This window comes from Salvia hispanica, chromosome 4, assembly GCF_023119035.1.
Source record: "Salvia hispanica cultivar TCC Black 2014 chromosome 4, UniMelb_Shisp_WGS_1.0, whole genome shotgun sequence".
In the NCBI taxonomy this organism is placed as follows: Eukaryota; Viridiplantae; Streptophyta; class Magnoliopsida; order Lamiales; family Lamiaceae; genus Salvia; species Salvia hispanica.
Window position 1 is genome coordinate 11,708,905 of NC_062968.1, and position 72,089 is coordinate 11,780,993.

Below are 72,089 nucleotides of genomic sequence, written 5' to 3' on the forward strand. Positions count from 1 at the left end.
AACATCCGCGTGTGGAAGAATCAGAAGGAGTTCTCAAGTTTTAGGTCGAATTCGGGGCTCGTGAAGGCGATCATAATTGCGGACCAGCGGATCTTCTCCGGCCACCAGGACGGGAAGATCCGCGTCTGGAAGAAGTCGGGGAAGGATCCGAGCCTGTACAAGCGGATCGGAACCCTGCCGACGCTTAAGGCAAAGGTGAAGAAGTCGCTGAAGCCTAGCAATTACGTGGAGGTGAAGAAGAGCCACAACACGATATGGATCAAGCACATCGACGCCATCTCGTCTCTCAGCTTGAGCGAGGACAAGTCGATCCTCTACTCCGCGTCGTGGGATAAGACGATCAAGGTGTGGCGCGTGGTTGATTCGAAATGCCTGGAGTCGATCAGCGCGCATGATGACGCGGTGAACTCGGTGGTGGCCGGATTCGACGGTTTGGTGTTCAGCGGGTCTGCGGACGGGACCGTCAAGGTGAGACTTGTATATACTGGTTTCAATTCTCTCTTTATAATCAATTATGATCAAAATTGAACCATGTCCGCATAACGTAGAACTGGATTTTTAAATAACACAAATGTCATATTTAGTTACTAGTTTTAAAACACAATTTTTATACTGTTTTAGATCTATCTTTTCTAAAATACCTTTATCTAAAAATGACATTTGTGTTTTGATTGTTTATTGTATGTATATCACTGCTTGTATTTATTATTTATTTCATTTACATCGATGGATTATGATCAAAATTGAATCATTATCTTATTCTATAAGTAAAACTGGATTTTTAGATAACACAAATGTCTTACTTCTTCCATCCACCATTTAAAGAGTCATTTTGACTCGACTTAAGAAATTACTTAACTTTGTAAATAAAAGTAAATGGAAAAAATAAGTGGAATGTGGAATCTATTTTTAGTACTCTCTTTGTCCCACTATAAATGAGACGGCTCTTTTCGGCCGTTATTTGCGAAGATGATAATAAATAGAAGAGAGTTGTATCTATATTATTCTCTTACTTACTTTACTCTCTCTCTCCACTTTAACTATTTATTATCATTTTCGCAAAACAACGGTTGAAAAAGAAACGTCTCACTTATATGGGACGGAAGGAGTTTTATTGTGAATTGTGAGGGTAAAAAGTTAGTGGAATGTGAGATTTGTATAACAAAAAATAAAGTAAATAATTCTTTAAATTATGGACAGCCAAAAATGGTACTACCTCTGTTCAAGATAAGCGAGTCATTTTCCTTTTTGCGATGTCTCACTATAAGTGAATCATTTCCTTTTTTAGTAAAAAATCATCTCTCTTACTTTATTATCCACTTACTTTACTCTCACTTTACTTCTCTACTTTTTTCTCTCTCATACTTTATTATCTCTACTTTTACTCTTTAAATATCAATTTCATAAATCTTGTGCCCAAAAGAAGTGCTTCGCATATCTTGGGATGAAGAGAGAGAAAAATGATTATTTAAATGATGGACAAAGGAGATATTTTGTTAAATTTTAATTCATTTTAGAAAATACGGATTTTAAAACTATATTTTTAGATAATTTTACATCATCCTTCCCCAAAAGAAGTGAAAACTATAGGACTCCATCCTTGTTATCTAAAAATAACTTATACTACTTCCGTTCGCGAATAAGAGTCCTGTTTTTTCATTTTAGTCCGTCCACAAATAAGAGTCCCGGTTCACTTTTACCATAAATGTTAATAGAGTCTCATCTTCCACTAACTCATTCCACTCATATTTCATTTAAAACTAATACGAGTATATACTAGTGAGACCTCTATTCCACTAACTTTTTTCCACCCACTTTTCTTAACATTTCTTAAAACCCGTGTCGCACATTAATGGGACTCCTAATGGCGGACGAAGGGAATATATTTAAGACATGTTTGGTACATTTTTGTTCATAAAATTCCATCCCTAGATGAATTATCACCTCTACCAAACATGCTTTTAATTCTATAGTATGGAGTAAGATTGACTTCTATGTGTATATCACAACCCTACATGGGATATTGTATTTATTTTTTGTTTCATTTGGCAACAGGTGTGGCGGCGGGAGATGCAAGGGAAGGGGACGAAGCACTACTTCTCGCAGACGTTACTGAAGCAGGAGTGCGCCGTGACGTCGTTGGCCGTGAACACGTCCTCCACCGTGCTCTACAGCGGGTCGTCGGACGGGCAGGTGAACTTCTGGGAGCGAGACAAGTGCCTCTCGCACGGAGGATACTTCCTCGGTCACAAGCTTGCAGTGCTGTGCCTCGCGACGTCGGGGAATCTGGTGTTCAGCGGATCCGCAGATACAAACATTTGCGTGTGGAGGAGGGAGGACCGGAATCATCTCTGCCTCTCCATATTGAGCGGCCACAGCGGGCCGGTGAAGTGCTTGGCCGTCGAGACCAAGGATTCCCCGCTAACCCACTATGTGGTGTACAGTGGAAGCCTCGACAAGTCGGTCAAGATGTGGAGGGTTTCGGGGCAGGACCCGAACGGCACTGTGCCATCGCAAACTAGTCGAGCCGCGCCTCAAAGGGGAAATTTGTGAAGGTTGTCTCTGATTTATTAAGGCTCTGAATTGATATTGATTTAAGTTTTTAGTGAAGATTATTAGATTTAGATGCTTAAAATGTAAATTCTGGAGATCGTCACTGCCACCGGTCATGTGATTGGTAACAATAGACTTAATCGATATTAAATTATGAGCCTATTAAAGCGCCGCTTTAAAAAGATCGATCATTTTTAAGAATATATAGATGAGACATGATCACTATCAAGCTAATGTAGGACAAAATTGGACGTTTTTTACTGTTGAGAATGGGACATGTTTGGAGAGTGAATTATCGATCAATTCGCTTGACATATTGCTGGTCTTTCTTAGTGAAAGGAGATTTAGTAGGCTGACTTTCTGTATAAATATGAGAAAAATGAGGTCTTTCCCATAGACTTCGTGTTTGGTAACCATATTAATAATTCTTTTTCAAATGTTGATTTTCTCCATTGCCTCGTTTCAATCAGAATTCATGTTTGGTAACCATATACAGTTACAAAATATAAATTAACAATATTGGTCGTAGAGTGTTTATTTATAAAAAAACCTAAGCTACTAAATATCTTATTTATTTTTTGTGTCATATCCTAACTCCCCCGATATATATACTTCTAATAAAAATATACTCCAACCGTCTCACTTTAGGTGTCCCGATTGAGTTCGGCACAGGTTTTAAAAAATATAAAGGAAAGTTAGTGAAAAAAGATAGTGGAATGTGGGTACTACTTTTTTATATTAGTTTTATAATAAAATGTGAGTGGAAAAATGTTAGTGGAATGTGGGGCTTAATACCATTTATGGAATATTTCAACCGGAACTCCTAAAGTGGGACACCCAAAAATGGTAAACCGGGACTCCTAAAGTGGGACGGAGGGAGTATTAGGTAAAAACATATTCTCTCCGTCCACCATAAATTGAGTCATTTGACTCGCTCAAATTCTAAAAAATATACTCCCTCCGTCTCTGAAAATGTGTTACGTATTTCCTTTTTCGTCCGTCCCTAAAAATTTGTCACCTTTCACTTTTACCATTTTTTATAATAGACCCCATATTCCACCAACTCATTCCCCCTCACATTTTATTTTAAAACTAATATATAAAAGTAGGACTCACATGCCACTAACTTTTTCAACCCACATTCTATTATATTTCTTAAAACCCGTGCCGGGACAAATGGTGATGAATTTTGGGGGACAGAGGGAGTAGTTGAGTCTGTATAACTAACGTCAACTAAAACATCACCGATATCTAACTTCTAAATAATAACTATTAATGGTTTATATGAGCCACAACTCAGTTTATATAAATTATCCCTATAATTTCACAAATCACAGATATTAAACCTATTCTCCGATACACATAACAATAAACAAGAAATATCACAAACAATTCTATATACATATGAATATGTCACTCTGTTCAGTTTATTATTCTATAACAAATCAAGTCTGGTATCTGTCCGTTATTTTATTATATATGACCCGAAGTTTCATTGTCATTGTATAATATGACCCATAGGCCTTATTGCAATTATATGTATATGACCATAAGGCTCATTGCCATTATATAATTGACTCTTAGGTCCATTGTTATGGTATATGACCCGTAGGTCCATTCCCATTATATATGACCCGTAGGTTTGTTGTCATTGATATCACATGCAGGACAAGACTGTTACAAATCTTCTTTAATTTAATGATTTAAATAATTCCAAAACCATGTGTGTAAAACATATCAATACATATTTCTATCATATTTCATCGAATAATTCCAATATATTGGACCAATCACATGTCCATATCGTATTCCACCATCTATATTTTATGTATTAAGCTACACCCTCCGTATTAAAAAAATAGAAACATTTGAAACGGCATGGGTTTTAATGCACATTTGGTAAAGTAAGTGAGAAAAATTAGTAAAGTAAGAGAGAGGAAAAGAAAAACGAGTAAAGTAAGAGAGAGAGAGGGAGAAAAAGTAGTGAAAGTAGAGTTAGTGGATTGTGGGATCCATGTCCTAAAACAGAAAGATTCTAAAGTTTCTAATTTTAAGAAACGACCCAAAATAAAAATAGTTGCTATGTTTAAAAAACGGAGGGGTAATATAATCTTAATAAAATTTAAAATTATGAGTTATATTCATAACGGATTGAATATTTTTAATTAGATGTTTTAGTCCTAAAATGATATAAAATAATTAAATTAAAAATAATTAATTGATTCAATTAGTTTAAACAATAGATTTAATTAGGTTTTTTTTTCTTAATCTATATTATGAATGTCTATTAGGTGTATGCATAAATACTAAAAAGAAAGAAGAAAATGAAGAAAAAAGAAGAAAGGGAAAATAGAAACTAAGAAGAAATGGAAAGAATAAAGGAAATAAAAAGAAAGAAAGAAATCACATTTTTGGTATTATTTAATTAAAATTTCTAAATAGACCCCCATGATTTAAAAAATCACATATTTGGTACCTAAGGTTATTTTTGTCACGTGGGTACCAAAAACGATATAAAACAAAGATCATGTATCATTTTTGTGCGAAAGTAAAAGAACAGATACTCCTTCCTTCCCACTAAAAATGATTCACTTTTCTTTTTGGTTTATCCCAACTAAGATGATCCATTACCAAATGTAGAAATCACTCTCTCTTACTTTACTTTCTCCACTTAATACACAAAATAGTTAAAAAAATTCCCGTGTTATCCAAAGAAGGGATCATGGACGGAGAAAGAGTATTTGGTAGTCCACTCTTATTCTTAACCAAGTCTTTGGATAATTAAAAGAATTTTATAGTTTTCTTTTTCTTTTGCAATGTCCTATGACTCCAAATATATATACAAACATTTGATCTATAAAATAGAAATTTAAACAAATGATCCTACGCTGTTTCCTTACTAGGAGATTAGTGGCACTACTAAAGGGGAACATATATTTAATTTATTACACTCTTATGTAGTAAAGTTGGTTGCCTAATGGCTAATACGCCTACTAAATAGCAGTGTAGTTGGTTTCAGAAGAACTTCGATTTTCATTATTATCGTGTAGTTACAATATCTCTCAGGTATAAGTGTGAGGCTTTGAACTTGTTAGTAGATCTAGTGTTAGTGGATAGTGAGGTCCATATTATTAGTGGTGTGTAATTAGTTAAAATATTCCATATTTAGACTTATTAAATTTTGGGAATGACCAAAATGGTCAAACTAGTCTATCTTTTGGGGACAAGGGGAATATTAGTTACTCCCTCCATTCCTTGTTAATAGAGATATTTCTCTTCAACATAGAGTTTAAAAATAGTGTCCTAAATAGATAGTGAAAAAAGTAAAAGAGAATAAAGTAAAAGTGAGATTTTCTTTTTACCAAAACTAGAAATGACTCTATTAACATGGAACGGAATGGGTACTAAACTCTATTTTATCTCAAAATAGATAATTAACTTGTACTCCCCATTATTCCATTACAAGTGAACAATTTCCATTTTTAGGAAAAAAAAATATACTTTCTCTTAGATTGTTCTCCCACATATATTAAGAGTAGATTGTTCTCTCACATATTTTACTCTTGATTTACTCTTCCTTTCAAATATACATTTGATTGAGCGCATTTAGACATCCTACTTTTATTATGACTATTCTATTTTTTTTATTTGATTATTGAGAAAATGCTCAAGGATGGATCTGCCTTAGCTGAGTAAAAAAGACCATGGCCTAGGGTGCCTTTCAAATACTTAAGAACTTTTTCACCGGCTAGCATATGCCCTGAACAAGGCTTGGACAAGAATTGGCTAAGTTTATTCACTGCAAAGGTGATATCAGGTCTAGTTATGCAGAGATATACTAGACGGCCAATCAGTCTTCTATAGACAGTAGGATCAGAAAGAGGCTCTCCCTCATCTTGTTGCAGTGTTTTAGATGAATCCATAGGGATAGCAGAGGGTTTGCAGCCAAGAAGGCCTGCATCAGAAACCAGATCCAATGCATACTTGTGTTGGGAAATGAAAATACCACTGTGGTTCCTAGCAATTTCAATCCCCAGAAAATATTTAGGTGTGCCTAGATCCTTGTACTTGAAGTGGTTAGTGAGAAACTCTTTGAAACTTGTTATCTGAGCATCATCACTGGATGCAACAAGTATGTCATCTACATAAATGACAACTCCAAAATATGAACCATTAGAGGAATGTCTGTAGAAATAAGAGTGGTCTGATGCTGATTGAGATAGGCCAAAACCAGACAGAACTTGTGAGAACTTCAAATACCATTGCCGAGAAGCTTGCTTGAGGCCATAAAGAGATTTTTTCAGCTTGCAAACAAGCATTCCAGATTCTGGTGGAGCTTCTGGAACAACCAAACCAGGTGGCAGTGTCATGTATATTTCTTCATCAAGTTCACCATATAAGAAAGCATTATTAATATCAAGATGAGCAAGCTTCCATCCATGTATAGCAGCTAGAGCAAGAACCATTTTTACAGTAGTAAGCTTGGCAACTGGAGAGAATGTGTCATGAAAATCTACTCCAGCTTGTTGTGTGAATCCTTTAGCAACCAAACGAGCTTTATATCTCTCTACTGTAGCATCAGCCTTAAACTTGATCTTGTATACCCATTTGCAAGATATAGGAATCTTGCCTGGAGGCAACACTGTGATCAGCCAAGTATTTTGTCCTTATCAGAGCCTGTAACTCCTCTTGCATAGCCAATACCCACTCAGGATGTTGTGCTGCTTGTTTGTAGGAATTAGGCTCAGTGAGGATGGAAAGAAGAATGATGAATTTGAGGTAAGGCTGAGACAGCTTGGCAAGAGAAAAATAAGAAGAAATGGGATATTTGGAAGTAGAGACCACTGAGTTACATATATAATCAGTGAGATGTGTTGGTGTTTTGATAACCCTCCCAGAAGCAGAATGGTGAGGAGCTGCAATTGATACATCATCAATGTTATTAGGTTGGGAAGTATTTTGTGCGGCAGAAGGGGAAGAGAAAGATCTGTATCTGTGTAAGGCAGAGTGGTTTCTGAAACAGGAAGAGGAGAATCTGGGAAGGAAGATGGTGTCTGATGTGAAAGAGGAAACTCAGTTTCATGGAAAATAACATTTCTACTGATGAAAATGTTATTGTTCTCCAAATCCATGACTTTATACCCCTTGTATCCAGAGGGATACCCAATAAATATGCACTTGATAGCTCTTGGTGAGAATTTATTTTTGCTTTTATCCAAAGTTGAAGCAAAGCAGAGACACCCAAAAACTTTCAGACTTGAGTATGTTGGGGGTTTGTTGAACAATAGCTGAAAAGGTGTCAGTTTATTAGGTAGCACATATGAGGGAAGTCTATTGATGAGGAAAGAAGCTGTAAGGATGCACTCTCCCCAGAATTCCATAGGAAGATGAGATTGAAAAAGGAGGCTCCTTGCAACATTCAACAAATGTTGATGTTTCCTTTCTACTCTGGCATTTTGTTGGGGTGTTTCTACACAGGAGTGTTGAGAAATAGTTCCATATGTAGAGAGTAGGGAAGTAAGGTTGAACTCAGGAGCATTATCACTTCTCATCATTTTTATCTTTTTTGAGAACTGAGTAAGAATGGTGGAGAAGAACTGAGACATCACAGTAGGGACTTCTGATTTTTGAGTGAGCAAAAAAGTCCAAACAAACCGCTGAGATCCTTTCCAATCAGAAGAAGCAGAATTATCTTCAACACAATTAACAGACTTATGCTTGTATGAGCTGGACTGAGCAGATCCAGTAGATTTAGGCTTATCTCGGCCATATCCTGGGGGAAAGCCATGTAGAAAAAAACATTTATCCACATTGTGGTTAGTTTTACCACAATGACTGCATAGAAACTTGTTGAAGCCTCTGCCAAAGTTTGAAGCAGCATTAGCAAAAGGTTGTTCGCTTGTAACCGGAGCTGGAGGATAGGCTGAGGACATCAGATTTCCATCAATGCGCCGCTGCCTTTCTTCCTGAACAACTAAGGAAAACACCTTAGAGAGTGAAGGCAAAGGAGTAATAGCCAGAATACTGGATCTGATCTGTGAAAACGAAGAGTTTAAACCGATCAAAAATTGAACTGTACAGTCATCCTCTTGATGCTGATGCCATCGAGCTGTACTATTGCAGGTGCAACGATTGCAGGTGCACCAGGAGAGAGGCTGAGAATTTTTGAACTCATCCCAAACTGTTCTCAAACTAGTGAAATAGCTGCTAACGTCGGAGTTTCCTTGATTAAGAATCATCAATTGTTGCCTCAATTGATACAAACGAGCAGAATCACCAAGGGAGAATCGATCCTTTAGATCTGACCAGATCTCATACGCATCATCCAAAAACATAATGCTCGAACAAATCTGAGCAGAAACTGAGTTGCGCAACCAGGCAACAACCATACTATTACACCTGAACCATGCTTGATAGAGAAGATCATCGCGATTTGGGCGAAGAATAGATCCATCGACAAAAACCAGCTTGTTCTTAGCAAGTAGAGCTGTGATGAAGGAACGGCTCCACGTTGAGTAATTAGAACCAATCAACAGCTGTGGAACGAGAATAACCCCAGGATTATCACTAGGATGAAGAAAATAAGGACTAGAAGTGTCCTCGGCAGGAGGAATCGGAGCGCGATTTCGTCCATTCATGATGAACAGATCGGCAAAGAGGAGAATTCAGAGAGAATAGCGGAAGATCGTTTTATTCACTGATACCATAACAAGTTTGTAATTTCAGCATAATCATGCTAAACAAAGAGAGAACTTGATTTGTTTATTGAGTCAATCGAATTACAAATACAAGTGTGTAAATCACCTTATATATTGGGTGAAAGCTAAAAGATCAAACTCTAATAAAACAAACTAACTAATGCCAGCTAGGATGACAACTCAGTGACAGCTCAATGCCAGCTGTATGAGCTGAGCTCAAGTCTTCACTTCAATCATCATCTCGAAGCTTCCATAGATGATCAGCTTCTCGGAGTTGAACTTGATCTTGATCACATATCTAAGAGAAATTGTTTTTTTTTTCATATATGTACTTAACATAGAGACATAAATATAATAATAACAATACTTGATGAATTTTAATGCATATTTTGTTAACAGATTATTTCGTTATACATCTATTTTTAATTACAAAAGGAAGTTTCCAGGTTTTGCATGTGGATGTGAATTTTTTTCTCACTTTTGATTGTTATGGTAGTTGTGTTGAAGATGCTCAAATAGAAGCACAATGGTTGAGTACATATATTTTTTTCTTTTCATTGACGAGGATCTACCAATGGTTTCAAATGTTTGTGAAGAGGATGAATGAGATTGTGAGCACCGATTGATAGTTTTTTATTGTTGGATAGTTGTCACTTGAAGGTTGCTTCAATTACATCAATGATATTGCAAACGATCCAATTTATTTTTGTATGGATTAAATATTGCTAAATTTTATAAATTTAAATTAAATAAATCAAATTAAATTTTTGTGTATCGTACATATAGTTGCACATAAAACACATCTTTCTTCACTAGTTACACGTAAAACCTATATTTACACTAGTTAGAACATCTCTAACCATTTACAAAAAAATCAAACTTATTTTAGTGTAAATGTCACATCAAATACTCCTTCCGTCCCCGAATAAGAGTTACTAATTTTCATTTTGGTCCGTCCCCAATTAAGAGTAGCACTTCATTTTTACCATAAACGATAAGTATGTTCTACATTCCACTAACTCATTTCACTCATATTTTATTATAAAATCAATATAAAAAATTGGGTCCCACATTCCACTAACTTTTTCATCCAACTTTTCTTTACATTTCTTAAAACTCGTGTCCGGTCAAAGTGTTACTCCTAATGGGGGACGGAGGGAGTATAATTTTACTCCAACCATTTACACTTAATTTAAACATAAAAAAATATTCTCTAATTAAGTTTTTCTACTCACAAAAAGTTAAATTTTTTTTTGGTTTCGATTTGGTATAAACTTATGAGTTAAGGCCAAAATTAGTTTTTATCATATGGTCATTTTACGATTTTGGTCCTAAATTTTATCTTTTGGATTTTTTGGTCCTGTACATTTCAAATCGGACCACAATTGGTCCTCCACTAACAATTCCGTTAAAAACTAAGATCAACAGATTTAATCCCGATTTTGACCAAATTAGACTTTTACTCCTGATTTTTTACTTCCTAATTATTTTAGTAAATATTCTTTTGAAATAAGAAAGAATATGAAAAAATAATACGGCGCCCGAAAACCAGATCTCAGTCGGCGAATCCATTTTGGTAGTGAATTCTTCCACAACCCGCCGGAACATCACTCCCGCTCTCACCTCTCCTCCTCCGAGGACCAAAACCCTAATGTGGATAATAGAAGGAGGCATGTATTGGATGATGAGCCGGAGAGTAAGAGAATCAGAGCGGTTTCTGGAGATAGCAAAACAGAGATCGAGGATGATAATGGTGTTGATAGCACTGAGGTTGTTGATTTAAGTGATTCTGAAATTAGAGGTGAGAATTGTGATTCAAGTGGCAGATTGAAGGGGAAAGCTGTTGAAGAATGTGCAGAGATACCTAAAGATGGAGGTGAAAGAATTGAGGAGGATAACGATGTTGTTGAGGTGGTTGGACTGTTTGGGATGGTGGATAAACTCACGGCCATTTTTGGATTTCCAGGTGCTGGTGAGCATGTAGACTTTCTTGAGACAGCCAAGGAGAATGGTATGGTGTTTCCCAAGCCAAGATGGCACCAGGATTCCTAAATTTCTGATTTCATTTTATTTTTTCATATTCTTTATTTCTGATTTTAAATGAATATTTACTAAAATAATTAGAAAATTAATTAGGAAGTAAAAAATTAAATTAAAAGTCTAATTTGATCAAAATCGGGGTTAAATCCGTTGACTGTTAGTTTTTAACGGAATTATTAACAGATGACCAATTGTGATCCGATTTGAAATGTATAGGATCAAAAAATCCAAAAGATAAAGTTTAGGACCAAAATCGTAAAATGGTCATATGTTCAGGACCAATTTTGGCCTTAACTCTAAACTTATATATAGGTATTTTGTACTTTCTCCGTTTCTAAAAATTTGTCACTTATTTCATTCCTCCCTAAAAATTTTCACCTCTCACTTTTACCATTTTGATTTTTTGGTAATGAACTACATATTCAACTAACTCATTCACACTCACATTTTATTACTATAAAACTATGAAAATAGGATCCACATATGATTAGCTTTTTCACTCACTTTCTATTACATTTCTTAAAACCCTACTGGATCAAATGGTGACAAATTATAAGGGACGGAGAAAATACTAAAAAACCAAAAATAAGATTGATTTTAGAATACTATTAGAACTAATTATCTATCCTATTTTAGATTGTAGTGTAACATTAGAGATGATCTTATACATAAAACGCACCTTTCTTCAAATATTAGTTCCAATCGTATATCATATATAATGAAAATGAGACTATAAATTATCAGACCAAAATTTCAGCAGTAGTCGAATGAGATAAGTTGACAATGGTCAGGTTGAAAGATTGATGACCGTTATAAATGTGACAAATTGTAATAAAATTTCGATCCGGTGTGTCGTGTGTTATCATCGAATTGATTTACCAAATTTTCATTTTTGTATCGTTGTACTCTTTTTTGTTTTTGTTATTTTTTCAGTCCCATAAAAATGTAAATATATTCTTTTTTTATTTATTCCATTAAAATAGTCTATTTTCATTTATAAAAAAATTCTATAACTCATAAGTCATAGTACATATTAATTTATTTATAACTTATATCACTATAAATCACCATTTAACCCTAATAATAATGTTGATTCTACTATTCGCTAACATTATTTTAACTACCCTTCTCTTCATCTCTCTTAATTTACCAATTATGTATTAATTCTCGTGTTGTTCTACATATTTATATTTTTATGGGACGGAGGAAGTATTTTGATTATTCATTTATGTTTAAAATTGTCTGATCACTAGCATCAGTTTGAAATTGAAAAAAAATATTTTTTTTTTATCCGAATTGAACCAAGCTAAAAAATCAAAAATCAAATCAAATTCAAAATGTCAATTCACTTCGATTTAAGTTTTCGGATATTATGCTCATCGCTAGTTTTTTTTTATAAGTCAAGAGTCCTAACCCAACTTCTACTAATACTAATGTTAAGTGAAATTATTTTCCATTTACTACGCAATATCAATCTAATACTAATATTAGAGCATCCGCAATGGTCGGCTAGCGACCGGCTAGCGCTTCGGCGTGGGCTGGCTGATGGCTGTCGTCGACATTGCCCCAGCCTTGGCGATCGGCTAGCCGCCATTGTGGCGGCTCGATCGCTTGATGCCCATTTTTGATTTTTTTTTTTTTAAAAACCTATATAAAAGCGCCGATTTTCGTTTCATTTTCATTTGCACCACTTGTTTTAACGAGTTTTCTCTCTCTCTAACTTTCATGTACAAGAGCATCATCGAGCGATGGATCACAACAACGAGTCCAGGTCCAACGACGTAGTGGATCTCGGACTCCTTACGGTACTGTGGGATCCTGGATGGGGCAGATCGGCCCGGGGTTTAACATCCCTTGGAATCGGATGATGGGGATGATGGCTGGTGCGCCGGGGGAGAGGCGATGGGGGGAACCGAGGGGGGTATGCCGTGGAGGATGCCGGACGGCGCAGTCAGCGCGCCAGATGGGGGGGTATGCCCAGCAGATGCATGCTGCAGCAGATGATGGGGATGATGTGGCAGGGCGGGATGCAGGGGGGGACGCAGCACGGTATGCATCCCGGGATGCAGGGGGAGTGCAGGGGTCACCGGGAGGGGACACGGTATATCGGCCCTCGCTCGATTTTTTGACGGCTTCGTCTCACACGCCGACCCCAGTAGAGACGCAGTTCTCCGGCGATGACCTTCTGTCATTGCATGATATGAGGATCGATCTCGGGGAAGATGATACTCCGGTTCCAGCGAGGCGGGCCGCGCCGAAGAAGAAGACGAGGGGGAGGGTGGAAGGGCAAGGCGGTCGGGCGAGTCATCGCAGCCCGCTGCCCCTGGCCGGAGGAAGTGGACGGAGGAGGATGGAGTACGCCGGGATGGCCAAGGGGTGGTTGGGAGGTGTGCGACGATCCGTCGTTGCGAACAACCGGCGGGTCGTCAACATGTGGGCGAAGATCAGAGCTGCCTACAGGAGGCACCGCCCGCACGGGAAGGACTTCGCCAACGGTGAGGTCCTGATGTGGATACACTGTGGACACAAAATGCTTATGAATTTGTACGCCAACGCCTCCGTCACTGTATAAGGCACGAGGACGACGGGAGGATAGCCGGCAGCCTGGGCTCCCCTTGGAGGGAAGTATAAGAGTTCACCTTCTGGAGTGCTTCTTGTTGTTGAAGTGGACTCCAGAAGTTCATACCAATCCTATCTATCATTACAACTGGACAATCCTATCTATCATTAAAACTGGAGTATCTATTTATTCCATAGATTCCAAAAATTTAATCTCTCAATATATGTTAATGAAAAAATATACAAAATATTAAAAATAGATTCTTATATCTATGTTTATAAAATGGTGATTTCCACCCTACCATTGCCGTCAATCACAAAGCTGATAGTCTCTATGCTCTTGTCCATCGACATCCTAAAAGAAAATGATATTCCATTAGTCTTCGAAAATTTATTACTTATTTCTAATCTGTTTCTTTTAAAATTTTTTGTCATTTATCACTTTCACCATTTATGGTAGTATATCTACATTTCATTAACTCATTATCACTCATATTTGATGTCAAACTTATATATTTCTCCTTTCCAATTTTCTTTTTGGATGTCCTACACAATGACATATTTATACAAATAGAAACATCACTCTCTCTATTTTTTCCTATAAATTACTTTATTTTTTTTCACTTAAATCACAAAACAACACTACATAACATTCTATATCAAAACACTACATAAAATTCAATGTTGAAATATAAATATTCCGCATTCTGCTAATTTTTTTAATTACTTTTTGAGAGAACAAGCAACACAATTAAATTAAAACAACACAAAAAGATGTCCAATTACGATTATACTTAATTTAAACACCACTCTAAAAATATACTTATTACCTTTTTATTTATAAAAAAGTATAATATTGTAAATTTTTTAATAAACTATTAGTTATAAATATTAACAATTATATTATTATATTTATCATTATGATGGATAAATTTAAATATGGATTATCCATCATAATATATAATAATATAATTATAATTATAGTTACATGGAGTATTATACTCATTTATTATAATAATAAATATAATAATTATAATATTTACATATATTATAATTGAATAAATTTTATAAATTAAAATTGCATTATGACTTTTTTGATTAATTATTAATTTATAAAATATAATAATTATTATTCATTATACAATTTATATTATATAATTATAGTAGTAAGTAATATGATGAATTATTATAATGATAATTTTAATTATAGTTATTTATTATAGTGAAATTAAATATAATTTATAATTTTAAATTATTTTTAAAAATAGTAAGTAATAATAATAATAATAATAATAATAATAATAATAATAATAATAATAATAATAATAAACATACCAAACATTACCTTTGTATTTTTTTCCTGCACTTTACCTCATTGTTCCTTACGAATTTAAACAGAAATTATAAAACAGTCTTTTCTTGGCTGAGATTACAACTTGCTGTCTTCCCACCTTTCCTCACAACACAACCCAATTTTTGATTATTTACTAAAAAATCTCGCGTTTATTTTGTTCAAGATTGTGTTTTTCAGTGATATTTCGCACCTATGCGAAGTGGGTTCTGAAAGGAAAAAAGAAGGGCTCGATTTCAGGGGAAAGAATCTATGGCGACTGTTGTGGAAGATGCGGTGGAATATTCCTTCGCGATGGAATATCTCGGCCCTCCGATCACCCGTGAGCTGCCGCGTGCCGTGCCTATCAATGTGGATCGGATTCCGGTGGCCTCCGTCGTCTCCCCGCTCCCCTTTTCCGGCAGCTTGTCTCTGCCGGTGGTGCACCCTATCGGCATGAAGCTAACCAAGGATTTGAAATTGAGCTCCGTTTCGCCGACTTCGGTGATTGTTTTGAATCATGAGGTGAGTGAGGGTTCTTACAATAAAGACACTGATGCTAGCGTTTCTCCTAATAATGCATCGCCACAAAGTGAAATTGAAACTGAAAATCCTAAAGTTAATGACATATCTGGTGAATTGAGTAGTGATTTCGAGTGTTGCAATCGTGATGATGTGTTGAGTGGAGTTGATGAGTTTGTTGGTGGGGTTGGGAGCTCAGAGTTAGAGTCTTCGAATGCTTGCAAGGAGAGCTTAGATTTCAACGAGTCGAACAGAACGGACTGGGAGTCGAATGAGTCGGGTTTGAGCGTTGGTTGTCTTTCCTCGAGGGTTGGGAATCAAGATTCTGGTGGTGGTGGTGGTGGTGATGGGAGGCGAGCGTCACTGGTGACGTTTTGTGATATTGAGTCGGACGATGAGAATGTTAACGAGGACTACAGGCGTTCTAAGCCTGAGGTGGTCGAAATGAAGAAAGAGCCTGCGGGAAAGGTCAGGAAAGGAGCGTGCTATCGGTGCATGAAAGGAAGCCGGTTCACGGAGAAGGAGGTGTGCATGGTTTGTGATGCTAAGTATTGTAGTAATTGTGTGCTTAGAGCAATGGGGTCGATGCCTGAGGGTAGGAAGTGTGTGACTTGCATTGGCTACCCCATTAGTGAATCGAAGCGTGCCTCTTTGGGAAAATGCTCGAGAATGCTCAAGCGATTGCTTAATGATCTGGAGGTTAAGCAGGTGATGAAAGCTGAGAAATTTTGTGAGGTGAATCAGTTGCCGCCTGAGTATATCTGTGTAAATGGTGTGCCTCTATATCATGATGAGCTTGTCATGCTCCAGAGCTGTCCTAATCCACCGAAGAAGCTCAAGCCGGGAAACTATTGGTATGACAAAGTATCAGGTCTTTGGGGAAAGGTGAGCTGTAAATTGTGATAAGCTTAATTTAGTAACTTCATTTTCAGCCATTGCTCATTAGGCTGGTATTATTTTGAATATTGCAGGAAGGGCAGAAGCCCTTACAAATTATTAGTCCCCATCTCAATGTTGGGGGTCCTATTAAAGCAGACGCTAGCAAAGGGAACACTCAAGTTTACATAAATGGTCGTGAGATCACCAAAGTGGAATTGCGCATGTTAAAGGTTGGCATTTAATTGCTCATACGTGCATATTTGGAAACCCCTCTTTCAACAGTTTTTAATAATACTTTTCTTTGTATTTTATATAGTTAGCAGGAGTTCAATGTGCTGGAAATCCACATTTTTGGGTGAATGAAGATGGTTCATACCAAGAGGAGGGACAGAACAATACAAAAGGCTTTATATGGGGCAAGGTTTGGTTCTGCTAAATCTAATTTTTATTTCATTTCGCCCTACGGGGAATTCATTTCTCATTTTTTCTTCTTCATACGTCGTCTTTCCCCCCCACCTTATTAATGCTACTATTCAGGCTGGAACGAAGCTGCTTTGTGCTGTTCTTTCTCTCCCAGTTCCCTCTAAATCATCTTATCCTTGCGGAGAACAAATATCTAGCTCAGATTATCTCGAGCAGAGAGTGATTAAGAAGCTTCTTCTGATTGGATATAGTGGATCTGGAACAAGTACCATTTTTAAACAGGTAGCTTTGAAGATTCTCCGTGTATTTATTCCACTTTATAACAGAAGTTCTGAGCATATTGTTGGGTAAACAGAATTTATATTTAGTATTAGTACTGTCACCTTTTCTTCATGTTTCCTTTGTTTTATAAACTTCACCTTTTCACAAACCTAATGGGAATGCCAGTCTTTAACATATGGATGCAAGCCCTTGTCTTAATATTTTTAGTTTATGGTACCTTTTATTTGGGTTTATTTTGGAATTATGGACTCATTATATCGGCTGTTTACCCACAGTATATGTATGTTTCTTTTCGGCTAAAACGACTCTTAGAAAAATGCGAAAACTTTGTTTTCTTTTCTGTCCCAATCTAGTCCTTAGCACAAAATGCCACCTTTTCGGAAAAATTTGTAGCTACTCCCTCCGTCCACAAAAAATAGTGTCATTTGTGGACGGCACAAGTTTTAATGAGAAATTGGTAAAGTAAGAGAGGAGGAGAAAAAGTAGGTAAGTAAAGAGAGATTGAGAGAAAAAGTGGGTACAGTATGAAGAGAAACTTTCCATACTTAGAAATGAGACTATTTTTGTGGACATCTCAAAATGGCAAAATGAGACTATTTTTCGTGGACGGAGTAAGTATTTGAATTACAATTTTGCTTGATTACGGTGTTGAAATAAAAGATCTGACAGCATTTAATTATCAGTGACTTTTTAATCTTCATTTTATGTTATGTCATGATTGATTTCCGTATCAGTGTTGCCGAAAATTTAGATGCATGAGTTTATGTTAGGATGAAAAATAATTTAACATTTAACATTTTAAATCCTTAACAAGTCTATTTTTGTTGAATTAGGCTAGAATTCTTTATAAAGACATACCCTTTTCCGAGGATGAGCGGGAACACATTAAATTAATCATCCAGAGCCATGTGTATAGCTATATTGGGATACTGCTTGAGGGCCGTGAACGATTTGAAGAAGAAAGTTTGAATGAATTGAGGCAAAATCAGTCTTGTGGCACAACTCTTGCAGGTATGTTCTATCTGATATTCAGTTTCCTCATTTGTTAAATGTAAGTAAAAATATCATTGGTTGGTTGCATTTTGGGATTCTATTGTATGTAAACTAAATAAGCACAAGTATCCTTTGTTGCTCTCTTAGAGTCTGTGTGCCAGAACTTATAAGCTCTCCAAATTTCTTGGTAGTTGAAATAGAAAAAGATATTAAAGCTGTAAAATCTAGCTATTCAAAAATGTATCGTCTCCATGCCTATTTTGTAAAAACCATTAACTCAAATTTCCCAACATAAAACAACGAGACAATATGATATGGAGTGAAAGGCAGTTGACACAAAAATAATGAAATAAGAACTGAATTAATATCAAAGAAGAACAATCCAATGAAGAGGCCCAAGACAATCCTCCGAGGAGGCCTACGGTTGATAATGTCCTAAAATACTTTATTCTAGCTTTGAAGAGCTATTAATAGGACTCAAAACTAAACAAGGAAACAAATGAAAGCAAATTGAAAACAAATGAAAGCACATCCTAATCATTATCAGTCAAGATAATGATGGACAATTGTAACATATCATGATGGATCTCCCAATTGATATGTTACAATTGATATCACAATATACTCTTCCTTTTCTTGAATCCTATAAATGAATAAATTTGCAGATATGAACCCAGGTTTCTCTTTAATAAATTATGGTAACTCTTAGATTAGCATAGCTAATTAATATTTTGAAATATAATAACTAAAATTAAATATTTTAGTAGCCATATATGCAGTTTCCACCAATTTTTGTTTCCATTAAGACAAATTTATTAGAGAATCAATGAGCAGTTACAAGAAATATGAGGATGAAAGTCCTTTTTCATCCTCAAAGATTCTCCTATTCCTCTCTAACCACAATGACCTAGGGCAAGAACTTTGATTCCCCATTATATTCGTCTACATGCGCGATTATTTTATGAAAAATAATTATCAAACCCTTTTTCGGCGGTTAATACACATTAAACATTTATCAGGAAGGGGTGCCTGATACTCCCTCCGTCCCAAGATATTAGAGCCCTTTCTTTTGGGCACAGGAATTTAGGAGATGTTGTTAAGTGGTGTAAATGGAGTTGGTAGTAAAATAAATTTTTACCATAAATAGAAATGGCTCAAATATGTTGGGACACCCCAAAAAGGAATAAGGGTCTAATATCTTGGGACGGAGGGAGTACATATTTTCGAAGAGTCAAGCATATCCGATTCAAACAGGAATGAATATCTCAATGAGCCTATGGAGTGAATCTTTCCCAACAAAAAATACTGACTTGCAACTAACAGAAAGCAAGTCAAACATAACTAAAGTAAACTAATCTAGCAGATATTCAATAAAAGGTTACTCAAGGATTAGCTGTCACTCTTCAATCTGTGATAGCCTTGAATTTTTATTTGCCCCTACACATGTAAACCTTATCTGTATCAAATTGTCTCCCAGATTCACTAACCAGGAGCACCTTCATTATCATATATAACAAAGAACTTTCTTTGTGACCTGATTCTGAAGTTTTTTCTGATTCATTTCCATGTATTCGGTCTCAACTAATGAATTATATGTAGATGTAATCTTTTCCCCCTATCTTTGGGTTTATGGCAGGACATGATGATGCCAATGGTGAAGAGACTCCTTATTCAATTTGTCCCCGACTGAAGGCATTTTCAGATTGGCTACTTAAAATCAATGCATCGGGAACTCTGGAAGAAATATTCCCTGCTGCTAGTCGGGAATATGCGCCACTAGTTCAGGAGTTGTGTAGTAGTGCTGCTTTCCAGGCAACTTACAAACGAAGACATGAATTGGAAAGCCTCCCCAGTGTTTCAAGTTACTTCCTAGAGCAGGCAAGATTATTTACCACCATATATGTTGATCTGCATTAGTAAATTGGGCACCAAATAAATATTAAAAAATAACTACAAAGTTGTATGTTGATGGCTGTGTTTATTTATGGATGTTCATGTAAAGGGTACTGAACTAATAGTCTAATCACAGTCGTAGACCTTCACATGAGAAATCCAAGTACTCTGACTTCTGAAAAGTGAATTTTAAGCTCTACAAATTTTATGATCCTTCTTGAAATATCAGTATTCCACAAGTACAAAGAACTAGCTTCAAACTACCCCGTGGAATGTGGAAGGGATGATTAGGTGGCATTTTGACTTTAATGTCTTAAAAAGAATAAAAAACAGAAGCATAAAGATTATTATGACATGGAAGGTATCTAGAAGAACATGAACCCTTAATTTTTTATACTTATTGGACCATGCCTAAACCTATGATTATTCTTCAGGGTTTCTCTACTTTTTTGTTCCAAAAAATATTAAAGTGTGTTTATAGTTGTGATGTTCAGATGGTAAATAGCATGTTGGCCGCTATAAGGGAAGAACAAATTTTCACATTCTGAAGGAGTTTGAATATTGTACTTTCAGTTGTTAGTGAATTTTGTTTTGCCTAGTCCTGACTGATAGCCACTCTTAGAAAAGAAATCTTACTCTTTAAGTTTAAATAAGATGAAATATTCGCCAATAAAGAAGTACTCCCTCCGTCCCTTAAAATTTGGCACCATTTGACCCGGCACGGGTTTAAGAAATGTAATAGAAAGTGGGTTGAAAAAGTTGGTGGCATGTGGGTCCTACTTTTATATATTAGTTTTAAAATAAAATGTGAGTGGGAATGAGTTAGTGGAATGTAGGGTCCACTACCAAAAATGGTAAAAGTGAAAGGTGACAAATTTTTAGGGACGGACGAAAAAGGAAATAGGTGACAAATTTTCAGGGACGGAGGGAGTAGGTAACAAGCTGCGTTTGTGTATTAACTATGATTTTGTGTCTAACTGTACCTCCATTTGAACTTTTTCCTCTCGATTGACTGTTTGCCTGATCCTTTACTGTTTTTCCAGGCTGTTGAAATAGTGAAACCAGATTACAAACCATCTGATTTGGATATCCTTTATGCTGAACATGTTACTTCGTCCAATGGGCTGGCTTGCATTGAGTTTTCTTTCCCTGAGCCAGTATATGATGGTGATATGGATAGTGGGGATATGCATGATTCCCTGCTCAGGTTAATTCTGCTCCCCGAACCTTAAACATTGAGAATTTCTTAGCTTTGATTGTTTATAGAATATCTTTGAATACGTCATTTTGTTTCTTTTTGAAATGGGTAAGAACACATGTAAAAAGAAAATTATGTGGGTGCATGAGGTCAAGGTCTTGGGTTCAAGTCCACCATGCTTTGGCCTTTTAAGTTTCTATTTATTGGATACAGAGAGAAGAAAATTATGTGTAATTTCTTGAGGCCTCTGCAGGATCCAGCAACTTTGTGCCTCATTCTCTATTGCTTGCTTGATTGGATTAGGTGAAATAATGTGTGTGAAGTTGTGATTTGTGCATTCATTGACTCGGTTTCTATTTATTGATCACAGATATCAGCTGATCAGGATGCAGGCGAAAGGCTTTGGAGAAAACTGCAAGTGGCTGGAGATGCTTGAAGATGTCCGGATCGTTATTTTTTGTGTCTCTCTAAGTGACTATGATCAGTTTGCTCTTGATGGTGATGGAAACAGAGTGAACAAGATGATGTTGAGCAAAAAGTTGTTTGAGAACATGGTCACTCACCCAACGTTTGATCAGATGGAATTCCTTCTCCTCTTAAACAAATTCGACTTGTTTGAGGAAAAGATCGAGCAAGTTCCTCTGACTACATGTGAGTGGTTTGATGATTTCCATCCGGTGATCAGTCGCAACCGCTCCAACAGCAACAACGCAAATCATCCAACCCTGGGGCAGTTGGGTTTTCACTATGTTGCTGTGAAGTTCAAAAGGCTGTACGCGTCCCTGACAGGAAGAAAGCTGTATGCATCGGGGGTGAAGGCTCTGGAGCCTGTGAGTGTAGACGCAGCGCTGAAATATGCAAGAGAGGTATTGAACTGGGACGAGGAGAGGCCAAATGGTTGCCTGAGTGAATATTCGATTTATAGCACGGATGCAAGCTCGTTTTCTCATTGAGAATATCTCCCGTGCCTGGTGTACAGAATTCACATTTAGATTTTGATCCTACTCTGATAGAGATTACAGATTCCTTTTTTCATTTTTTAGGTGATTTGTGTGAATTCATGATAGATTGATAGGTAGTGTTAGTATAAATGTAAAATTCCAGAACTGAAAGCTACTCGTATGTGTTTGTTCAGTTACTAAGAATGCTTATTTTAAAGATAAAGAATAACATCATATGATTAAAGTAGCTAGGTGGTGGTTGGAGAAGTTTTTTACACCAAAACTCTTTTCTGGTATATGGTTGGAGATGGTCTTGGCCATTGAAAAAGAGAGAAATTTTACCGAGTTTCAGGCAGGAATTGTGGCTGAAAATGGCACGTGGAGAGTGGAATTTTCGACGATGTGGAAGTTAAGTAGCTTCATTTCGAGGATGTTGTTGTTGTTGACGAACCTGGACCAGCCATTGATGATGTAGAAATCACTGTTGGTTTTCTTGATCTTGATGTCGTCGCCGATTTCGTTATCAGGTGCAACAATCGCAGCAAACTTAACTATTTTCTCTCTGTCTCCGGAACTAAGAACATTTCTCTCGGATTAATACCTTAGTTTTGTAGAGGGAAATGAAATAAAGAGGGGGTTTTGTGTAGTAGTAAATGTGTAAGAGATCTCGTTTAGTGTTAAGTTTTTATTTCATCTTTTTAGTGTCTTCGCATGCATTTCTTTAAACTGTTTACTCTTCTTTCAATTTTATTACCATTCCATAGCAAACTTTTGTCGCATCCTACTTTGAATTTATGCAATTAAGTGGCACAACTCATAACCTCGCAATTTACTCATGTCACATTTGTGATTCTGAATTTCTGACTATCTCAATAAATTTTTTACTATGTCGATCAAGCTATGAAAATCTCGAAATTTAATACACATATTTTATTGGTTAAAATGAATCTTAAATTTATATTAAAATTAAGGCTAAATATAAACCCTATATAAAAAATGGACGATGGAGATCTAGGGTTTTCGTCTGGCTTAGTTACATATGAATAGAGCAAGAGGTAAATAGTCTGATTGAAAATACACACATTTTATTGGCATTACACTACACTTAGGCCCTGGTTGGTATGATGGAATGGAATGAAGGTTGGAATAGAATAAAGATAAGAATGAAATGTCAATTTCCTTAGATTTCCTTTGCATTTTCATCCATTCACTCATTCATTCCATCACACCAATCAAATGAATAGAATGGAAGTAGGAATCACATTTCATTCCACCATTCCATTCCATCATACCAAGAAGCCCCTTAGAGGATTACATACGTTGTACTTTGGGCATTGCATATACTCCACTTAGAGCATTGCATACAACTGCTTGAAAGTTTGGAAACGTATGTAAACAATATTACTTTCTCCGTTTCCTAAATATATAAATTCTTTCAGTTTTGGTCCATTACATAAAAATAGAAACTTTTTATTTTAGGACATAGATCCCACAATCAACTAACACTTATTTCACTACTTTTTTTCTCATCCTTTCTCTTACTTTACATTTTTTTCAATCTCTTTTCTCTTACTTTACCAATTTTGTATTAAAATCAGTGTCATTTCCAAAGTTTCTATTTTTTGAAAACGGACGGAGTATAATTTTTTCGGCATTATGTACATTGAACTTAGTATTCACATACAATTCTTTGCAAATTTGAAAATATACTTAAACTATATTACAATTTTTTCAGCAATATGTACATTGACTTTAGGTCATCATAGCAATGCAATGTGGAGCATTAATTTGTAAGTCGTTATAAAAATATACAAATTACAATTTCTTGCAATTTTTTCGTCGAAATATATTCAATTGAGATTTCGTTAGAATCCTCGTAAAATTACCTTTGATTTGATACCCCCTTCGTTCCACCATAAGTGATTAACTTTTCATTCTAGGTTGTCCCACTATAAGTGATTGATTTCCTTTTTTTTTAGCAAAAGCAACTCTTTTCATATTTCACTTTATTCTCTCTTTCTTACTTTATTCACTCGACAATTTTGTTTACTTTTTTACCTCTCATACAAATTCTATTCAATTAATTCAATAAATATCATTTTCTTAAAACTATGATATGTGAAAAATAATTTAAATAAAAAAAGTATATAAAATTTTTTAATTTTATGGGTTTTTTTTTTAGATTATTAAGGATTGATTTTGATTTTGATTTTTACCCTTTCTACATAAAATAAATTATATAAATATGCCACATGATTTTGATTTTTTAAGCAGTTGGTCATCCTAATGTAATGAATTTAGTTTAGTCTTAGTTTTGATATAAAAATGATTTTTGATATCTCGATTCCCTATTTCATAATTTCTATTTATTTCCTTCATACGCAAATTTAGTAGATAAGATTATTAATAATTTTCTTAGAATGTCGTTTTTTTTTTTTTTTTTTTTTTTTTTTTTATCTTCATAGAATATGCTGAGTTGGGCTGATGCTACAGTACATGTGTGATCTGTTGTCATTTCTGGAGCGAGGCAGGGAGAGAGAAAATGAGAGGGATTTTATCTGCCCAGCTGCGATATATGGGCTGAGAGTTAGTATTACTTCTCTCCAGCTATTCATATAAATATTTCATTAATTAGCTATGCATTTTGGCGAGTGCATACCGAGCAAAAATTAGCTTCTCAGAATGTTTCCTCGATGGAGGGAAGTTAAATTACAAGCAAAATGGCAAAACATGGTGAGAGATTGCATGCATCATTCACGACAAATGTAGTTGTCAGTTAAACTACATCACAACAGACACCTCAAAACCAAAACCATGAATAGGTTGTTGTTATGTCAGTAACTACGCTCTGCGACGCTTTCTCAATCTACTAGCAATACCTCCCACATCTGCTGTTGTGTCTGCACGGATCGCACCTCCCAACTGCGGCTCTTTGCGCCTCATTCTCAACCTCCCACCAATACTATCTGGTGCTGGTTCATAGCGCCCTCGTTTCTTGGTCGGTTTTGGACTCGTTTCTGATCCAGCGACGCACTTGATATCACATCCTCTTTCAAGAGCTTCAGCTATTGCCTCATCATTCAATGGCTCTGTAGCATTTATGCATGCTGTACCAGCCACAGGTATAGTTTCTTTATCGTCGTCACACCCAGCAGAATCTTCTTCAACTTCGGGCTTCAATTGATGTTCAACTTGATCCTTTGCCAAAGCAGCATCAACAGGATCTGGCAAAGGTTTTGGACATTTGTCGCTAGGTTTGAAAAGATCGCCTTCTTCACCAGTTACCTCTATGTCCGAAAAGGGCAGCGATCTCTTTGCAGAAACTGGAACCTTGCTGCCAGCATTGCTCTCTTTATCAGTATCTGCACGACGTGTTTGGACAAGATAGTGTGCCACTGACTTGTAGCCAAGATTTGCAATCTGAAAAGGATAAAACTTTAACGTCCGCTTTCAATGCTGTTTGTGGAAAATGTATAATAGGAAACAAGTTGACTTGAGTTTGTGCATTTACCTTCTTGTACAACATCCCGGTAGGAGGCCACCCTTTTCCTTGCCGGCACAAACTGCAGTTACAAATTCCACGACAAACCGGGCAGATCCAGTCAGGATTTGCTTTTGCCTCGATCACATTTTCCCCATACCTGCAAGAAAACGGTCGCTCTTGATAAAATCCATACTTGTAATGAACAATTATATATGACTGGTTTCACTGCCACAACACGTAGAAAGCATTTATACGTAAAAACTTATAAAGAGTGACATATAACGACGGATTTGTTTTTTTACCGGTTAATGACATAGGAAGAAGAAGATTAACCTGTTTAAACCCCATGGAATACAATAGATAAAAAAGATATACACCATCCACTCAACACATTCTGCATTCAGCTGGGTTTGAAAAGCAATGTTTACGCATTGGTATACCTCATGTACAAGCAATCTCCACAGAACTGTCCCTGGACCATGTTGCAGCTGCTGCAATGTGTACGCTGACCAAGAGTCTTTTGCCTGCACATTTGGGGCACTTTTCAGCAATGAGAAACACCACAAAAACAATCATACACATCACCAAATTAGAAATACGCATCGCATCACATCAAGTCAATCTTGTTGCAAGACGCCATAAATTCTCAAATAAAAACTACTAATGCAAGGTATATCTTGGACCTCTAATATAAATCGAAACTGTTTTTCTTTCCAAAAGTTGTGTGAGAAGCAAAAGTGTGGATCCCTAATTTCAAGTTGAAAACAGAGAATTATACTAGTAACTAGTACAACAACAAATCTTCTCAGTAGTCAAAAAGTTATGATAAAGAAAGTAATGAATAAAGAGGCGACCTGCATTGATGGCAAGTTTTGCCATTGATGGGATCATAAATCCTCTTGCCATCTTTTCCATATCCATCAACAAAAAGAGTCCAGCTCATTTCAGTGCTTCCCAGCAATTTGTCATGTTCCTCAGTGTAAACTTCAGGTCTCGACCCCTCCTCTCTCCATTCCTTCACTGATTTCTCCTTTTTCCCCATGTCGATTTCGCAGTAAGTAACTGGCGTAGAGCTTTGCAGCCTATGGAAAAAAAATCAGATCACCAATACTTATTTATTCCAAAATTCACCATCTACATACAATTTCACTACCTGGAAGAGCGGCGGGTGGGGCCGGCAGGGGAGGGAGGCAGCGGATTGTGAAGGCGCGGAGCTTTGCGATAGGATCTGACGGGAGAGGGTTTGAGTTGCTGAGAAAGGGAGAAAATTCCGAGCTTCTGCATTCTCTCCCGATTCTCTCTGATTCGCTCCTCTCTGCAGAGTTCATAATCGGAAATCTCGGAGCCAAGCTCATCATCTTCCTCCTGCTGCATCTGTTCCTGTTGGGGAATGTCTAGGTTTTCCGGCGCCGGATTTGCCAGAGCCACCATTTCAAATTACTATTGATTTTTGAAATGGAGTTTGCAACGGTCATATTAATCGGGACGAGGGAAATTTCAGCGTCGCGTCACTCGATAAAACCCCCTTTCCCCTTTTGCCTAATATTGGGCCGAATATTAAATTTTCATATATTGGGCCGCCATTGATCCAATTTACTTACGGGCGTTTTTTCCCATTATTTAAGACGAATTTTTTGACCAAATAGTAGTATATAATCCCTCCGTCCCACTTAAGATGACACATTTTCCTTTTTAGTTTGTCTCAACTAAAATGTCCCATTTTCTTTTTTGGAAACTTTCTCTCTCCAATTAATACACCAAACTAATTTTTCTCACTCATATTAAAATATTTCATCTTTCTCTCTCTATTTTAATACTTATACTCATATTTTCTCTCTCCAATTAAACACTTTAAACAATAACTCTAAAAATCTCGTGCCGGCCAAGATATGTATCATCTTAGCAGGGACGGAGAGAGTACTTTTTTATTGGGATAATTAATTCATAACATCATTGGATACTCAAAATACTAGTGTTGATTAATACTCCATTTGTTCTTTGTTAGATGAGACACTTACTTTTGGTAAAGAGATTAGTGTAAGTGGACGGTGAATAAAATAAGAGAGAATAAAGTAGAAGAGAAAGAGTTACTTTTTACCAAAAATATAAATAATTTAATTATACTGAAATTAAAATTAACATGGAATAGAAGGAATAATTAAAATTAAATACAATTTTTTTATTGAATACAAGTGGTTTTGATCATCAGCAAAATATTGTTTCTCAAAAGAGATAATTCAGAAAAATTAAAACTTTGTTATTTAATACTAGTGTTTTATATTTTAGTCTTATGGTCGGGATGATATTGGGCTATGACAAAATTTCATAATTCCAATTACTCCATTTTCGTCAATCCCGTATAAATGGTTCATATTTATTTATAGAAACATTTTTCTCATTCTCTTTTACTTTATTATTTATGGGTCCTATCTAACACTAATCAGACATTGACCGTCAGTTTTTTATGGAATCGTAAAAAAGTTATCAATCCGACGACAATTTCATTTGTTTAGAACCCAATTTTCATAAAAGTGAATGTTTTAGACCAACTACATATTTCAACCATATATTTAGGATCACTTTTGACCTATACTCGTGATTATACACTTTTATTTTGACTTAAAGTGTCTTGCTCGTGACAAAAGAATACCTGGACATAATATCGCTGACCTAAGCTAAAAAAAACCATCAATTTCCAATGGTCAAACCAAAATACAACTCCTAAAATTTTACGTTGTAGTCAGACATCTTGTGATTATTAAATAAGAGAGAAAGAAAAAAAAAAGTAAGAGAAAATGAGAAAAATAAGAGAGAATCTTTCCATAAATGATTGTGCTCTATTTTTTATGAACGACCAAAAATAGTAATTGTGTTCTATTTTTTGTGGACGGAGGGAGTACTTTTTTTTTTTTGTTAGTTGTCAATCTTCATCGATATTATGCGTTGTGTTATTAACAGCCGGATGTACAAAACTTGTTAGCCTGGTGTCAAATTTATACATTGTTGTTATTTGCAACTTTATGGAATTTGATCCTATTCTTGTATCACCTGCACATCTCATGGCTACAAGTACATATAATCACTTAAACGTAAATCTGAATAATATGATATAAGCTAGATGCATATATACTCAGATTCATCACAACCTGAAATTGTCATTCACTTATCACAAAATTTATGTTTTATATAGTATCTAATTGACTCGACTGATGTTGGTCGTCTCGACAGTTAGATTGCTCTGAGTTTGCAATGTCGTTGCGTGACTTCAGGTCAAGAAACAATTTATATCCCACTCGCTCAGTAGTAAGGTGTAAAGGGCAAGTAGAGTCGAACCCACATAGAATCGCAGGTTGATTGTGCAAGGTGATATAGGACTCGGGTTTAGTTTCCAAATTTAGAAAGTGTATATTCTTTAGGGACAGACTAAAAAGGAAAGAGTGTCATCCTTGTATTATGTCCTCGGCTACGGTTGGCAGCATGTTCCCCAGAAGATTACCAAGCTCGGCCTCAACTTCACCGCGTTGCAACTGGGATTGCTCGCCTGAAGAGAACACACGAACACTGTTCCTAACTTCAATCCAGCTCAAACCAGGTTCTTTTTCCAGCATAGAATTCTTCATATGTTGCCTCGTCTCCGCAACATCACCCCACCTCCCTGTTGCAGCATACAGCTTAGCAAGCAGTACACTCGCTGCACTGTCTTCTGCGTTCGTTTCCAAAATCTGTTCCGCAGCACGGATTCCTCCCCTCAGATCGCTGTTCTTGATGCACGAGCTCAAAACAGTTCTCCACGACTCCAAATAATCATCTGCAAAAGGAGATTCAACAATCATCTCCTCCGCCTCCTCCCACAGCCCGGCTCGACTCAACAAACTGATGATGCACGAATAGTGCTTAGGCCCCGCTCTGACATGATGCTCCTTCATATTCCTCCAGAAGAATCTAGATTTGTCTACCAAACCACAATGGTTACAAGCAGCGAGAAGAGAAAGGAATGTGACCTGATCCGGGTTGAGCCCATGCTTCAACATCTTGAAATAGACTTGAAAGGCCTCCTTCGCCTTCCCATGGTGACCGCATCCTGTAAGCATAGAGTTCCAGCACATCAAATCACACTTACGCAGACAAGAAAACGCATATGCAGCAGAGCCGAGCTCCCCGTTTTTGGCATACATATCAACCAGACTGCTGTGCACCCAAACTTCAGCATCATTTCCCGTCTTCAACACCAGAGAATGCACCATTTCCCCTTGCCTTAAAGTCACAAGGTCAGCACAAGCGGCCAAGACACTACTTAGAACGAAACTGTCTAAACCTAAACCTTCCTTTGACATTTCAAGGAATAGACTCAGCGCCCCCTCGCTCTCACCTATCCTAACGTGCCCAGCGATCATGTCAGTCCACAGAACAGCATCTTTATGTTCAAAAGAGCTGAAAATCTTTCGAGGAGACACTGGATCACCATTGCTGAAATACATGGACAACAGTGTGCTTCCAACGTATGCACTACTCATTAGCCCTGCCTTCTCAGCTTGAGCATGAAGCAGCCTTCCATAATCACGAGCAGGGAAACCACAAGTACTAGCAATAATAGCGGCAAATGTATACTCATCGGGTTTCACATGACATGCTTGCCTAAGACGAATAAACATCTCCATAGCCTTCTCACCGTCTCCATTTTCCGCAAATCCACCAATCATCGTGTTCCAAGACACCAAATCAGGACTCCCGATTCTCAGAAAGACATCAAAGGCGGAACATGTGCTGCCACAGCTAGAATACATATCAAGAAGTGAGTTATGCAGAGGTAGATCAACGCACGTGCCAGATAAAAGAATATGAGCATGAACAAGTCTCCCACTATCATAATCTTGCAACTTGGCACAAGCATTCAATGCCAATGAGTATGTGAATGAATTTGGTTTAATCTCATCCTCTAACATAGTCCGCAAAAGGTGAAGGCTTTCCAATATCTTCCCATTCTTCACATAGCCCGATATAACCGAGTTCCAAGCGATTGCATCTTTATCCTTCATCCCAGTGAAGACTCTCTTAGCACAGTCAGCATCCCCACAGTTAAAATACATCCCAAGCAAAGATGTTTGAACACGTACATTGTCCGATAATCCAGTTTTCGCGCAATGAGCGTGCAATGAAGAGCCAGCAACCAGGTCGCCAAGTGCAGCCGAAGCCTGCAAAAGACTCGTGACGGTGGACCCATTCGGCACGTGGCTCTCGTGCGCCAATTGATCAAACAGATAAAACGCGAGATGGGCGTGATGAGGGCGACGAGAATAGGCGGCGATCAGGGCGTTGTAAGACACGATGTTTCTCTGAGGCATTTTGTCGAGCAGGAGGTGGGAGTCCAGCAGAGAGCCGCAGCGAGCGTACATTGAGAGGATGTTGTTGTGTATGAATAGAGGGGTTTCTGTTGGTGGGAGTGTGGTGGTGAGAAGGACGGCGTGGAGGCGGCGGGCTTCGCGAAGGGAGGTCGTGGCGGCGCATTTCCGGAGGAGGTGAGATGCTGTGAAAGAAGCTTTGTACGGTGGTGAAGGTGGCATAAAATGTCTGATTTTTGCCTGTCTATGAGGAATAGCAAAATGAGTGCATGATGACCTCAAAATTCTCTCGGTGTATATATTCCAGTGATTTGTACTCAGGGGCGGACGCAGAAAAAATTGGCCGTAAGGGCTGAGCTTCATTATATATTTAATACGAACTAGTGCAAAATATACTCCCTCCGTCCCATAAAAATATATGCATTTTCCATTTTCGTCCGTTCTTCCACAAAAATATGTGCATTCCATTTTTGTAAAGTTATATTAATTCAATAATGTAGGTCCCACTATCCGCTTAATACTACTTTAACTATCATTCTCCTCTTCTCTGTTACGTTACCAATTTTGTCTTCATTCCTATGCTATACCCCTTGCCTATATTTTTATGGGACGGAGGGAGTATTTAATAAAAAGAACATGTCAGAGCTTCTAAAGCGGTGACAACTGAATTCTACGTGTTCTCATTAATTGAAAACGTTGTAAGATTCGTTCGTTATCAATAGTTAAAAACAGGTCATTCTCAATATACACAATTAAAACGTCATTTATCCACTCATCTCTCATTAGTTTATATCAATAAGATACTATCAACACCCACATAATTGTATTCTATATATGACAATCACAATTCACAACTATTAGCTCGCAACTAACATTGTTATCATTTTTTTAATTTGCAACTATTCTATAAAAATCTTAAAAAGACAAAAGGTAAAATATAAAATTAACAACTTTAATAAACTCTTTACCTCAGAATTTATGTAAAATTTGAATGTTAATTTCTGTAAAGTCTCAAAAACTCAAACCCTCTGTATTCCTTTGATTTTTAAAAGTCCCAAAATCGTGTACCCACTTCTTCTTAAATTTTAATAAAAACGTGTGCCCACCTTAAAAAAGTGATAGCACTACGCGTTCTCTATTTTTTAAAGTTAAAAACGAGTACATATAAAGTGGGGTAAGTGTGGTAAGTTTGACTTTTACTTTTATAATTAATTAATTCATTTATAAAATTACACTTTCTTTATCTTCTTCCCTCTCTGCCAGACACCATTGTTACACTTTCTTTCTGCAGATTTTTACTTCCCCCTTCTTTAATTTCAGCCCCTTACAATTCTTCATCACAAGATAATTTTGTCTTCAGTAGCATTATTTGGTAAGGGCTTAACATTATTTTTCCAAATTTTGAAAAATTTGAAAATAGAAAATTAAAAAAAAAAAAAAAATTGGGTAAGGGCTTAAGCCCTACCCTCTCTCCACGTGTGTCCGCCCCTGTTTGTACTCTATCTTGTTCGATTGCCTCTCCCATTCATTCTAGTCTCTAGTCAGTGTAATACTACCTCCTTTTTAAAAATAGAAGGGTTTGAAGCGGAAGACGCTTTTAATGCATAATTTGATAAATTAAGAGAGATGGAGAAAAAAATTGGTAAAGTAAGAAAGGGGGAAAGAAAAAAGTAATGAAATTAATGTAAGTGGATGATGGAGTCCATTTTATTACGGGTGTAAAAATTTTCTAAAGTGGAAAGTTTGAAAATTGCTATTTTTGAAGAATAGACTAAAAAAAAAGAGTTACTATTTTAAAACAAATGGAGGTAATATTAGAAAGGATTTTTAAATTTATCTTTCACAAACTTGTTATATTTACTTTTATAGATAATTTGTTAGTTATTTTTGTATCTTTCTATTTATTTTATTCTACGGCACGCTTCTGATTAAATGTCTCATATTTGATTATGATAGATTTAAAAAAAGTTATACTCCCTCCTTCCCTCTATAGCTGAGTCGTATTTTTTTTTGGATTGTCATACTGTAGCTGAGTCATTTCCTTTTATGGCAAAAAGTACTTTACTCTATCTTACTCTACTCTCTCTTTATCTCTCTATCTTTTCCTTTCTACTTTATTTTGACTTTTTACTTAACTCATTTAAAACAATTTTTCTTAAATCTCGTGCCGAAAAAAATGCCGTGACGGAGGGAGTATAACTTTATGAAGGAAAGTGAATGAAGAAAGTTAGTTTAGTGTGAATCCTATTTTTATTCTCCGTCTTCCATTATGTATCCCAGTTTTCTGTTTATGTTCATCCTTTATTAATTGTCTCATTTCACTTTTATTGATTTTGGTAATGGACCTCTTCTCACATTATATTATGAAACTACTACTCCCTCCATCCGTGAATAGGGGTCTCGTTTTTCTATTTTAGTCTGTCCGTGAATAATAAAACCTTTTTCGAACACCTCTTGAGGATATTATCAAACTGGACTCACCCAGCACACGATTCATTGCAATAACAATACTAGCACCTCTAGACATTGATCACCACTACCCAAGATATCAGGATTCTTGGATTGCGAAAAATCCGCACCATTTGATAAATCAAAGTAGTGCATAATCAATATCGTATGCTCAATGTTATGTCAACAATGATTAAGAAATAACAATCACCGAGACCTCGTCTTTCAGTAAATAGCAAGAAAGACTTATCTTAACTGTTAGATCCTTCAGTGCTATACCACTGATGAGGCTCGTTTCATGCATGTGTTCCGTGGAAAAACTGTACTCAAATCCATAAACTAACGTCTATTTTTGAGCCAGGTGTGTGTGAAATCCGCCATTTTCAGAAGAAAGAGAAAATCAGTTGGGCGGACCCATGAATCAAGAAAAGAAAGCAAAAACCTGCGGCATCGAGCGGATCAAGTCAAGAATAAAATGGAGCCAGCTGAGTTCCGCATGGAAGATAGAACGAGAGACCCCACCACAAAATGTGAAGGGCAACAATGACATTTCAGAGAGGATGGTACCCTAGGGATCAGAGCCCTACGCCTATCTATATAAAGGAAGCCCAACACAAGAAGAAGGGAGTCCCAGCCGTAGTTAGAAGGGGGGTCTCACAAGCATTCTTAGTTAGAATATCTTTAGGAATTCAGCTCTCTTCTAGGGCTGAAATCGGAGCTCATTTCACTTCTTGTTCTTGATTCCTTTGCATACACACACTTGGTCCTAGCTCAGATTGGTCAGCGTAGTTTGGTGTTAGTTGATGCACTATTTTTTAGCATTATAAATATCTGCAAGTATATACAGAGTAGGAATAGTATAGCTAAAGGTCAGTACCAGATATCGAACACGGGGAAAACAAACACAAAATGTCTATCTTCTACTAATACTCAATTACTATCTGGAGAACCGAAAGATTTTGGAAACTTTTGGAAAACTGAAAACAATTAAAAGCAAATAACAACTAGATGCAGATAAAACACAGAGATAAACGATAGAGATCTCTATGAATTATTTTGCAAGTAGAAGCTCTCTAATTTAACGAAGTTTGAGGTCTTATTTATAGGAAAAAGTCAATCTTTGTTGTAGAAGGAAAAGATCTTCAAAATATGGTAAATCTTGAGCAAATCTAGGGCATCTCGGATTCGTCGTCTTTCTCCGGCGGGCCGCCGCACCCTGGCCGGCGGTCGCCGCGTTGGAGTCTAGAGACTCTGTTCCTTTGGCGGCGGACTGCCGCACGACTTTCGGCGGTCGCCGGGCGAGACGTCTCTTCCAAGTGTAATTTTCTGAGGCGGACCGTTGCACTGCTCTGCTCGCCAGGCGCCGGCGGTCGCCGTACAACTTCGCGGCGGTCGCCGGTCGCCTTCTGACTCCGGATTTCCAGACTTTGCATTTTGGCTCCCTTTTTCGGCTCAATTATGCACATTTCTCACAAAACACGTCAAAATACCAAAATAGATAAAATATGCAAATAATGAGCGTGTAGAGTGACTTTGACATAAAAAATGGACCAAATAACGGCCTTAAAACCGTGCAAAATCCGAGCGTATCAACTCCCCGAAACTTACATTTTTGTTTGTCCTCGAACAAAACAATAAAGACACAAGAATAGACGCACGGAATGCATAAGGACTAGACGTCATAATTGCCTCAAAAGATGAAGGAATAGCTTAAGCATGTATTAACGCAATCAAATCAAGCAAGGCTTATTAGTGCACTTTCATTACTAACTCGTGGAACACCTTGAATTCAAGCACTCACATGTGGCAAACTTCCAAAGATGGGAAGTGTTCTCTCACTCTCAAAGTGTATAGAGGTAATGTGTATATATAGCACTCAAATCATGCATCATGCAAAGTTTACCATAGGCAAAGTCTAATCCCTCCTCTACTAGATGTGATTAAGCATCAAAAGTCCGAAAGGTCTTTATCTTTGGTTGTAATGTAGGCTCTTTGGTAGGTGAGGAATATTTGGCTAAAAAGTGACTAAAAATAAAAATATCCCAAGCAGAGTAAAATTGACTCCACTTTCTAAACCCAAGACACTTTTAACTTTTTATTTATTTTTCTCCTTCAACTCACTTTCCAATCCTTTTATTTTTTTTCCTTTCTCTTTTTTTTTTCTTTTTCATAACCTTTCACACTTTTTTTTTTCTTTTTCATAACCATCCTTTCTAAGATTAAGCACATATTTAGAATTTTTCTATTTCACAACTTATACTTTTCTACATTTAAGCACACTACTTTTTTAAATACTTTTCCCCTTATCTCTCCAATTCATTCACAAAATAAGATAGCAAACTAACTAACCCAAGGAATTGTCCCCATTATTTAGGCTTCCAAAGAAAAGGCTCAAAATTGGCTCCAAAGGGAAAATTTTTAAAAATTTGAAAGGGTCGAAAATTTTGGGTATAAAAGTAGGCTAGAAAAGATGGCCAATCATCCTCCTAAATCAACTTAAACACTATGTAAACTTAGGTAAGACTAGGAACAAGTTCTAGAAATAAATACATGAATGCAGATCTGTGACATCCCTAACCCAAAATCATGCATTATTTTGCATATTAGCATATTATATTGTCATTTTTACTATAGTATATAAGTGTGTGCCATAGAGGATATACTTAGTGTTACAATTAATCATTATAGTCGAATAAATATATAGTTTCGATTCAGGAGAATTTTTTTTATAGGTAAATATATATATTCTATATAATTATATTAAATAATTAATATAAATGTGTATGCATGTGTAAATTGGATTATATAGTACTATTTATGTACGTACTTTACACATATACATATTTACAAATTTTGTTTTTGGATTAAGGTTATATACATTAAATAAATAAACATACGTACGTGGCATAGAAAATGAGTATTTCATGCATCAGTTTGCAGCTCAAGTGTTAACAAAACTACACGTTTTTAGTTTTTCACTTATACGTGTTTTCCTTATAAAAATATAATAAATAATAGGTGAGTCTTTGCAGGTGACATGTATTAGGACTGTAGAGTATATATATTGTTATTTTTCATGAGAATGAAAGAGGGGGAATTTTAGGAAGGTACGGAGAAAAAAATAGAACAGTAGAAGGAGAAAAATATTTAGATTTTTGAAGCAGCAACTATATATATGAGAGTGGTAAATGAGGAGAAGGAATTGAGCTTTTGAGTAGTTTACCTATCTTAATCAGGTGTATATAAATCACATTTTTAATCTTACATATTTTATGTGATTGATTGCTATGTGTTAAATTGGAGTGATTATTTGAATTATACGATGTGAGCCTGAAATGGTTATGTGTTATTTGATATTGATGGTGTAATATAATGTGAATATGTGATTTGTGCAATGGATATGTTTATCGATAGTATTGGAGTTATTGATGGAATATATGGATATGTAATTGGTGCAATGGATATGTTTGATGTATGGTATTGGAATTATTCGAATCATGGGATTAAAGAGGATACATGACTGTCTTACTCTGGATCTGATATACAATGGAAAAAGACCTACGGGTCATATACAATGATAATGGACCTACGGGTCAAAGAAAATGTGCAAAGAAGGACCTTCGTGGAAAGGTCAAATCAAAGAGGGGCCTTCGTGGAAAGGTCAAAATGCAAAGAGGGGCCTTCGTGGAAAGGTCAAATAATAAAAAGGGACCTTCGGGTCGTATACAATGGAAATTCCGGGCAGATACCAGGCTTGACCAGTCACAGAATAATAAATTGAACAGAGTGGCATATGCATATGTATATGAAATTGTTTCTAATATTTGTTGGTTATTGTTATATATATTGATTAAAGAATATGTTTGATTTTGAGATGTGGAATTAAAGGTAAGGTTTATATACACTGAGTTGTGACTCATATAAACCACTAATATTTTTCAGGATTAAGATATCAATGATGCGTGAGTTGATGTGAGTTACAGTTATTATAAGGGTCGGTGGCTGACGTGTTTTGGCAACCTTCTCCTCCTCATCATATTTGCATGTAGAAAATGATGAGGTAAAGAGGTAGAAAATTTGAAGTGCTCGTAAAAGTAGAAGTTGTTGATTTTATGGGACTAACCTGAAAGGCTGGGATATAGTTAAAGTGATAGAACCGGTATTCAATCAGATGAGTTGTATGTAAGAAGAAGGTTTTGATTATAGGGTATGGCATCTCTTCTTTGAAGCAATACTTACTCTTGGTGGGAAACAGTCCCACAAGCTATGATACAACCTCTGGTATTCAGTTCAGACGATTTTTCTAGAGAACTCAATGTTAAATATATGCAAAGAAGTGTATTGTGATAAGAAGCAGAGAAGGTTTTGTCTTTAATCAAGGAACTATGTTTGTTGATTATTAGCTGGCATTATTTCAATATACATGGTTTTCTAGAGAACGTGTTGCGAGTTAATTCAGTAGAGCTGCTAGCGGATATTGATTCTCTTGTTCATACACAAGTTTTGATACTATTATGGGTATAGATTGGTTTTCACTTCATCGAACCAAGGTAGCTTGTCAAGTAAAAGAAATGGTAATATAATCATCGAGATGGGATCGAGTGATACTCCCTCCGTCCCGCTTTAGGAGTCCCGGTTGAGTCGGGCACATGTTTTAAGAAAAAAGTGTTTAGTGTGTAATAAATATTGTAGTGGATGTTGGGACCCACTTTTAGTTGATTGTCCAATAAATAAATGTTTTAGTGGATGTTGGGACCCACTTTTAACACTTTTTTATTAGTTGTGGTGGATGTTGGGACCCACTTTTAACACTTTGTGGGCATTTTTTATTAATTTATCTCAACCGGGACTCCTAAAGCGGGACGGAGGGAGTATTTTACTTAATCAATATATTGTTCCAGGTTTTCTTATATTATCTAGATCGGCTTTTTGATTTATTGAAGTGCAGATTTATCTGGGTTTTCACCTTATCAGGAGATATATTTCTCTATTGAGCACTGCATTTATTTTTATTTCTACTTATCAACCGTCTTCATTAGAGTTTCAAGAATTTAAGAATCAATACAAGAGTTGTCTGGTAGGAGATTTATACGACCCAGTGTTTCATCTTGGAGTGCACCAATATCATATTTGAAGAGGAAAGACTGCACATTATGACTTTATATACTCTGTTGAATGTTGAATCAAGTGACAGTCAAGAAAAAATATCTATTACTAAGAATAGAAGACTTATTTGGTCAATTACAAGAGTCTCTCAACCATTACTGGAACGTCGGTATTTCATGTTCGGTGAGATGAACTCTATTGCTAAGTTGAGTAAAGGTGAGTTTTTGCTAGAACATGTGGTATTGTTGGGACACGTGGTGGATCTACAAAAGATTGAACTAGTTTTCAAGTGGAAATGTTTCTTGATTATTATTAAATTGATAATGAAGTTAGTACGACATAATTCTTCTTTTATATGGAGTGAAGCATATCAAAAGAGTTTTAATGAGTGGAAACATCGATTGAATATGTCATCTATTCTGGTTAGTACAAGATATTATGTTATTTATATTGATGCGCTGAAACATGGATTTTGTTATCTTTTGATTTAATGGAAAGTTTATTGATCATGCGTCGTAACAATCGCAAGTACATGAAGTTTCTTATTCTGTTCAAATATGCACATTTCTCACAAAACACATCAAAATACCAAAATGTATAAAATATGCAATTAATGGACATGTAGAGTGACTTTGACATAAAAAACGGACCAAATAACGGCCTTAAAATAGTGCAAAATCCGAGCGTATCAGTAGTTTTATGCATTTTTGTCGTTCTGTTCTTTCTATTCCACTCCGAGAAGGGGTGATAAAACATTTTATGTTTTCCTTGTTTGTTTTCTGTTTACTATTGATGTTATTGACGCTTTGATGTTTTTGATTAAGTAAATTTGAAGTTATATTTTCATTTTCAGCCGTCGTGTTCTGTTTTGTGCATGATGGTTCTGATCTACCTCAGTTTCCTTTTTATTTTGCATGTCGTCCTGCTATGATTTGATTTGGTCGGATCTGATGTTTTATGTTTGAGACTCCTTAGGATGTTTAGATCTTGTAGTTTCTGTTTCGGTTCACGCATGATTATGGGTTAGTTTTGTGTTTTACATAGTCTTAGCTTAGATCTTAGGAGTAGATTTAATTTTATGAGTTGTTCTGATCCGTAGCTTTTCAAATCTATTATCTACTCTGTTTTACATGTTAATTTGTTGAAGAAGATGAAGTTGTTAGAATGTTTTTACTTTACCGTGCTTTTTTGACTGAGTCCCCGTTTATTCTGTTTGTCCATTTATGGAAAGTTCAGTTGAGTTGATAAGTAGATTAGTTAAGTTTTCAAGAGCTGATCAGTTTAGTTAAGTTTATATTCTCTAGTGTTTAAATCATATTACGAACTCTAGGAAAATTTTTGGTATGAATAAATTTTTAATAATATCATTTGACATAGAATTGTACATATTATTATAAATTTATCTTCCAATTTATTTTATCAAAATACATAAACTGGGATTTAGGAATAGATACAAATTCTCATGCAAATTACGTAAAATAATACTAAGTAATTAGACCAAGAAAATAAAAGCTGACTACTTAATTCAGTTTAATACTATATTATGGAAAATTTAATGACAATGGATGTCAATAAGGTAGTTAGTATATAGGTTTTAAAGACCATATACAACTTCAATTATTGTAAGGTCAATTTTAAAGAAAGATGCACCGTGAAAAAAAATGCAAGCAAAAAAATAAAGAGTGATGATGAAGCCAACACAAGGCCAAACAGAAACACAAACACGAATTAAATACAAAAACAAATAAAATAGTAAATGGGTAAAACCTTTGCTTAACAAAGGTAGCTACATCAATGAGATATGAGAGTCGGGGAAGTGAGGATGGGGGCTCTATGAGTACTTGATAAGGCTAATTCCATGCATCGGTTATGTGGTGAAAAACACTTTATTTTGTTGGGTCTAACGCAGTTTTTAAGCCAGGTGTGTGAAGGAGACGCTAGATCCAGGAAGAGCTGGAGGCAATGGACTAGCAAAGGAAAATGAAAGAAAGTGAGCGGAATTGAAAAGGAGAAAAATGGCTAGAAGAAGGAAGTCAATAGCTGAGGGCAACAGATACTATTCATACCTCGTTGGACCCACTTCAACGCCTATAAATAAAGGAGCATGCAGCACACGGCGAACATGATTTTTGCTCTTAGCTCACACGCTCACACACACACTTGGAAAATGGGAATTCTGGGATAGTTTAGGGTTTCTAAGGGGTTCATATTCGGCGAAAGTCAGTGGTAACACCGTCCTCTCGGAGGGCGAAGAAACAATATGTTTTCATTTAGCTTTTAGCACTTTTATTCCCGTCGAACTTCATTGTTTTGGAAGTCGATTTGGTTGTTGCTACTTATCGTTATCTATGCATTTAAGTTTATGTCATGTTGGTGTTTATCTTGTGTTGATTTACGATTCTGAGTTTTTGTTTGAGGTTTTATTTCGGCAGTTGAATGTTATTCTCTGTTTTGGATAATTCTGTGCTTGATCTGGGAAAGAGGTTGTGGATCTGAATTGTTGTTGTTGATCGGTGGTTGTTTGGCAAATCTGTAGCTATGGATATACTTTTGGCGGAGTTTGTGTCGGATGCTTGGATCCGGAGTGGATTTAGCATCTGAGGTTGGATCTGAACAGGGGAATCAAGTTGTGCATGGATTTCGAACTCTTTTGCTCTCTTTTCATTTTACTCCGTCTAGTAGCCGTAGATCTGCTTAGTTTTAATTGTTCTTCGTTAAGTTGCTTTAAATTCAGTCTGCTTCGTTTCCGATTCACGTTCCATCTCTGTTTCTACTGAAATTTCATGCAAATTGATTGGAGAAGATGATGTCGCTGTTAGTTAGTACTTTAATTAGTTGTTTTCCAGCTTTTCATCCGTACTTTACCTTTTCAGCAAATGGTCCCCACCGTCAGTTTATTTCCCAGGTCTAGGTAATTTTGGAAATAGTTTCTTAGATCTAGTGATTGTCTCGTTTTCCGGTTTTCATGCATGATTTCTGTTCTGCCTAGATCTAGTTGTTAGCGTAGCAGATTTCACTCCAAGTTAGTTTAATTTCCTCAACCCAAAAATGCGTGGCAGCAGCCAACCCAAAAATAGTCCCGAATCCTTGAGCATGCTTTATTACGCATTCATCTCTGTGGGATCGATCCCTACTTCCCTGTGCTAATTTTAGTATACGTGGTTGAGGGTTTTTGAAGCGATATTCTGTGTGTCCGACGACCGAGATCTTCCAACGATCCGTGAGTTCCTAGACCTTGTGATCTAGTGAATTCGCTGGACCTAGGAGACTTGTTATTCCTTTTTGTGCATACAGTACTTAGCAAAGATAGGCAGGCTTCAAATGGCGCCGTTGCCGGGGATGGATGGCGTTAATTGTTTATGCGTTTGAGGATTTTGTGTAAATAGTTTAATTTCTGTTATTTTGTTTTTCTTGAGAGTTTATGAACACGGGCTTCCATTCTGGAAGTTGGGCTAGTTCATCTGGGTCAGGTAACGCCCGATACAAGTGGCAAGTCAAGGAGTCTACGTCCACCGTCACTACCAGATCAGGGTTAAGGACTGTAGACCCATTTCCGTTTGAATCAGAAAGTGAGAAGGAGTGGAACTCGTCAGGAGAAGAGGACCCGAAGTCGTCCACAGAAACAAAGCATTCCGAGACTGAGGAAGAGGAAGACGTGAATATGGCACATTTAGTGGATCCCGATCCGGAGATAGGTTCACTCACCGCGCATCTAGACGGTGAGCCCGCCCATGCCATAGTCTCAAACCCGCACCGGAGGTCTATCGATATCAAGACAAATGTGCTCGGAGTTTTGCCCACATTCTCTGGACGAAGGAACGAATGTCCTTACGAATTCCTAAACGAGTTTAGTTAGTTGTGCAGCATTCAAAAGAGGCCCAACGAGGAGACTGAGGAGGACTACCGCTTGCGTGCAGTCTCGTTTGCCCTTAAGGGGGAGGCTAATACTTGGCTGTTGAGGCTCCCACCAGACTCGATCAACACATGGAAGGACTTCATGCTAGAGTTCTTGGATTATTTTTTCCCGTCCAACAAGACAAACGCCTTGAAGAAGGAGATCCAGGAGTGCAAGCAAGAATATGATGAGTCTCTGAGCTCTTATTGGTCCCGGTTCAAGGGACTGTTGGATGCTTGTCCGAACCACAGGATGATCGAGGCAGAGACTTACTATCTGTTTTACGAAGGTGCAAACCCTGAATCAAAAGACTTGATGAATTCCTCGAGCGGGGGAAATTTTACCAAGAATAAAGCAAGTGAAGCCAGAGAAACTTTGGGAAGATTGATCGAGGCGAAGAAGGCCTATGATAACCCGCGGAGCATTTTGAGAAGGGGATCGGCCAATGCAGTAACAAAACAAGATGACAAGAAGGTGGAAGACAGGATAGATAAATTGGAGAAAGCACTGCTGAATGAAATTGAGAAGTCCAATCCTCATGCTCCATCGGAAAATGAGAAACCTCCTGGTCCAGAGGAAAGACAACTTCAGCCTTATTATGGTCAACCTTGTGAAGGAGAATGCCAAGCCCAGGCAAATTCAATGGGAAGCTGGAATCCGGATGGAAGTTGGAACCAAGGGAGACAAAGGGAGGCCCCATGGAGAACTCACCCTAATTTTAGATGGACTGACAATGATCAAAGTCAGCCGCCCCCACTGCAGCTCACAAATTATGCACACCCTCCAGAGAAGCAGTCCAACTGGTCGGGGAGAAATCAAGAGGGGCAACTGCAACTGGGGTACAGGAATCAGGATCATACTAATTGGGGAAACAGGAATCAGAACAATCCAGGGAACTCCTATGTGCCACCTCACCAGAGGAATAACCAAGGGAACTATCAGAATTCCCAACCAAATCACCAAGGGAATCAAGGGTCTAGCAACTAGTACAATAACCACCAAGGAAATCAGGGGAACTATCGACAAACCCAAGGACAGAACCAAGGTCAAGGATCAAATTCTAATCAATTCAACTCCAGGCCACAAAGGAGTCTGGATGACATGGTCCACGACCTAGTGAATTCACAGCAGTTCATGCAGAATAACTTGCATTCCAACAACGACGTGGTGCACAAATTGCAAGATGCTCAGTCGGAACACAAAGCCGCCATGGACATGATGGCAAAACAGCTGTCCCAGATCGCGGTTTCTTTGAATGAGATGCGGGGAAATGAAGGAAAACTTCCCACCACGGTCAAGCCACCTGACCGAGCAAACATTAGTCACATCACCTTGAGATCCGGGAGGGGCTATGAAGGACCGACGCTGGAAATCAACGAAGAAGTACCCGCGCAAGCAAGTAAGGGGAAGGAGAGTCAGGGAGCTAGCCCTAGACCCAGAGAAGTTCCTGTTCAGGATGACCTCCATAAAGGAGATTTAGGGGGATCTCTACCTCGATCAGCTGATCCATTTTTCCTAGATCCAGAGCCTGAGTTAGTAAGAAAAGAAGGAAGTAGGGAAGCTGGCGAACCCCCAGCTGGGAGTTCCACAAATGCGGTTAAGCGGGCAAAGCCGTTTCCATACCGAGGGGAAGCAAAGAAAAAGAAGGATGATACAGAGGACCTCATGGAGATTTTTAGCAAGCTGGAACTCAACCTGCCTTTCTTGCAAGCCCTGAAGATTCCTGCCTTTAGCAAGTTCATCAAGGAATTCATAGCAGGGAAGACCAAGCCGGACAGGAAGATGGAAGATTGTGATCGGGGAGAACGTGTCTGCTGTGATACAAAAGAGAAGGATGCCTTCCAAAATGCACAGACCCAGGTATGTTCACATTACCCATTTCTCTAGGGGATATCAAAGTCGAGCATGCTATGTGTGATCTAGGGGCGTCTATAAATGTTTTACCGCTTTCAATCTACAAGAAACTGACAGGGGTTAGGATGGTCGCCACTAAGGTGGTAATCCAGTTAGCAGATAGAACTTGCATCTGTCCTGAAGGTGTGTTAGAAAATGTCATAGTCAAGGTGCATGATTTTCTATACCCTGCTGATTTCTATGTTATCAAAATGAATGATAATGAGTCTGCTGAGTCTAGTGGCGTGCTTTTAGGGAGACCATTCTTGCGCACTGCTAAGACCATTATCGATGTCTTTGATGGAACAATTTGCTTGGATTATAATGGGAAAAAATATACATTTAGCATAGATGAGGGAATGAAAAAGACCATTGGATGTTGAGAATTTGTATGCTATAGATGTTATTAACCCCTTGGTCCAAGAATATCTTGAGACAGAATTGATACAGGAACAAATTGAAAACTCGGAGTTGAGCCATTTAATCGATCGAGAAGTTGTAGGATGGTGTACAACAATGAAAACAACGGAATTGACAGATGAGGAACTAACAGAGGCCATCATGGAGTTTTGCAGAAATCCCGAGTCAGCTAGATCAAGGGGATCAGCCCATGTGGCTAGTCTGGAGAATTCTCCTGAGTCTGGGAAGGAAACATTACCTGATATTGCAGAAAAAAATCCCTTGCCTCAGGAAACGAATAACACAAGGAAGGAACTAAAGACACTCCCACCAGGCCTCAAGTATGCTTATTTGGAGGAGGATGAGGCATTCCCAGTAATAGTCAACAGTAACTTGACTAAGGAGCAGGAGAAGGAACTGTTGGAAGTGATCAGGCGGAACAAAAAAGCAATAGGGTGGACCCTCTCTGATTTAGTAGGAATCAGTCCTGATCTCTGCATGCACCACATCCGTTTAGAAGAAGGTGTGAAGGCTCACCGAGACGCACAACAAAAACTGAATCCAAACATGCGAGAGGAAGTTCTGAAAGAGGTGTTGAAATTGCTCTCTCTAGGGATCATCTACTCTATTCCGGACAGTGAGTGGGTCAGTCCTGTCCATATGGTGCCCAAAAAGTCTGGAATACAGGTTGTTAAGGATTTTGCGAAAATCGCGCAACCGCTCACTCATTTGTTGAACAACGATGTGAAATTCGTGTTTGACGAAGGATGCAAGAAAGCCTTTCAGTTGCTTAAGGACAGACTCGTGTCCGCACCAATAATCAGGGCGCCAGATTGGAATCACCCCTTTGAGATAATGTGCGATGCGAGTGATTTCGCTGTGGGAGCTGTCCTAGGGCAGAAGATAGACGGAAAAAGTTATGTGATCTTCTATGCATCCAAGACTCTTAATCAAGCTCAGAAGAACTATGATACCACGGAGAAGGAAATGTTGGCTGTCGTTTACTCGTTCGAAAAATTTCGACCTTATCTTATTGGGTCGAGGGTTATTGTCTTCACAGATCACGCAGCAATAAAGTACTTACTGGCTAAGAAAGAGTCTAAGCCGAGGTTAATCCGTTGGGTGTTGCTTTTGCAGGAGTTTGATTGGGAAGTGAGAGACAAAAGAGGAACGGAGAATAGAGTAGCCGATCACTTGAGCAGAATTCATCAAGGGGAAACGGAAGAGGCCATACCCGATGCTTTTCCTGAAGAGCATTTGTATTATCTAGGGGATTTTCCTAGACGGATCAGTTGGGAGGCAGTTTTGGCATTAACCGGTCTAGGAGAATCCGACAAGGGGAAGCGAACACTTAACGCAGAACCATGGTTTGCTGACTTAGCAAATTACTTGGTCACGGGAGAGGTGCCAAGTTCAGACGAAGTTTCCCGGGCCCAGAAGATGAAAATTAAAAGCGAAGCCAAATATTAATTTTGGGACGATCCTTACTTATGGAAGATGTGTTCGGATCAAGTGATTAGACGCTGCATTCCCGAATGGGAACAAAGAGATGTGCTAATTCATTGCCACACCTTGGCGTGTGGAGGTCACTTTGGACCAAGGAAGACAGCAAGGAAGGTATTGGACAGCGGTTTCTACTGGCCAACGCTTAACAAAGATGCTTTCGAGTTTTGTCAGTGTTGCGAGAGGTGCCAACAGACAGGAGGAATTTCAAGAAGGGACGAGATGCCCCAGGTCCCGGTGATTATTTGTGAAATCTTCGACGTCATCCTATGGGAACACATATATATTGGTTGCAGTAGACTATGTGTCTAAATGGATAGAAGCTAAGGCCACCACGACATGTGAATCGAAGGAGGTGGCAAAATTTCTGAAGGCCAATATCTTCAACAGATACGGAGTTCCTCGAGCCATTGTCTCGGATCAAGGAACACATTTCTGTAATCGCACCATCGAGGCTCTGATGAAGAAATATGGTGTTCACCATAGGGTATCTACCCCGTACCACCCTCAGTCTAACGGCCAAGCAGAAATTTCTAATCGCGAGATTAAGGCAATATTGGAGAAGACAGTTAATCCGTCAAGGAAAGACTGGAGTAAGAGGCTCGGCGATGCATTATGGGCCTACAGAACTGCTTTCAAGACTCCTATCGGAATGTCGCCTTATAGGCTGGTGTTTGGCAAAATGTGCCACTTGCCCGTGGGTATCGAGCACAAGGCGTACTGGGCAGTCAAGGAGATGAGTATGAAGCCTTCGGCTTGTGAGGAAGAAAGAAAGTTACATTTACAAGAACTGGAGGAACTGAGGATGGAGTCTTATGAGTCTGCCATGTGGTATAAGGAAGACAAAATTATGGCATGACAAGAATCTCCGGGTCAAGGAACTCCATGTGGGACAGAGGGTGCTCCTTTTCCAATCCCGGCTCAAGCTGATGCCAGGGAAGTTGAAGTCTAAGTGGATCGGTCCATATACCATTGTCGCCTTCCGCGCAAATGAAGCAGTGGAGATCCAGGGAAGTGCCTCTAACTCTGTCCCTTTTCTTGTTAATGGTCACAGAGTGAAAGTCTATAGGGATAATTCTGAGTTGTGTGTAGTGGAGGAAGTGCCACTACGCGCACTCTCTATTATCACCTAGTCAGACAAGGAGGTATTCTCGATGAATTCCTGGGTCAGGTAAATTGGTTGACATTTTAAGCATATACACTGAACCAGGGAATCTCGGGAATACTCAAAAGGAGTGTGTAAATAGTTTAATTACGTTTTAAACATAGGAAAATCCAAAAAAAAAATGTATATAAAATTTAAATCTTCCAAAAATATTTTCGAAGCACCAGACTCCGTAGGAAAACCGATGCCTTATATTCTAACCTTGACCTAGGAGTCTGGCGTCTTCATATTTTTTTTTTAAGTATAGGGTCATGGTCAGGGAAATCAGCTAGGGAAGGAGAGCCTGGAGAAGGAAGTCAAGGAGGGATGGAGATAATTTGAATTTCAAATTGGCCGATATTTATGGGAGGTGTACGGTTGCTTACATCACGCCTGCAACCGCACCATCTTTTCACCAGAAAAGGCTAACCAGTATTTCTCTCTCCAATAATCCCAATCGACGGAAACTACATTTTCTCTTCCTTCTCTCTACTTTGTTTCTCTCTCAAGAACACAAACCCTAACCAATTTCGACCGAGTTTTCTTCTTGATTTCAGATTTACAGTAATGGATCCAACTCAGGCCACCAGAAGTTCGCAGCCGGCGGTGTACGACGCAGTTCTGTTGGCAGAATTGACGCAAAAATTAGGTAGCGTCGAGAAGGCGAAGGAAGTCTACGCTCTGTTCTCCGCCAGCCTGATGACATCCGCGGCGGCCATACCACCACCGACGATTCCAGCGGATTCGACGGCACAACCCGCAGTTCCCCAAGAAGAAAGGCCTCAAGATTCAACCAGGGTACCGGACTCTGGTTCTCAACAAGCAGAAACCGCTTCGCGGGAGGCGGATAAAGAAGAGGCGACGAACGAACTGCCGGCGGATGGTGAGCGGAATGACGGACAAACGGAGATGGAGGCCGAACAACAAGGTGATGGAAACCCTAACTCTGAGGGTGAGAAAAAGGGGGAAACCCCTGTTCGAGAGGAGATTGTTGAGGGGGAAACCCCTGTTATGGAAGAAATTGTGGAGGGGGAAACCCCTATTGTGGAAAGGATTGCTGAGGGGGAAACCCCTGTTCACGAAGAAGTTGCTGAGGGGGAAACCCCTGTTTTAAAGATGATGGCCTAGGGGGACACCCCTATGGAGACTGGGGATGAAACCCTCAAGGATTTTAGGGGTGCGACCCCTGAACCCATGGAGAAGGGGGCAACCCCGAGTGATGTCAGGGGGGAAACCCCTATTTATATTGAGGGGGCGACCCCGATGGTGGATGATGTGGGGGAAACCCCGGAAAAGCTTGTGGAAGAAACGAACCTAGAGACTACTGGAGTACAGGAGCCCGTCGAGGAAGGGCTAGATCTGATTGTGGACCTGGTGGATGACCAGGAGGAAGACGAACCCCGGGTGGACGAGAGAGCAGAGAGGAGAAGGGCCAGGCGGAGTCTGCTTGACGAAGTAGATGACTTGGTTTATTCCGAGAAGGAGGAGTTCCCTGCCCGAGGGACAGAAGCGGAAGTGGCAGAGTATCGTCATCTGGCCAAGGAAAGGGCAAGGAAAGGAAAGGCAGCTGCGACCCAGCCAAAGCGGTCAAGGAAAGCTCCCTCCGTCGAGGAGGTTGAGGAGACCCTTTCCCCAGTGACCGAAGTTCCCTCGACCGATGTACAAGACAAGCCTACTCCTGGGTCCAATTCTGAACTTGGAGAATCTGAAGAGGAGTTTGTCCAAGGACGTCCGGAGGTGTGGCTGACTAAGGAACTGCTGGAGTCGATGAGGCATTTCGACGATCAGAAACGGGCCACAGTGTACAAAGAGAGATACAGTGCTGGGAAGATGGCTAAGTCAGGCAAGCAATACAGCTCCGAGGAACTCATGACGATTGCATGTGATGAAGATTTCCGCGCATGTATCGGTTTTGAGTGGTTATTGAGGCACAACCAGGAGAAAGTGCTGGTGGACTTAGCACGGAGTTTTTCTCGACATTCCGATTAAAGAACACTTCTGATCTCGACGCGGACTCCATCACATTCAGGCTTTTTAATGAGGAACATGAAATGAGAATCCGAGAGTGGTCCCTGAGAATGAGGTTATTTACCAAGGCTGACAACGATGAAGGCATATGGAATGAGAGGATGGTTGGCGTACCGAAGAACACGCCAGGATTCAAAGTACAAGCAGCATGGGAACTAGTCACTCACTCCAAGGCAGGAGCATTCAAATTCAGTTACTCTAAGGCCTCTCACATCGAGGACAGAATCCTCCGTTTTGCTCAGACGTTTATCAGCTACAACCTAATGGTAACTGCAAATTCAGCTCTGACTACGACCGACCTCTATTTCACTTGGTGCATGACAAAAGGCGTTAAGGTGCATCTGGGTTACTGGCTGGCTCAAGCATTTCATCAGATGACAAGCAACCCTGCTCGACATATGTATACCTGCCATCTCCTAGGCGCCTACCTCCAATGGAATATTGAAATGAAGATAGCCAAAACCGCTCCCTTGGTCGTGATGTGCGAACCCCCGGAGACTTTCAGTGTTGAGTACTTTTTCAACAAGGGGTTACTCCAAGCTCACGGCAAACAAACTTTCTTCTACACGGTAGGAGACAAGGTGAAGGCGGAGGCTAAAGAGGCTGCGGAGGCTATGCCGAGTGAAGAGGTCGAGGAGCTGAGGAAGGATGTCCAGGACGTGAGGAAAGAAATGCAGGTGATGAGGAAAGAAATAGTGAGAGAACTTGGTGGGATAAGGAAAGAGCTGAATGGGAGCCGTGAAGAGGTGAAGACCCTGCGGGGAAACATTGCGGACCTGGCGGTGAAGTCCGCCAAGCAGAACGAGCGGATGACGGAGGCTGTGGAGCTTGTAATGAAGATGTTGAAATGGTTGGAGAAGACACTCCCCTTGACCCAGTCGAAGGCAACTCCTGGGTCCAGCAGCGAGGTCAAGCAACCAGGCCAGAGCAGTCCCTCCGTCCAGCGACCACCGCACCCGCTCAAGCAAATGGTTACCCCGTCCGCGTCCAAGCCAGTGTTAATCCCATCCAGATCAAAGTCCATGATGTTAAAGAAACCAGAGTCCGATCAACCAGAGCAAGAGAAGGAAGAAGAGGAGCCGGAGATGCCGGCAAAAAAGAAAGTGAAGATGACCCGACCCGGGATCCCACCCCAATCTGGCTCTCGAGGGAGCCAGATCTAGAAGTGAATCACCCCCATGACCAAGTAACTTTTATTTTCTACTTTCCGTTATATCTGTTTTTTTATGTTTGTTATTATTATTTGTGTCTCTGTGAATATTTTTTATATGTGTTTAACTTCTCCCACTTAGCCCAATGCTTGGTCTAAGTGTGAGAAGTTTATGTTTTCTGTTTATTGTGTTTTCTCCCACTTAGCCCGATGCTCGGTCTAAGTGTGAGAAGTTTTTATAGGTTTATTATTTGTTTGTTGTGTGTTGAATTGACTACCCTGTTTCCCCCCTTCACGACGATGGCTTGGGGACAAGCTTGAGTGAAGTGGGAGGGGGAGGGGAGTCAATGCGTGTAGTTGTCAGCATGTTATGAGTCGTTAAGTCTAGGTTTTGTTTGCGTCGCATGAGCTGGTGAATATAATATGGCATGATCTCCTTAGTGAAAGTAATTGAAGATAGGATGTATTTCGACTTAGAAGCCTTTTCCTTTAATAAGCCAAGTCAATCTGGACGAAGTAAGAACGATAGAGGATGCCTTAGCTTACTTAGTTGTGAAGCCCCACTATAAGAGTGAGTTATAAGCCTTAAATAACTTTGAGCTAACACATGTAAAGGGGCCGCCACTGAATGCTTAGGGAGAAGAGTCATGACGGAGAAAAAAAGGGGAATTGGGTTATGAAGGTATAAGCTGGACGAAGTCCAGGTGAAGGAGTTATAAGCTGGACGAAGTCCAAGAGGAGAGAAGAGGGAAATGGAGGAATAAGCTGGACAAAGTCCAGAGGAAAAAAAAATGATGATGAAAAAGAAAAATAAAAAGGAGGTATAAGCTGGACGAAGTCCAGAGGGAATATGTCTAAGGGCAGGAAACAATAGTAACCTGACCCAGTAAAAAAGGGGAGAAAGAAGTATAAAAAGGAGAAAACTCTATTAACCCGACGCTTCAGTGGTATGGCAATAACTTATGAGAGAATCGGTCCTAACATCCCTGGTGAGGAATGAGTGATCGAGTGAATCCAACAATTGGAAAAATAAAAGGCTATCTTGACGAACTGACAGATTGATTAAGTAGAAGAAGGGAAGGGGCCAATTTGGAGAAGTGCAGCCTGTTGGATTGACCTTAATCTTGTGGGGACGGTTGCCTAAAGGTTGAAGCTAGTTCATGCATATGTATCTATGTGTTTTTATTTTAAGTGTTTGTTATTTGTGTGTCAGTTATGTCTAGGTCTAGGAGTCTGTCTAGAGTCTAAAGAGTCGGTCAGGGGATAACCGTGCTTTGAAATTCGCCTTATTCTTTTTCTTGTCTTTATACTTGAGGACAAGTATGGTTTAAGTGTGAGCAGTTTGATAAGGCTAATTTCATGCATCGGTTATGTGGTGAAAAACACTTTATTTTGCTGGGTCTAACGCAGTTTTTAAGCTAGGTGTGTAAAGGAGACGCTAGATCCAGGAAGAGCTGGAGGCAATGGACTAGCAAAGGAAAATGAAAGAAAGTGACAAGGATTGAAAAGGAAAAAAATAGCAAGAAGAAGGAAGTCAATAGCTGAGGGCAACAAAGACTATTCATACCTCGCTGGACCCACTTCAACGCCTATAAATAAAGGAGCATGCAGCACACGCCGGACATGATTTTTGCTCTTAGCTCACACACTCACACACACACTTGGAAAAATGGGAATTCTGGGATAGTTTAGGGTTTCTAAGGGGTTCATCTTCGGCGAAAGTCAGTGGTAACACCGTCCTCTCGGAGGGCGAAGAAACAATCTGTTTTCATTCAGCATTTAGCACTTTTATTCCGTCGAACTTCATTGTTTTGGAAGTCGATTTGGTTGTTGCTACTTATCGTTATCTATGCATTTAAGTTTATGTCATGTTGGTGTTTATCTTGTGTTGATTTACGATTCTGAGTTTTTGTTTGAGGTTATATTTCGGCAGTTGAATGTTATTCTCTGTTTTGGATAATTTTGTGCTTGATCTGGGAAAGAGGTTGTGGATCTGAATTGTTGTTGTTGATCGATGGTTGTTTGGCTTGGTCGGAGTTTGTGTCGGATGCTTGGATCCGGAGTGGATTTAGCATCCGAGGTTGGATCTGAACAGGGGAATCAAGTTGTGCACGGATTTCGAACTCTTTTGCTCTCTTTTCATTTTACTCCGTCTAGTAGTCGTAGATCTGCTTAGTTTTAATTGTTCTTCGTTAAGTTGCTTTAAATTCAGTCTGCTTCGTTTCCGATTCACGTTCCATCTCTGTTTCTACTGAAATTTTATGCAAATTGATTGGAGAAGATGATGTCGCTGTTAGTTAGTACTTTAGTTAGTTGTTTTCCAGCTTTTCATCCGTACTTTACCTTTTCAGCAAATGGTCCCCACCGTCAGTTTATTTCCCAGGTCTAGGTAATTTAGGAAATAGTTTCTTAGATCTAGTGATTGTCTCGTTTTCCGGTTTTCATGCATGATTTCTGTTCTGCCTAGATCTAGTTGTTAGCGTAGCAGATTTCACTCCAAGTTAGTTTAATTTCCTCAACCCAAAAAATGCGTGGCAGCAGCCAACCCAAAAATAGTCCCGAATCCTTGAGCATGCTTTATTACGCATACATCTCTGTGGGATCGATCCCTACTTCCCTGTGCTAATTTTAGTATACGTGGTTGAGGGTTTTTGAAGCGATATTATGTGTGTCCGACGATCGAGATCTTCCAACGATCCGTGAGTTCCTAGACCTTGTGATCTAGTGGATTCGCTGGACCTAGGAGACTTGTTATTCCTTTCTGTGCACACAGTACTTAGCAAAGATAGGCAGGCTTCAATACTCCTTAAAAAAATATGATTTAGAATGTTTATACGGAAATATTTAAGTTAAATATGGATGTGATTTAATATACATTGCAAAAATTAATTTCCTAAAGCTGTAAACACTTAATTTGGAAAGATAATTATTTCCTAAATTATTATTGTCTCAATTATGCAGTATATTGCATGGAAGAATTAATATAGTTTTGATATATTGTGACTTGTGAGCGTCTTATTTCCACGTCATTTGTAATCTTTATAATTTTCTATTGTTGTGTTTTAACTTCCTTTCTAATCGTCATCTTTCCAAATACATTTCTTTTCGTTTTTTCGTGTTGTTTTTTATCCTCATCTCTATGCGTCAACGATCAATCTTTCCTTTTTAAAAAAAATGGTCTATTGTTTCTCGTGTTGTGTTTATCTCCTCCATTCTATGTGTCCACCTATTGCCTCAGATCGATTTTTTATATACTATTTAATAGCATACAATTATGATTAATGCCTTATAAGGGTGGTGATCAATTACTAACTAATTAGCAATTCAAAATAAAGACCAATTCCTAACCATTAGATGAGGAGATCTAATGGTTTAAATAATGTCAAGTGGATTATATTATAATTTTAAATAATAATAAAATAAATTCAAAGGGTATTAATGTCAATTCATATATATATTAGTTAAAACTAACTACTTTCTCTCTCTTTAAAAGCATCTCAAAACTTATAAATTTACGTGAGTCTCTCAATTTAAATTACTTTTTCGCAAACAATACATCAAAGTAAAGATAATTTTATAAGGATTCTAACGAGATCTCAATTGTATATGTTCCGACGAGATTAGCACATGTGTTAGCTATAGAAAACCCAAAAATGGCACTCCATGACCACCCAATCCATCATAATAAAACTTACAATTAGCAGTATGTTCTTGAAGAACTTGGTCCTATGATATTTTGGAACTACCAAAAAGACTCTCTTTGGTTGATCAATTCAAGAATAGCTAAGCATATAACTTAAAATGCCTGAAATTATTGTTCATCAAGCAAACATAAAATTAATTAGTTAAGTAACACCATGAATACTAAAAAAGGCTTTGATTTCGACATAATTAATTAACTTTAAACCTTAAATACATTATACATGCATGCACACTTTCACAAGCACAACTCCCACAAAACATTACCATCAATCAAACCACAAAAATAAAAATAAAAAATACAAAAATGATGGGACTGAAATCTTTTAAAAAGTTGAAATGGAAAAATATTCTCTAGTGTTTAAATCATATCATGAACTCTAGGACAATTTTTGGTATGAACAAATTTTTAATAATTTCATTTGACATAAAATTGTACCTATTATTATAAATTAATCTTCCAATTTATTTTATGACAATACATAAATTGGGATTTAGGAATTGATATAAATTCCCATGCAAATTAAGTAAAATAATACTAAGTAATTACTACTGTCACATGAATTACATGAATTAGACCTACAAAAATAAAAGTTGACAACTTAATTTAATTTAATAATATATCATGGGAAATGTAATGACAATTGTCAATAAGGTAGTCAATACATAGGTTTTACAGACTATATACAACTTCAATAACTGTATGGTCAATTTTAAAGAAAGATGAACTGTGAAAACAAATGCAAGCAAAAAATACAAACATAAAGTAAAGCACAAACACAAACACAAACACAAACACGAATCAAATACAAACACAAATTAAATAATAAATGGGTAAAACCTTTACTTTACAAACGTAACTACATCAATGAGATATGAGAGACGTGAAAGTGAGGATGGGGGCTCTATGAGTACTCCTTAAAAATATGATTTAGAATGTTTATACGGAATTATTTAAGGTAAATATGGGCGTGATTTGATACACTATGCAAAAATTAATTTCCTAAAGCTGTAAACACTTAATTTGGAAAAGTTAATTATTTCCTAATTTGGTGTTGTCTCAATTATGGAGTATATTGCATGGAAGAAGTAATAGGGTTTTGATGTGTTATGACTTGTGAGCGTCTTATTTCAACGTCATTTGTAATCTTTATAATTTTTTTTTTGTTGTTGTGTTTTATCTTCCTTTTTAATTGTCATCTTTCCAAATGCAATTCTTTCCGTTTTTTGTGTTGTGTTTTATCATTCTCTCTATGCATCAATTTTCAATCTTTCCTTTTAAAAACTAATGGTCTATTGTTTCTCGTGTTGTGTTTATCTCATCCATTCTATGTGTCCACCTATTGACTCGGATCGGTTTTTTATATACTATTTGCATACAATTATGATTTATTTCACCTTTTTTAATTCATTATGAAAATGCCCTATAAGGGTGGTGATCAATTGCTAACTAATTGACAATCCAAAATTAAGACCAATTCCTAACCATTAGATAATGAGATCTAATGGTATAAATAATGTCAAGTGGATTATATTATAACTTTAAATAATAATGAAATAAATTCAAAGGGTATTAATGTCAATTCATATATATAGTAGTTAGAACTAACTACTTTCTCTCTCTTTAAAATCATCTCAAAACTTAAAAAAGTTGAAATGGAAAAATATGCTCTAGTGTTTAAATCATATCACGAACTCTAGGACAATTTTTGGTATGAACAAATTTTTAATAATTTCATTTGACATAGAATTGTAAATGTTATTATAAATTTATCTTCCAATTTATTTTATGACAATACATAAATTGGGATTCAGGAATTGATATAATTCCCATGCAATTTAAGTAAAATAATACGTAATTACTACTCGCACATGAATTAGACCTAGAACAATAAAAGCTGACTACTTAATTTAATTTAATACTATATCGTGGGAAATTTAATGAAATTGTCAATAAGGTAGTCAATACATAGGTTTTACAGACCATATACAACTTCAATTATGGCACGGTCAATTTTGAAGAAAGATCAATCGTAAAAAAAAATGCAAGCAAAAAAATACAAACATAAATTAAATAGTGATGATGGAGCCAACACAAACACAAATTAAATACAAACACAAATTAAATAGTAAATGAGTAAAGAGAAATGTTCCGCTGAGCGCTCAATTTGAGCGCCAGCGTGAGCGACACTACTAATTCTCTCTCTCTCCCCTTCTTTTTCTTCCTTCTTTTTTTCTTCCTTCCGCAAATCTAATTCTACATCAACATCTGTTGCAGTTCCCTCTCCATGAAATTTTACTCTAAATTGAAATTCCACAAAACATACTTCCAATTTCTCAGTTCTCCTAAAATTGAAGAAATCTCAAAATTGCAGAGAAGTAAAACCCACAAAAAATTTCTTATTCCCACTCTTGCCTATTTCCATTGATATTGGTGCAATTAAAATTTTTTATACCATCGTCGAGAATTGATTCAGATAAAAAGAGAAGAAAAAACAAATTCGCTTCAATGGCAGAAATATTGATTTAAGCAACAATGAAGATAAAATTTGCCAGAATTCATTTGAATCCAAGTTCTTTTCGTCAAGTGAATTCAATGAAGACAAATTTGTGAATGGTTAAAAGAAAGTTAACAAAAAGAAGAAATTATTAGCCTCTTATTTTTGGGGATATCAATTTCACCGGAATCAATTGAATCTAAGTTCTTCTTCTTCTGGGTTGAATCAAATGAATGAGAAAGTCGGTGAGGTTTTGTTCTTCTTTCTGCTGGATTGAACTGCAGAGACGAGAAATTGGGTGAGGATTTCTTCTTTCTACTAGGTTGAATCGAAAAGGTTGAGAGAGTGGTGAGGGTTCTTCTTCTACTGGTTGAATCAAAGGGAAGCAAAAGTGGGTGAGGAGAGAGAAATCGATGATGATGAAAATGAAAGACAAACGTTGAAGAGAGGAGAGAAGGAGAGCAAGTGAGGAGAGAGAAAATATACTGACGCTCAAATGTCGCTCAAATAACCACGCTCAGCAGAACATTTCAATATGAGTAAAATATTTACTTTACAATGGTAGCTACATCAAAGAGATGTGAGAGAAGCGAAAGGGAGGATGGGGGCACTGCGAGTACTCCTTATTAAATTATGATTTAAATGTTTATATGGAACTATCTAAGTTAAATATGGATATGATTTGATATATAATGCAAAACTTAATTTCCTAAAGTTGTAAATACTTAATTTGGAAAAGATAATTATTTTATAACTTACTGTTGTCTCAATTATGGAGTATATTGCATGGAAGAAGTAATAGAGGTTTGATATGTTGTGACTTTTGAGCGTCTTATTTCCACGTCATTTGTAATCCTTATAATTTTTTATTGTTGTGTTTTATCTTCCTTTCTAATGGTCATCTTTCCAAATGCAAATTTTTCCGTTTTTTCGTGTTGTGTTTTATCCTCCTATCTATGCGTCAATGATAAATCTTTCTGTAACAACCCGAGTTTTTGTATGACTCCAGAAGCTAGGGGTGTCAAAATAGATGTCGAGAATCGGATACCCAATATCCAAACCCGAAATATCGGATAATTGGATACCCGATACCCAATTTTTCGGGTTTCAGGATCGGGTTCGGGTATAGGATTTTTGAATTATCGGGTATCGGGTGAATTACCCAATTTTTTATATTTTATTTTAAAATTTTAATATAAATATATTTATTCTATTATTTATAAATTAAATAATTAAATATTCTCTCAAAATCCTTCACTCTTAAGTCATATTCTGGGTTAATGTATGAATTCAAATGTTTATTATGGATGAATAAGGGGTGTTATAACTTATGAATTTTTTATTTCTAAAAATTTGTAGTAGTTTTTTTTCTCTTAAATTTGAACTACTTTAAGTTTGTATCAAATTCGAACGACAAGTTTGTCTTTTTTAAAAGTTTGTAGCTTATTTTCTTAAAAAAATAATTAAATAAAATAAACTAAAAATCCAAAATCGGGATTGGATACTCGATTTTTCGGGACTGGATACCCGAGTCGGGTATCCGGGTTACCGAAATCATTTTCGAATCGGGTATCGGGTATTAAATTTTGGAAAATTCGGGATCGGGTACCCGAAATTTTCGGATCGGGTATCCGCGGGTACCCGATTTGACAGGCGTACCAGAAGCTATGATGTTAGATTTAGATTTATTTTTGAAAAAGCGACATAAATTAATTTTGTATGATAGTTATTAGAAAAAAAAAATGAAGTTTGTAAAGAAAAAGTTTTTCTTAGAGTCCTTTAGTGTGAGCCGTTAGAAATAGAAGCATTGTGACGAATTTTGATCTAAGCAAAGTAATAAACAATAAAAACATAATCTCAAAATTATAAAAAAAATTATGATAGTTCAAGTATATACTGATGAAAGTATGATAGAATACAATTTTACAAAATAATTGAAAACAAAATCTCATGAAGCCCTCGCCCAATGCGTGTTCAAGTTGATATACAATCTCCTTTAAATTCCTACTTAGCATAAAAGAGATTTAAGTGAAACAATGAACCTATATTATCCTAACTTGTCATCAACGCCACTTGTCAAAAATAGGGACAAGTGTCAAATTTATCTTGGGGGTATAACCTCAGTCTTGCCGAATTTCGGCAGCCTCTACACATAGTTACCATTCACCATCATTTGCAGGAGAGAAAGGAGGAAGATGGACTGCTAATACTTGGAAATTAAGTTTTCAATCCATCGCTCTTATTCCTTTACCAATAGGTAGGGAAATTTCACATGTATTAGCTTAAACACTCAAGCATACATGTAGCAAAAATTTAAGAAGGATAGAATCTGTATGACTCAGGAGTATGGTAATTTCAATTTTTTTAGATAAAATCAAACATCAAAATAAGAATAATTCCCAATTATGCAAGTATCCAAATATCATAACCAAAACAAAAACGTAATGACTGAACAATTAGAAGGGTTATCTGGTAGGGGAGGTTGCTGTCTGGACTCCGTCACTGTGCTCCTGTCATGGCGCTCCGGCAGTAAGGAGGCAGCGGCATTGCAAGTAGGCGTCGGCAACAGAGGAGGAGAGGCCGAGAGAGGTAGTACTATGAAGGATGGAGAGCGAGATATGACCGGAGACGGAGAGGCCGTTTCTCTCTTCGGCGATGTGGCAGCGCGTGCAAGGTAGTTAGCTTCGACTGAACTGAGGTAGGAGATGGCCGCCGGACTTCATGGAGGAAGAGGGTGGTGGAGGAAGAAATGGGGCTAGGATTAGAGGACTCATTTAGGAATGGGCTAATTTCATCTCTCATTTGGGTCTCCGAGTTGGATTCTAATAAATTATACTTTTGGACTAAAGCAAATTGTAAATGTTCAAATTAATCAATTAAGTTTTGGGTTCTCTTTTACCCTCGGTAAGATCATCTCCAAGGGAAAGGGTAAATGGAGAGATAAATAGATATAACTACCATATTTATTTTTTCTACGTAAAAATTTATTCTCCAATGGAAGGGGTATTTAAGGAGGTATTATACCTTTTTTTATTTTGAGAAGATATCTTTATCTCTTCTTGATAGAAAAGGTAATTAAAAAGTTAGTTATTATTGTTGCCTTTTCAATTTACCTTATTTTCTTGGAATCCATTACTTTTAAGAAGATATAATAACCTTTTTAAAAAGGTAAATGAGAAATATACCTTCTCAATATACCTTTTTCCCTTGGAGATGGGAGATGCTCTAAGTTTAAATTAATTCCTCTTGTTAGGCTGGAATTTAATTTGCTAGTAGCCTAAAGTAATTTGTTGATCTAATTTATTGTTGAGTGTAGTTAAACAATCACTCTGTGATTTTATCTTCACACTTAATTTGAACAAAAAGACTCAGAAGTTAAATCTTTTGGTTAATTTGAGGAATAATCTTTCGATTAAAATTTAAGATAATTGAGGAAAAACTCAAATAAGAATAAAATAATTCCTTAATGAAGCAATTATCTGAATAGTTAAACTATATTAATTTAATCAACTTTAAATTAAAAGAAGATAAAGCATAAAATAGAATGCATATCATGAAATAGTGGTTTTCTCAATGCTAATTTTAGAATATTATTTTGTTTTGAAAAGGAGAGAATTACGAAGGGAAGTATCGTTGAAGTGAAGATTAAATTTTAAAAATCTTAAAGAGCAAAAGAGGTGAGAGAGAGTGGAACTGGAATATCAATCATTGTTCTAAAAATCACGCTTAGTTTCCGGGCTTGCATTTTTGAAACAGAAGATAATATTGGAGTGTTTACATAATTCCACCTAATAATGTAAAACGGACCCTCATATCTCCTATTAATCTAATCCGTCCAACATCATAATCTAGTGGCTAATATTAAGTTGATACTTAACACTATAGAGGCAATAGGACACTAATGCTCCTCTCTCTCTCTATATATATATAGGGGAGCAGTATGGTGTCACCGTAGATAGGGTAGCACCATACCACCAATATAATCCGCTAGATCTCATTTATGGATGCCTAGGATTAAATTTCGTGAACAAAACATGGATTGCAGTCTAATGTATTAGATATTGCAATCGTGGTAAACTGCAATATTGTTGTGGTAAGACTGCAATATTAAATTAATAATACTGCAATATGACAATGTAAAAATTAAAGATTTTCTATTTTACTCCTCCGCTTTTTTAATTGATTCAGTATAATACTGCCACATGGCAGCTCGATAAGCACACAATTTTCAGATTCAATAGCCTAAAATATTAGTATGGCGTCATAATAAAAAGTCTTTTGACTTGGGGAGAGGCAGTTGGAGGCGTGCAGGCAGTGATAGCATGGCTTTGGGGTTCTTCTTTGATGGCTCTAGGCCATAGTGGTGAAGCAGAAGATAGAAGGCAATCCATTTTATTCTGTATTAGTCTGGTTGTAGTTCAGTAGCATTACGGCCTTCCTACATACCATTCCTGGTGATATGTTCTTTTTACAGTTTTTATACTTAACTCACAAAATAACACTAAATAAAATATCGATCGAATAAGAAATGTTATGCACAGAGTGGGAGGGAAGGAGTAATAACCTCTATGTTAATTTTGTAATTTGTCATTAAAATTGAGTTTTGTATATATGATATGTATACATATTTACCTTAAATCTCAGTTTGTCAGATATGCCCTCCGGGTGGGTCACGTTGAATTTTTGAAAGGATTGATTCATCATATATAGACACCTACTTTGGCATGTAATGCAAAGACTTAATGTGTTGAGAGTCTTACGCCACATGTTATCTATTTCATATCATGCACATTGAACAGCAATTTAAGTGCCATAACATAGCTGCCTCAACATGCTATACAAACTCAATCTCACTATAACGATGATGTCCAACGCTCTTTCCATGTTCTTGATCTTCTCTATATGTTCAACAGTCAAAATCAGCAGCACCTCAACACTGGCGTACACGGCCACAGAATTAATCCTCCTAAGCTGTGGCGCATCAACAATCACAAACGACACCAGCCTCCGGAGTTGGGACAGCGATCAAGGTTCAAAATATGTGCCATCAAACGCCCCCTCCATCTCTTCAGCTTCTGAAGCAAACACTATGGAGTCTTCTGTTTTTGCAGTCCCTTACAAGACTGCTCGTGTTTTCCACTCCCCTTTCACATACACTTTTCCCCTCAGTAGAGGCCAAAAATTCCTTCGCCTTTACTGGTACCCCAATGTTTATTCCGACGCTCATCAATCTTTATTCTCCGTCAATGCTAATGGCTTCACCCTGTTTAAAAACTTCAGTTCTTTCCTTTATTCCAATTATTTAGAACGACCTTCTTTTAAGATGGAGTTCATCCTTAACATCGGGGCAACCCAAACACTCGATTTAACCTTCACCCCCAATCCAAACTCTTTTGCTTTTGTAAATGGAATCGAAATTGTGTCTATCCCTGATAAACTCTACCTCGGGCGACAAAACGAGCAAATCACATTTGATAATAGCAACACGGCTTTGGAGAATCTTTATAGGCTGAACGTAGGCGGCACTGCAATTCTGATCGAAGAAGATAGTGGGCCCACTCGTGGCATGTTTCGGGGCTGGAGTCAGGATAAAGAGTACATATTCTGCTGTGATAATGGGTGGACGCCGCATAACGAGGGAATTGTGATCAAGTACAACAACAATACTCCTCCCTATGCTGCTCCGCCTAAAGTATACACCTCTGCCAGAATAATGACCAACATAAGCTTAAGTTTAGAGTGGGCATTTCCCGTTGATTCTGGATTCTTCTATCTGCTCCGTTTCCACTTCTGTGAATTTGTGACAGGAATTGAAAAGGAAAACGACAGAGTGTTTTCAATATACATCAACAATCAGACTGCAGATATTGAAGTCGATGTCATCAACTTGGCCGGCCGTGATATTCCCATCTTCAGAGATTACATAACATGGGTTCCTGATGCTGGAAATCGAGGAAAGAAAGATCTGCGGCTATCTTTAGTGCCTCTTGGTGACACAGGAGCAAAATATCTTAACGTGTTGCTAAATGGGTTAGAAATTTTCAAACTCAATGATTCGACAGCAAGTTTTGCAGCATCCAACCCTCAACTGGAGATCGACTCTCCGCCGGCATCAGTAGCAGAGAACCTGCCACCGAAGAAGAAAGCCCCTGTTGTGATTTACACTGTGGTTGGGAGTGTAATCGGAGTAGTTGCGGTGGTTGCAGCGGTGATTTTCTTGAAAGTGAAGGACACGGGCACAAGCGTCACTAAGTCATCATGGGTTCCACTTTCGACGCATTCAAGGTCCACTGCAAGAACAAGCAGCTCAGGCGTCTCCCTGACATATGCAGATACTTCTCCATCAACGAGATCAAGACAGCCACCCGCAACTTCGACGACAACTTCATCATCGGCAGGGGAGGCTTCGGCAACGTCTACAAAAGCCTCATCGACGATGTTGCTACCACTGTCGCAATCAAAAGGCTCAACTCCACCTCCAGCCAAGGCGCTCGCGAATTCCTCACCGAGATAGACATGCTCTCCAGGCTTCGCCACCTCCACCTGGTCTCCCTCATCGGCTACTGCGACGACAACGGTGAGATGATCCTGGTATACGACTACATGGCCCATGGCACCCTCCGCGACCGCATCTACAACTCCGCCAATTCGCCCCTAAGGTGGAAGAAGCGCCTCCAAATCTGCCTCGGCGCTGCCAGGGGTCTGTACTACCTCCACACCGGAGCCAAGCGCGCCATCATCCATCGCGACGTCAAGTCCAGCTGAGAATGGGTGGCCAAGGTATCCGACTTCGGCCTCTCCAAAGTGGGCCCAGCTGCAGGCAGTCAAACACACATCAGCACAATCGTTAAAGGCAGCTTCGGTTATGTAGACCCGGAGTACTACCGCACGCAACAACTAACTCTGAAATCCGACGTGTACTCATTCGGAGTGGTGATGTTCGAAGTTCTATGCGGAAGGCCACCAATAATCGCAACCTTGCCAATGGAGCAAGCGAATTTAGCAGAGTGGGCAAAATTATGTAGCAAGAAAGGGACAGTTGATAAGATAATTGACTCCAATCTCAAGGGTCAGATTGCGCCCGAATGCTTCAGAAATTTTGTAGAAATAAGCTTTGCATGCCTTAGAGACAAGGGGATTGATCGGCCATCAATGAATGACATTGTTTGGAAACTGGAATTTGCAATGCAGCTCCAAGTTTCGGCAGAGGACAGAGGTGAAGGCATGGGCGATGGGTTCACGGCCATGAGCCCCTCGCTGCCATTGCTCGGGATTGGTTCGTCTTCGTCTAACACGTTTTCGAGATCAAGGAGCACCGAATTCTCTATCAACAGCAGTGAATGTCCAGTTGATGATTTCTCTGAGCTCATCAACCCGTTGGGTCGTTGAGGTCGTAATTTTCCATTTTTACCGTTGTATTTTACTCCATGCAAAATGTAGAAGTAATTTATATTTTTGCTCACTTTAATACTCACTCCGTCCACGAAGAATAGGACACATTTGCCATTTTTTGTTGTCTGTAAAAAATAGGACACATTCAAATAATATCGACCACACATTCCACTAACACTACTTCTCTCTTACTTTTTTTTCTCTTCTCTCTTTACCAATTCTACGTTAAAATAGTGTCCTATAATTTGTGGACGGAGGGAGTAATATATTATTGTGCTACACGAAAAGATGTTTACTATGAATGATTAAAGATATTTCCTATCTATGCCTTCCCTCTTTTAATAACTATCTATTTTTATCGACACGGATTTTAAGTAATTGTATATTTCTATAAAGCAAAATTATACAAAAGTTAGTAAAATATAGTTCTTACTTTAAATATTAATTTTAAATAAAATATTAGTGAATTATATTAGTAGTATGTGAAGTCAACTTGTTGAAAAGAGTACAAATGAATTAAGACATTTACAGACGAGCGAAAAAAAAAATAGAAAAATTATATATATAATGATGGACGAACTCCCTCCATTCAGCCAAAATTGAGGCATTTCTTTTGCACGAAGACTAAAGATAAATATATTTATCGTGTTATATGGAAAGAGAATAAAATATGATTGATAATAAAGTAGTGTTAAATAGAACGCAAATAGGAGTCCCGTTTTTCCCTTTTGTCCGCCCATGAATAGAAGTCCATGTTCATAATCACCATAAATGATAAAGAGGTCCCGCATTCCACCAACTCATTCCACCACTACAAAGAAAAACACTGTTTCCCGACCAACACTTGCCCACCTTACATGTGCTCGGAAACTACCGAGCACTTTTACCTTTGCTAGGAAAAATATCGAGCACTTTTACCTTTGCTCGGAAAACTACCGAGCATATTTACTTTTGCTCGGCAAACCAACGATTAGCTTTTACTTGTGCTCGGAAACCCAGCGAGCACTTTTAACCGTGCTCGGAAAATACCGACCACTTCTACTTGTGCTCGGCACAATAGCAAGCACACATAAGTATGCTCGGAAAATACCGACCACTTCTACTTGTACTCGGCACAATAGCAAGCACATTTAAGTGTGCTCGGAAATGTGTAATATAGAATAAAATGGCAATACTATTTCAAAAACTACAAGTATAGAAGAGAATGGAGATACTTAGAGATAGAAAAATGTATTAAAATTATTTTTAAAAAAATCGTCATGCTGAAACTGAGTGCAATAACGCAACGCAACTGCTCGCTCGTGGCCGGTCCGAACGGTTGATACGGATTATAAACCAATTATTTGATTCAAGTTTTCATGAGAACGATTAGTTTCACTAAAAAATTTTGGTCGTGGTATCGAACGCAATCGCATCAGCTATTAAATCATCTATAAAACCAACGAACAATCGGGTGCTCGGATATCCGAGCACTCTAAGGTGCTCGTATAAAAATTCCGACGAAGCGAATACCGAGCACTCTCGGTGCTAGGAAAGTGCTCGGTATATCACGATTTTCCGAGCATTTTGCCTTATATTTCCGAGCACTTGGTGCTCGGCAAACCCTGTTTTTTTTGTAGTGCACTCACATATCATTTAAAACTAATATATACAAAGTGAGACTCATATTCTACTAACTTTCTTCTACACACTTTTCTTAACATTTATTAAAACAATGCCGGAAAGGAATTGGACTCCTATTCATGGACGGATGGAGTATAATAATGATTCATACTATAATAGAATTTCTAAAACGAAAAAATAACTCTAACTATAATATAATTAATATAGTATTGAATTTTCTTGCAGTGGAATAAGTGCGCATAATGCTGCCAAAGAAACACAATACAAAATATCTCAATGAACGATCCACAATAATTTAAAAATACTTTTACGAAAGGAAAAATATAACTTTGATTGGAAAATTGAGCAATTTAATCCACAATAATTTAAGAATCCCTGTTTACAAACGAAAATAAAACCTTGACTGCAAAATTGAGCAATTTAATCCACAATAATTTAAGAATCACTGTTTACGAAAGACAAAAACAAAAGCTTGAATGGAAATTTGGATCAAGTCCTAATCATATAGAGGTGACAAGTACTACTGAAACTGATAATGAAGAAGGTGTTGCAACTAATGATAGCGCAAAATGAAATTGAGAAGTAGTTTGTAGGTATAACGAGAAAAGTAAAATATGTAAGGAACAGTTATCCAGCATTGTGTCATGACATTTCCAGTATTTCAATAAGTATTCTATATACATCATCATTTTTCTATTTAATTCGTATTTATTATTTTTTTGAGTTTATTATTATTATTCCAAAGAGTTTATCATTAGATCCATCCGGAAAAAAAGTTTTATTACTATCTCGATACATTAAAAATACTTTTTCCGTCCCATAATAGATGTCACACTTTCCTTTTTAGTTTGTCCCACAAAAGATGTAATATTTCTATTTTTAGAAAAACTTCTCTCATATAAATATAAAAATAATATTTTATCTTTCATTTAACACACAAAACAAAAGCTCCTAAAATCTCGTATCGTCTCACAAGTGTGACATCTTTTGTTTGACGGATGTAGTAATTTTAATAATAAAGTACTATAAATAGAACAAATGGGGGGCGATGGATCTCATACTCTTCAGAAATCACAGCAAAATTTGTTGCGCTGACCCACCTTAAGGCACAAAATGCGCACATCAATGATTGACTCATTAATTCTTTCTCATTATTTTACATATTTTCATTCTTGATTTTCATTTTTTATATTTAAATACTAAAATAAATACTCCTTCAGTCTCTCCGTCCCTTAGAAATAGACAAAATTGACCATATCTTTATTTTTTCACTTTTATTGTTAATTATTTTATATAATTGACGATTCCATTAACATTTAATCAAGGCTTATGTTTATCATTCAACAGACTTTATTTAGAGCTAATTTTGTAATGTGAATTGGATATAGCTAGGTTTGTAACTTGAGATAAGAATTTTGGACCGAAAATAAGATAGATAGTAAACATGGAATTCCCGTATTTTTAAGGTCTAGTTTTGACACGTTTGAATGTTTAATGTGTAAATTACGATCATATAGTGCTTATATTGTCTAAATTGGTATTTTGATTGTTTATTGAGTTTTGATAGCAGAAAGACTTGAAAAGTCAAAGATATTATCAATGTCATTAGTTTGAGCAACTGGCAAAGCCAGTAGTCCTTGAGTGCAAATCAGAGGCCAGTGGAACGTAGTTGTCCAACACCCCTCGACAATCTTACACAGAATATTCAGTTTGAACTACAAGCCACTAAATAAATACTCCCCCGTCCCAGTTTTATAATCACATTTTGCCATAAAAGTCCGTCCCATATTTATAGTTACATTTAGAATTTTCCATATTTGGACATAAAATTTTACACCATTATTCACTAAAATTACACCCAAATGTCATTATCAATACAAAAATAAATCAAAACAAAAATAAAAAAACCAAAAAGTCAAAAAGGGACCTACCTTCAACCAACTTACTTCATTTATTACACAATCCATCATCTCACTTCATTTATTACACACTCCACTATCTCACTTCATTAATTATACACTCCACCAATTCCTTAAAACTCGTGCCATAACTAAATGTGACTATAAATCTGGGACGGAGGACCAAATTATAAGTTACACTAAAGAAGAAATAACATTTCAACTTTCACTTTTTATTTTCACATTGCAGTATATTCTTTTGTATTTGACGTTGCATTCCTTTTCCTCAATTTGTTATACGTGATTTCTCTAATAAGCCCGTACAGCATTAACGTATTTACAATATAGCCTATCATTAATCTACTATCCTGCTTTGTCCTGTGACAGATGACACTACTATGTTATATGGTGTAAAATCCTATCATTACTTTCTTGAGCAAGCCTAACATAATGGAAATGTGCAGTCAAAGCTCTTATCCCGGAAGAATATTCTTCAATGGTGATAAATGTGGTATGTGCCGCCTCCGGATGCATATTCATATCTACCAAATTCTAGACTATGATAAAGCATCTCCCTGTTGACGTTGTTCATCACTCTGTTCATGTCTATCACATTCCACTTCTCATGTGATTGAGAATCATCTTTCTTCGACAGCAATGCTTCTGTGTGGCTGCTGCCATTGCAGAACTTTGTTGTGGAAAGAAAAATAGAACAAAAAATGTGATCGTTGTGAGGAAAGCTCAACTCCGAGTTGCAGAGTTTGGCAGTAATGAGTAAGAGTCCGGTGGGGGAAGCATACATTATTCGCGATTGAAGTAGACACGGGATTTCGTTGAAGGTAATACTACTCCCTCTGTCCCAAGGAAGATGACCCCTTCCTTGAGCGGCACGGGATTTTATGCAACTTTATTTTGTGTGTTAAGTGGAGAGAATAAAGTAAAAGAAGGGAAATAAAGTAGAGATAAAAATATTTATATTTTTAGTAATGAGTCATCTTGGTTGGGACAAACAAAAATAAAAGTGTGTTATCTTGGGTGGGATAGAGGCAGGATTCATTATCCTTCTGAAGAAGTACTTCAGACTGCACATTTCTAAATTGTCCTGCTTCCATTAACAGAGATCATTGTAGAATTTCATGCCATAAAACATCCATGTGTCATTGTGATTCAATTTTTGAACTCACTAGACTCTAGAGTGTACTCAACAGTTTCTTGATTTCTTAATGGTTGGTGCATAGTGACGAAAGAGTACTTACTGATGGAGCCTTAGGGAACTAGAACCTTGTAATCAAGCTAAAAACATGAGTCTATTGTTTAGATTCCGGTGCTGAACAACGAGGGTCCACTGCGTGTAGTTCCTTCCATGGTCTAGCTAGTTTCTATAGGAGGTTTGTGAGAGATTTTTCTAATAAGGCCTCCCATTTGAACCATCTAGTGAAAAAGAATGTAAAGTTTAAGTGGGGGAAGGAACAAGAGAGAGCTTTTTATACACCTTGAAAAATGACCTTACCCATGCTCATTTGTTAGCTCCTCCCAACTTTGATAAGACTTTTGAGTTGGAGTGTGATGCTAGTGCGGTAGGAATTGGTGGAGTCCTCATGCAAGAGGGAAAGCCCATAGCCTATTTTTTCGAGAAGCTTGGTCAAGCCCAATTGAACTACCCTACTTATGACAAGGAATTGTATGCCATAGTGAGATGTCTAGAGAATTGGCAACATTACCTCATGCATAGGGAGTTTGTGATTCACACCAGCCATGAGTTCATTAAGTTCTTAGGGGGACAACATAAGCTTGATAAGAGACATGCAAAGTGGAGTGCCTTCCTTGAAACTTTTCCTAATGTAATCAAGTACAAAAAGGGAAAGGATAATGTAGTTTCTGATGCTCTTTCTAGAAAACCGCACGTCCTCGTGTTTGATGATTCGTTGTGTGAGAACCATACTATGATCTTGAGAAAGCAAATCCTTATCATGTGTGCTTCTAAATATGTGGGTTTTGATTGTATTAAAGACTTGTATGAACATGATCATGATGTTGGCACTACGATTTTATCATGTGAGAAGGGTTCGTTTGAGAAGTATTTTTGATTGGATGGTTATTTGTATAGGGAGAATAAGCTTTGCATCCTTATTTATTCTCTTCGTGACTTGTTGATTAAAGAGTCTTATTTAGGAGGCTTGATGGGACATTTTGGGGTGTTGAAGACTTTTGATATCTTGAATGAACATTTTTTTTGGCCTTGCATAAAGAAGCATGTTGAAAGATTTTGTAGTCATTGTTAAGAGTGTAGGCAAGCTAAGTCTAGGTCTAATAACTTTGGACTTTATATTTCTTTGCCTCCACCCACACACCCTTGGGTGGATGTTTACGTGGACTTTGTGCTAGGACTCACTATGTCTCCTAGGATGAATGATAGTATTTTCGTTGTGGTGGATCGATTTTCTAAGATGGCTCATTTTATGAGTAATGATGCCAAGTTTATAGCAAATTTGTTTTTAAAGGAAGTCGTCAAGTTTTACATGTTATTCCCAAAATCATTATGAGTAATAGAGATGTCAAATTTTTGAGCTTCTTTTGGAAAACTCTTTGGAGAAAGCTAGGCACTAAGCTTTTCTTTTCTACTACCACGCACCACCAAATGGATGGGCAAACGGAGGTAGTTAATCGGTCTTTAGGTGCTCTCCTTCGTGCCTTAGTCTTTGAGAACAAAACTGTTGGGGTTTGCACATGGAAAATTGCAAACTAAATATATTCACAAATTAGAATCTATTTAGGATATTATGTGAATCGATTCAATTTCATGCTTCAACATATAGAAACATATTATTGTGCAATTAATCACATAATTTAATACTCCCTCCGTCCCACGTTACTTGAGGCGTTTCTTTTTCGGCGCGGGATTTAAGAAAGTTGTGTTTGGTGAGTTAAATAAAGTAGATCAAAGAAAAAAGTTAGAGAAAGAAGAGAGTAAAGTAAAAGAAAGAATAAAGTAGGTGTGATTAGATGATTTGTTTTTAGCCAAAAAAAGAAATGACTCAAGTAACTTGGGACAACCCAAAATGGAATACGACTCAAGTAACTTGGGACGGATGGAGTATTAAATTATGATATTGAATCTTACAATTGTGATTCTCTGATGAGGCCCGCTTCATGCATGTGTTTTATAGCAAAACCGCACTGAATTCAACAAACTAACGACCCTTTTTTAGCCAAGTGTGTGTAGATTTTGCCGGAAAACGAAGATCACATCAATTCAGAGGGCGGAGCAAAACTTCAGAAAAGAAGAGAAAAGAGACGGCTTTTGAGCTGATCAAGTCATATTCCAACCGGAGCCAGTCAACCTTGCGCTGGAGAGAAGACTATGAACTCCACTCTAAGGTGTAAAGGGCAAAAGCGTCACTTGGGGGGGTGGTACCCTAGGAATCAGAGCCCTAAGCCTCCCTATATAAAGGAGCCTTGCACGCTAAGAGAAGGGAGTTCCCCCACATTTCATTTCTTGCTAAGTAGTTTAGGGGGGGTTCTCTTTAGAGTAGGTAGAATTTCTAACTCTCTTCGAGGCTGAAATCAAGGTTCTCTTCAGTTATAAGCTTTCCAATCTCTCGCACACACTTGGTTCCGTCTAGAGTAGCTGGTAGTTAGCTGTTTTCCTTGCTTTCCTCGTATAATTTTAGTTTCTGTTTTGTAATTCCACTCCGAGAAGGGGTGATGAAACAATTTCCTGCTTTCCTAGCTTAGATTCTGTTTTATTTTCATGTATTGACTCTTGTTCCTGTTTTGCTTTAGTATAATTTGAAGTTTCTATTTTCGTTCCCTCGTTCTGTGCTTGTTATATGTTTTAATGTTTAGATATGCTTTCTGTTTCATGTTTTCTTTTGATTCTTAGCTTAGAACTGTTGTTTTCTGTTTCAGTCTTTGTTTTCCTTTTAGATCTACGTGCTTTCTTTTCGTTTCTGCATACTTTAGCTGTAGTTCTTATTTTTACGTTGTCGTAGCTTAGATTGTAGAAGTAATTTTAAGTTTTATGTGTTTTGTTGTGTTTTGTCTTCTTCAACATTTCAGATCTATTGCGGCTCTGTTTTCTTTACGCTGATCTGTTGAGGAAGACGATTCTGTTAAAGTTATTTTGCTTTTCGTACTGTTTTGCAGGGGCCTGACAACCCGTTTATTCTGTTTCTCCTTTTATAGTAATGTTTTATGAGTTGATTAGTTAGGTAGTTTAGTTTCCTAGCTTAGTTAGTTCTTTTCTTTTCTGCACCAGTAGATACTTAACCCACCCCTA

At 37.5% G+C, this 72,089-nt stretch overlaps 4 protein-coding genes and 1 pseudogene across 6 annotated transcripts in view; 3 read left to right on the plus strand and 2 right to left on the minus strand.

The window, feature by feature from the left end:
• Positions 1 to 2,553, plus strand: part of LOC125220364 (protein JINGUBANG-like) — a 2,859-nt gene extending 306 nt beyond the window's left edge. The window contains exons 1-2 of the mRNA XM_048122533.1: positions 1 to 468; positions 2,056 to 2,553. The exon at positions 1 to 468 is cut by the window's left edge and continues 306 nt beyond it. Coding sequence (XP_047978490.1) covers positions 1 to 468; positions 2,056 to 2,553 — 966 coding nt within the window. The remainder of the gene's footprint in view (positions 469 to 2,055) is intronic.
• A 12,706-nt stretch (positions 2,554 to 15,259) lies between these two features.
• Positions 15,260 to 22,558, plus strand: LOC125223875 (extra-large guanine nucleotide-binding protein 1-like). Its single transcript, XM_048127188.1, has 8 exons — positions 15,260 to 16,587; positions 16,674 to 16,811; positions 16,898 to 17,002; positions 17,119 to 17,286; positions 18,120 to 18,297; positions 19,916 to 20,157; positions 21,216 to 21,379; positions 21,741 to 22,558. The coding sequence occupies exons 1-8, from the start codon at positions 15,454 to 15,456 to the stop codon at positions 22,321 to 22,323; spliced, it is 2,712 nt and encodes a 903-aa protein (XP_047983145.1). The 5' UTR covers positions 15,260 to 15,453; the 3' UTR covers positions 22,324 to 22,558.
• A 2,368-nt stretch (positions 22,559 to 24,926) lies between these two features.
• Positions 24,927 to 27,250, minus strand: LOC125223866 (cell division cycle-associated protein 7-like). Its single transcript, XM_048127177.1, has 5 exons — positions 26,949 to 27,250; positions 26,650 to 26,877; positions 26,236 to 26,319; positions 25,823 to 25,952; positions 24,927 to 25,731 (listed from the first exon to the last, which is right to left on the minus strand). The coding sequence occupies exons 1-5, from the start codon at positions 27,224 to 27,226 to the stop codon at positions 25,153 to 25,155; spliced, it is 1,299 nt and encodes a 432-aa protein (XP_047983134.1). The 5' UTR covers positions 27,227 to 27,250; the 3' UTR covers positions 24,927 to 25,152.
• A 1,596-nt stretch (positions 27,251 to 28,846) lies between these two features.
• On the minus strand, positions 28,847 to 31,404 carry LOC125219653 (pentatricopeptide repeat-containing protein At3g50420). Of its 3 annotated transcripts, XM_048121687.1 has the most exons (3): positions 29,969 to 31,404; positions 29,797 to 29,876; positions 28,847 to 29,603 (listed from the first exon to the last, which is right to left on the minus strand). In XM_048121687.1, exons 1-3 carry the CDS (start codon positions 31,354 to 31,356, stop codon positions 29,236 to 29,238), a joined length of 1,836 nt encoding a protein of 611 aa, XP_047977644.1. In that variant the 5' UTR covers positions 31,357 to 31,404; the 3' UTR covers positions 28,847 to 29,235. The 3 variants fall into 3 exon arrangements, with proteins under 3 accessions (XP_047977644.1, XP_047977643.1, XP_047977642.1); XM_048121686.1 differs by having other exon boundaries at positions 28,847 to 30,825; positions 30,910 to 31,404; XM_048121685.1 differs by having other exon boundaries at positions 28,847 to 31,404.
• A 30,295-nt stretch (positions 31,405 to 61,699) lies between these two features.
• Positions 61,700 to 64,455, plus strand: LOC125219703 (annotated as a pseudogene).
• Positions 64,456 to 72,089: the final 7,634 nt, after the last annotated feature.

Excerpts from the sequence above, each read along its gene's own strand:
- LOC125223875 (XM_048127188.1), top strand. The coding sequence starts at position 15,454 with ATGGCGACTGTTGTGGAAGATGCGGTGGAATATTCCTTCGCGATGGAA. Across the intron at positions 16,588-16,673 it reads TATCAGGTCTTTGGGGAAAG|GAAGGGCAGAAGCCCTTACA; the intron begins GTGAGCTGTAAA and ends TGAATATTGCAG. Across the intron at positions 18,298-19,915 it reads TTGTGGCACAACTCTTGCAG|GACATGATGATGCCAATGGT; the intron begins GTATGTTCTATC and ends GGTTTATGGCAG.
- LOC125223866 (XM_048127177.1), bottom strand. The coding sequence starts at position 27,226 with ATGGTGGCTCTGGCAAATCCGGCGCCGGAAAACCTAGACATTCCCCAA. Across the intron at positions 26,878-26,948 it reads CCCACCCGCCGCTCTTCCAG|GCTGCAAAGCTCTACGCCAG; the intron begins GTAGTGAAATTG and ends TTTTTTCCATAG. Across the intron at positions 26,320-26,649 it reads AAAACTTGCCATCAATGCAG|GCAAAAGACTCTTGGTCAGC; the intron begins GTCGCCTCTTTA and ends CCAAATGTGCAG.
- LOC125219653 (XM_048121685.1), bottom strand. The coding sequence starts at position 31,356 with ATGCCACCTTCACCACCGTACAAAGCTTCTTTCACAGCATCTCACCTC.